General features: G+C 45.6%; 1 long non-coding RNA gene across 1 annotated transcript; it reads right to left on the bottom strand.

The window, feature by feature from the left end:
* Positions 1–29,516: 29,516 nt before the first annotated feature.
* Positions 29,517–44,783, bottom strand: LOC130291430 (uncharacterized). The gene is made up of 4 exons (XR_008847933.1): positions 44,655–44,783; positions 44,204–44,569; positions 29,801–29,931; positions 29,517–29,715 (listed from the first exon to the last, which is right to left on the bottom strand). It is a non-coding gene; the product is annotated as an uncharacterized LOC130291430 (long non-coding RNA).
* Positions 44,784–72,089: the final 27,306 nt, after the last annotated feature.

Here is a 72,089-nt window from a genome sequence, read left to right as displayed (position 1 = left end):
TGTTTTCCTATTGCTCTGGCTTCTAGCTTTTAAAAGGAAACTATTATCACTTTCATGCTGCTGGAGCCATGAGTGATTGGGATGGCCAAAGGTTGCCTCTGTCTGTCCCGCCAGCTTTGACTGATAGATCTCTTCCCATAGCCAAGCAGGGAGAAATCTATCAATCAAGGTTGGTATAGTGAGGAGAAGCGGCTGGGGACCATCCTGGTTACTTGTGGTAGCATGGAAGTGAAGACAGGTTCCCTCTAAAAATGGCTCTTCATGGAAATTCTAAATTAAAATCCAAAGAGGGTCCACCCAACATCCAATGAGTCTCCCCGTGATCTTAAAAAACTGCATCCCCAAGTCTTCCTCCTGAATGGATCAGTGGTCACATGTGTCCACTGCTGTTACATTCAATGTCTATGGTAATGCTGGAAACAGTGTTTAGCTATCTCTTGCAGTCCCATAGACAATGAATGGAATGGCAGTGTGCATGCATGGTCACTGTTACATTCAGACAAGAGACTGTGAATGAAGTATTCTGAATAATAAAAACCCCTTCAAAGTGATACATAATGTGCATAGTCCCTTAGGTTGTTCTTCTCAGACACTGTAGCTTGCTGTGTGATATCTGAGAGAAAGTGTAGTTGCAGGATAAATTACTACTGAAAAAATGTCTACAGAGCTTCTACTGAACCTGACTACAGAGGAGACTGTTTGTAGTCAAAACCCATCATTTTGCCATGTTCTGAAAGTACTGTGTGATAGCCTGGGGGATGTAGGGTATGGGGAGTGTAGCTGTGCAGTAATTAAAGGGTGCTTGTTAACCCTTGCTATTCGTGATGCCAGGGTGGGGGCTCCTCAATAATGCTTTTCCTACCGCCACCCTTCCCAAGAGTGATAGGGAGGTAGATGATAAGAATAGATTGTCCACAACCGGAGAGTTTCTGAAACAGTATTAACTTTTACTGAAGATTTTCTGCAAGCTTCAATAATACAACAGTCTCTAAGCATAACAACAGCTTTCCTTGGAGATTGACAAAGGTTGGGACTTTAGCATTTAGAGTCTTTTAGTACTATGCGCTGTTCCACTGGATTTAGGGGTTAGTTGCGGTCCAGTAGTCACGCTAGCATTAGCGGGGATTTAGATGTGAACTCATGGATTTGAGGCCTAGCGTGTCTTTGAAAGTTGCGTAGCACCGTCCTGTTTGTCCGGCATCCACGAGAGCAGCAACCCAAGAGAGTGATAATTGGAAGCAGCTCCCTTATATGGCAGGGGCTGGACTAATGCTAATTGGTCCATACTGATGTCAATCACCATTACAGAGATTTGTGGGTAACACGTGACCCAAGGACCTCCTAAGATCCTACAACATACCATAGAGGTTGAATTCGGGTAGAAAAACAGACATGGTGCACATCTACAATCTTGTATGATGATCTGATTGCTTCTCAGCATAATATCAAAAACTAACAGGTTGTTAGTATACATTTTTGATCAAAAAGTACAAGCCCACTCGCCACGTCAAGGCCACCTATCCAGAGTGGGTCCCTAACGTCCCTAGCATAAAATGGCGCAGCACCGGGCAGCGACCACCACCGCCGCGACGCCAATGCCCACAGGGGGGAACGACCCACTGGCAGAGCAGCCCCAATGCCACTCAAACCAGTCTATGGGCCGCACCCCCCCGCAGACACGGCGCCACGGCAGCAACGGACACCGCACAGCACCACAACAGTGTGAACAGAGATGTAATAGCTCACTTACCATACTCTCCCAGTCAGACTGGGAGGCAGCTAGGAAAGAAATGGCCCATGTGCAGCTAACTACTGCTTATATAGGGTTGGGCTGAGGGGGTGGGGAAGAGTGCAGCACATGTTAAAACAAAGAAAAAGGAGGGGATAGAAATCACAGTGTGAATTCGGGTAGAAAAACAGACATGGTGCACATCTACAATCTTGTATGATGATCTGATTGCTTCTCAGCATAATATCAAAAACTAACAGGTTGTTAGTATACATTTTTGATCAAAAAGTACAAGCCCACTCGCCACGTCAAGGCCACCTATCCAGAGTGGGTCCCTAACGTCACTAGCATAAAATGGCGCAGCACCGGGCAGCGACCACCACCGCCGCGACGCCAATGCCCACAGGGCATTGTAGATGTGCACCATGTCTGTTTTTCTACCCGAATTCACACTGTGATTTCTATCCCCCTCCTTTTTCTTTGTTTTAACATGTGCTGCACTCTTCCTCACCCCCTCAGCCCAACCCTATATAAGCAGTAGTTAGCTGCACATGGGCCATTTCTTTCCTAGCTGCCTCCCAGTCTGACTGGGAGAGTATGGTAAGTGAGCTATTACATCCCTGTTCACACTGGTGTGGTGCTGTGCGGTGTCCGTTGCTGCCGTGGCGCCGTCTCTGCGGGGGGGGGTGCGGCCCATAGACTGGTTTGAGTGGCATTGGGGCTGCTCTGCCAGTGGGTCGTTCCCCCCCTGTGGGCACTGGCGTCGCGGCGGTGGTGGTCGCCGCCCGGTGCTGCGCCATTTTATGCTAGGGACGTTAAGGACCCACTCTGGATAGGTGGCCTTGACGTGGCGAGTGGGCTTGTACTTTTTGATCAAAAATGTATACTAACAACCTGTTAGTTTTTGATATTGTGCTGAGAAGCAATCAGATCATTATACAAGATTGTAGATGTGCACCATGTCTGTTTTTCTACCCGAATTCACACTGTGATTTCTATCCCCCTCCTTTTTCTTTGTTTTAACATGTGCTGCACTCTTCCCCACCCCCTCAGCCCAACCCTATATAAGCAGTAGTTAGCTGCACATGGGCCATTTCTTTCCTAGCTGCCTCCCAGTCTGACTGGGAGAGTATGGTAAGTGAGCTATTACATCCCTGTTCACACTGGTGTGGTGCTGTGCGGTGTCCGTTGCTGCCGTGGCGCCGTGTCTGCGGGGGGGTGCGACCCATAGACTGGTTTGAGTGGCATTGGGGCTGCTCTGCCAGTGGGTCGTTCCCCCCTGTGGGCATTGGCGTCGCGGCGGTGGTGGTCGCCGCCCGGTGCTGCGCCATTTTATGCTAGGGACGTTAGGGACCCACTCTGGATAGGTGGCCTTGACGTGGCGAGTGGGCTTGTACTTTTTGATCAAAAATGTATACTAACAACCTGTTAGTTTTTGATATTATGCTGAGAAGCAATCAGATCATTATACAAGATTGTAGATGTGCACCATGTCTGTTTTTCTACCCGAATTCATACCATAGAGGTTATTAGCATGGTCACATGATCGAAGGTCCTGCGACGCTGAACAAGGTAAGTACTATACATTACTATAATATATCATTATTAAATATATACATTTATTATTATTACAGATAGACTTTAGGAGAGGCGACTAGGGGCTGTCCCACCTGAGGAACCCTACCTGAACGTAGTTACTCTGACTTTGAGGACCTCTACACTAGGTACAGTATGCAATATGGTACCGGGACACCACAACTGTAAGGAGTGCCCAGGAAGGAGTGCCCAAATATGCTATTTTAGTTGGTCACTGCGAGTAATGCATTGGCTTTTTATCACAATATTACTAAGAAAAGTTTATTGTCCTTTATGTTTTGTGTGGTTTGCCATGCACATGTATTATGGATGGAGCCTGGAGGGGCATGGGTAGAGGCATTGCAGTATGTCCTGCTGGACTACTAGAAAGTAGTCTGCTTTTTCAGGAGGTGCAATTGCAAAGAATGGCACGGACACCAAACCTGGTAGCAGAAAGATATCTTACTTCAGCAATACCACTGTTGCTGCTTTCTTTTAGTCCCCAGCCCAGACAACTGGCAAAATCATTTTGTCTTTTAAATTGTGGACACTTTGGCACCAGTGCCGAACTAGCAAAGGTCAGACAAGACAGACAGGCCACCACAGAATCAATCGGTGCTCCAGGCGCACTATTGTCACAGTTCTTCTTTCCCTTGATACAGCACCTTGCACTAAGATAGTGCAGGTCACCTGGTCACTAGTGTTGAGCGGCATAGGCCATATTCGAATTCGCGAATATTCGCGAATATATGGACGAATATTCGTCATATATTCGCGAATATTCGCATATTCGTAATATCCTCGTTTTATTTTCGCATATGCGAAGATTCATGTATGCGAAAATTAACATTTGCGAAAATTAACATACAAAATTAGTATGCGCGAACATTCGCATATGCGAACATTTGCATATGCTAATTTTCGCATATGCGAATTGTCGCATAACAATCTCACACAGTAGTATTAGAGCCTTTTTTACATCACACAAGCTGGAAGCAGAGAGGGATGATCACTGTGATGTGTACTGTGAAAAAAAAAAAAAAAAAAAAAAAAACGAATATTCGTAATTACGAATATATAGCGCTATATTCGCGAAATTCGCGAATTCGCGAATATGCGATATTCACGAATAATATTCGAATTGCGAATATTCGCGAGCAACACTACTGGTCACTGGGCTCACTCAACCTACCGTCAATTTTCCTACTTGTGGCTATCTCTCCACTCTGACACATGCAGCTAGTCATGTAGCTTGGCCTACAGCCTCTTGCACAGCTTTTTCTTCAGCACAGAGCATCACCTAGCTTGTTGCTGTTGGCTGTGAATAGCTAAAGTTAAGGGGTACCTTTGGAAATGTACATATCTGTAACATAGAGATCCTATGTTCTCTACTGTAGCCTCTTAAAATGTCTCTATCCTAAAAGTTTCTCTCCACTGAGGAGTTACATACTGGTTGGCTCCCAGCATTGTCCACTTATATCTGTACTCATGGGTTATGATATGGCGAAATGCTCATGATGATCTTAGGGTCCTGCTTAATGGTGACTTGGCAACCACAGAGACCTGGCCTGAAACCTTAACGGGTCCTAGTGTAGCAATGAAGCACTTGTTCACTGATACCTCAATGTCTATATTGCTCCTTATTCTTATCTCTCTATTTCTCCTACCTTCTTTCTCTGCCACCACACATTCACACTAGGATGTATACTTTTCTCTACAGAGGCTTGTATGCTCAAGCATTCCTGGGGTGTAGGCCTAATTCGCCTGAAGGAGAAGAGGCACTTCTATCACCTCTTTACTACCTAAACTAGATTACCTCTCTGGTGGAAGTGAGGCTGGGCCAGGCAGGCTCCTCTTTCCAGAACCTTCCCTATACAGTGACCCCCCCCCCGACATACGATGGCCCCAACATATGATCAAATCGACATACGATGGCCTCTCAGAGGCCATTGCATGTCGATGTCAGCATCGACATACGATGCTTTTTTATGTCGGGGCCATCGCATTAAGTGCTAACCGGCAGCGCAAAATGCTTAAGCTGCTGACGGATAGCAGCTTAATGTTCCCCGTGTGGTGTGGTGAGTATTACTTACCCCTCCACGATGCTCCGGGGTGCCCTTCGGGTCCAGCGCTGGTCCTCTGGTGTCTTCTCGGCCCTCTCCGGTGACATCAATATGCTGTTGCGCTCGTCATCCAATAGGAACGGCGTACGCAGCGGCGTAATGACGTCGCTACGCAGGCCCAGTAAGGCCTTGCGGAAGACAGCGGAGGACCGGAGAAGACCAGGAGAGCCCAGCAGAGGACCGGAGAAGACCAGGAGAGCCCAGCGGAGGCCCGGGATCACCATCGGGAGCGGCGGGGACACCATCGGGAGCTGCGGGGACAGGTGAGTACAGCTTCCTATACTTTACATTGCACGAATCCCTCAACATACGATGGATTCGACAAACAATGGTTAGTTTGGAACGAATTACCATCGTATGTGGAGGGACCACTGTATACTGTAAGTGTATTGGATAGTGTAGTGTGACTTACAGCCAGCATAGCATAACATCACTAGGCAGCAGAATACAACAAAGTGCATAGAAATAATAAACATTAAAACACAATACAATCATAAAATGATGCAATAAAGGCATAATACTTCACATCTTCCAGAATGCAGAGAGTCATGTCCTACAACCAAAACAATGTCCTAAATTGGTTGTCAGGTGAAATTATTCTTTTTTTCTTTCTTTTTTTTTTTTTTACGAATCTGCCTAGCCTACCTAATATTAAAACTGTTTTCAGAAGAAAGCAGCCATGTTTTTTTAATCTCCTAAACCCCTTTAATAATAAAAAAAAAAAAACATCCAGTAACAAAGTGGTTAAATAAATGGGCATGAATAAAATCAATTTTTCCAACATTTATTCCAGTACTGGTTTTAGCTTTATTTTGCCAACTGCACGCAATCTTACAACCAATATTCTTTTTTTGTTCATTCAAATGTTCCTGTCATATTGTTCCTTGTTAATTATTTCCCCTTGCCGCTGCCTGCACCGATTTCATTAACTTCCGACAACGGTGCTAATATCACCCGACCCGATATAGAATAAGGGCAAACAATAACCAGGGGGTAGAGACGCACGCCGGGTTACATGGGTCATCCTGGATGGCTGCATGATGGATTCTCAGGACAACGCTACCCACACAATGTATCAGCATGTCATCCGCACAGCCCATGCTTATTTTCCTTGCTGTCATAGATTTTCATTTTTTTTGGCAAAGCAAATTAATTAGAACTAATTATCTTAGATCCGTCGCTTTAGTAGTAATTTTACATGTGACCACCTCGCAGAATTGTTTAGTTCTCCTGATGACTAAGTATAAATCTGTACTTATCCAGGCCAGACGTGCTCCGCATTTAACACGTAATATATTTACACCTAAAGGTGTCACAAATAGATGTTAACACTGTGTGTACTTGTAAATGAAATTACAGCTCCTGTATTTATAGATCTATGCATGAGTGCTGTATTGTCAGCTCTGTCAAACACCTTTCTACACAGCCCAAATCCAAATAACGTAACAATCAGTAGAAAATGATTATATAGATTTAAGAGACTTGTGTTGTTGAGATGGAATCTGTATATACCTGAATATGTTTGTTACACCTGTCATGTTATTTTACAGGACGTAATTGACAATCATCTGGTCCTAGTCTTAAAATTAGATTGGTATATGGGGAATCTGCAGAAAACAGATTTTACTTTGTCTTTATTTATGCAGTAAAAAAGAAATCAGAAAGCTGAAGCCATATGTCTACAAAACATGATTCATGGACAACAACCTAGCAGGAAGCTCCTAAAGGTAATGTTTAGCAAGGTAATGGTATGTTTATATTAGGAAATGGCTGTAGATGAGCAATATACATTGGTTTACTAGCAGAAAAATACTGTGGTGTACTCATTGCAGATCCATTGACTTAAAATGGAACCTGTCAGCTTTATATCATGCTCTGAACTGAAAATATGGACAGATATCTAATGAAAGATGAAGCAAACAATACTTGTCTCTTAGCTGATGGCTGTTTGCAAAGTTGCAAAATGTTTGTCTTCCAAGCTCAAGTGCCATAAAAGCAGTACTGTGCTGCAGCATGCGTGCCTCCTCCCTCCACCATCCCTAAGTCCCGTTACATCAATCATGTAGGGCAAGGAGGTGGGTGAGGGAGGAGCTGTGTGTGCTGCAACTCATCCTGGCCTCAATGGCACTTAGGATTAGAAGGACAACATTATTTTATAAACTTGCAAACAGCCATCAATTAAGAGACATGTATTATTTGTTGTATCTCCCACCCATGTCTGCAGCTCTGACCATGATATAGAGCTGACAGATTTCCTTGGAAGACCATATATAGTTCACTAATGACTATTTTGAAATTGTTTCAGATGTAATAGACGCCAACATGATTGGCAGCATGCAACTTTGTTTCTATGGTGTTCTATGGTATTGTATGCATTCCCACTCACATAACATTTACAAAGCCGAGCACAAGAGAATCCTTGTATTAAATACAGTGCTTGTGCAATTACAGTGCAGTAGCTGCCAGGTCACTGGGAGGAAAGAAGAACCAGTCCAGTGAGTAATAAAGTTCAACAGGTAATTTTACAGTGACGGATCACCCAGAATCACAGTTCTTAAACCGTTTCCAGTTCCAACAAAAAAAGCTACAGCAATGGATGATGTACATGGTTGAGATTTAACCTGTGAAAGTCTGTAGATGTTCTGAGTTAGTCCCTTAGTCTGTAGATGTTCTGAGTTAGAAATGTTTATAGTAAGGATGAGATTCCACTGGCTGACTCCCATAGCTGTAGAAATGTTGTAACCCCATTGGAGTGCCACAAAGTTTTCAGAAGTTAAGATGTATTGGACTAATTGTTACCCTCTCAGGCTTGTAGAAGAAATGACACTGGACTTCTCGAAAGACACAAAAGGTTCACAAGGCTGGTTTATACAAGAATTGAATGTACTGTCTGGGACACCAAATTTAAACACTCTTTGGGTTCTATTGGGCAGGATTATTTGCTGCCAGAATTATTTGAGTACTCTGTGGTGGTATTAAGTTGTAAGGCAAGTCTTCATCTCTGCATAGCAGTTATATTTATTAACTCTGTGGCATTATTACATTCTGTGTGCTGGTTATATTCAGACATGTATAGTGATATTAGGTGGGAAGTAAATGACAGTATAATTTGGATTCCTTATGGTGGCATTTATTATGTACTGTATGAAAAACAGTGTCACAAACTGTAGTGTAATTGTTGGATAAATCATCACCTGGACTGTACATAGGAGAACAGGAAATAAACAGTAGCAATAAGAATAAAATGTGTGGCTTATTAAACCACGGATGAAGCATGCAGTTCTCTTATCGGATATACACAGCAGGCTGTTCCAGTGAAATAGACTGCCATAGAAAGCTTAGAAAAACTGCTGGGTTCCACTGGGGGGGGGGGGGGGGGGGGGTGTCAGAGAAAAGCATCCCTGTCCCTAAAGAGGACCTGTGACCAACCTAGAAAAAATTAGCTTTTACTGGGAAATCAAATTTATCAAACCATGGGGGTCTGGATATGGAGTCACACTCAAAATCAAAGCCACACTACAGGCTGATCCAACTTTGCTGTAATGTCCTTAAAACAAGTTAAAATGAGGCTCAGTAGTGTGTGTGGCCTCCACATGCCCGTATGACCTCCCTACAATGCCTGGGCATGCTCCTGATGAGGTGGCGGTCTCCTGAGGGATGTCCTCCCAGACCTGGACTAAAGCATCCGCCAACTCCTGGACAGTCTGTGGTGTAACTTGGCGTTGGTGGATGGAGTGAGACATGATGTCCCAGATGTGCTCAATCGGCTTCAGGTCTGGGGAACGGGCGGGCCAGTCCATAGCATCAATGCCTTCCTCTTGCAGAAACTGTTGACATACTCCAGCCACATGAGGTCTAGCATTGTTTTGCATTAGGAGGAACCCAGGGCCAACCACACCAGCATATGGTCTCACAAGGGGTCTGTGTGGATCTCATCTCTGTACCTAATGGCAGTCAGGATACCTCTGGCAAGCACGTGGAGGGCGGTGCGGTCCCCCAAAGAAATGCCACCCCCCACCATTACAGACCAACCGCCAAACTGGTCATGCTGGAGGATGTTGCAGGTAGCAGAACATTCTCCACGGCGTCTCCAGACTCTGTTACCTCTGTCACATATGCTCAGTGTAAACCTGCTTTCATCTGTGAAGAGCACAGGGCACCAGTGGCGAATTTGCCAATCTTGGTGTTCTCTGGCAAATGCCAAACATCCTGCACAGCGTTGGGCTGTGGACGGTGGGCCCTCATACCACCCTCAATGAGTCTGTTTCTGACCATTTGAGTGGATACATGCACATTTGTGGCCTGCTGGAGGTAATTTTGCACAAAGGCGGAGGTAACGGTCCTGCTGCTGTACTGGCCTGTCTCCTGGTAGCGCCTTCATGCTCTGGACACTACGCTGACAGACACAGCAAACCTTCTTGCCACAGCTCGCATTGATGTACCATCCTGGATGAGCTGCACTACCTGAGCCACTTGTGTGGGTTGTAGACTCCGTCTCATGCTACCACTAGAGTGAAAGCACCGCCAGCATTCAAAAGTGACCAAAACATCAGCCAGGAAGCATAGGAACTGAGAAGTGGTCTGTGGTCACCACCTGCAGAATCACTCCTTTATGGGGGTGTCTTGCTAATGGTCTATAATTTCCACCTGTTGTCTGTTCCATTTGCACAACAGCATGTGAAATTGATTGTCAATCAGTGTTGCTTCCTGAGTGGACAGTGTGATTTCACAGAAGTGTGACTGACTTGGAGTTACATTGTGTTGCTTAAGTGTTCCCTTAATTTTTTTGAGCAGTATAGTTCCGTTAGACATAAAACTGGAGACCAAGTGATTTCTCCTCCGACCCTGCATAACTGTGCAGAAAGCAGAGACTGTCACCAAGTTCCCTCAGTACAGAGTGTTACTCTCATTTTAGAGACTGAGCCTTCATACTGACTCTTTCAATGCTGTTGCTGCAAGTTGCATTTCTTACCATTTGTGAGATATATTTGCTGTCATTAATTGGGTACTAGAAGACTGCACTGGGATTGAGATCTTAAGAAACTTGCGGGCGGTATTAGGTATGTTGCATGCGGGCAAACATTATACCTGTGGAACCTGTGGGCAAATTGTGCATCGCAGGGCAGACCTCTCTGCTCTTTAGATGTCCCTGCAAAACTGGGACAGTTGCAGACAGGGGCCAGATAAGTCTAAAGACACTTTCCCTATAATTCTGAACAACAACTTTTAGGGGTACCCCCCTAAAAGGGGTTAACCCTAAACTAGAACCCCCCCCCCCCACCTTTTAAAAACTTTTATGCTTTATTTTGTTATTTTAAAATTTATCTTGAGACCAAAAAAGTCTCATTAAAAACACAGCCTGAGCTCAGTTAACTTGCTTGGTGAGTCCAAGAAAATGTTAGTGAACTCTATGGTTATCAGGAATTTGCTACAGACTGTTCACTTATTATTTACACTGGCATTTACGGCTGCTGATTAAAATCTAGTGCTAGCCATATTCCCCCCGATGTTTCGTCAGACCACGCTGACTTTATCAAGGGAGTCGGACTGGATGAGATCTCCAGGGAGAGGGCAGGAGTAAAACACAAACTGTAACGCCGAGCGCTCCGGGTCCCTGCTCCTCCCTGGAGCGCTCGCGGTATTCCTCTCTCTGCAGCGCCCCGGTCAGACCCGCTGACCGGGGGCGCTGCACTGACATTGCCGGCGGGGATGCGATTCGCATAGCGGGACGCGCCCGCTCGCGAATCGCATCCCAAGTCACTTACCTGTCCCGGCCTCCGGCTGTCATGTCCTGGCGCGCGCGGCTCCGCTCCTTAGGGCGCGCGCAGCGCGCCAGCTCTCTAGGATTTAAAGGGCCAGTGCACCAATGATTGGTGCCTGGCCCAATTAGCCTAATTAGCTTCCACCTGCTCCCTGGCTATAATACCTCACTTCCCCTGCACTCCCTTGCCGGATCTTGTTGCCTTTTGCCAGTGAAAGCGTTTAGTGTTGTCCAAAGCCTGTGTTTCCAGATCTTCTGCTTTCCACATTGACTACGAACCTTGCCGCCTGCCCCGACCTTCTGCTACGTCTGACCTTGCCTCTGCCTAGTCCTTCTGTCCCACGCCTTCTCAGCAGTCAGCGAGGTTGAGCCGTTGCCGGTGGATACGACCTGGTTGCTACCACCGCAGCAAGACCATCCCGCTTTGCGGCGGGCTCTGGTGAATACCAGTAGCATTTTAGAACCGGTCCACCGACACGGTCCACACCAATCCCTCGCTAACACAGAGGATCCACATCCAGCTAGCCGAATCGTGACAGTAGATCCGGCCATGGATCCCGCTGAGGTGCCGCTGCCAAGTCTCGCTGACCTATCCACGGTGGTCGCTCAGCAATCGCAGCAAATCGCCCAACAAGGACAGCAGCTGTCGCAGTTGACCGCCACGTTACAGCAACTTCTGCCACTGCTACAGCAGCAACCATCTCCTCCGCCAGCTCCTGCACCTCCTCCGCAGCGAGTGGCCGCTCCCAGCCTCCGCTTGTCCCTGCCGGACAAATTTGATGGGGACTCTAGACTCTGCCGTGGCTTTCTGTCGCAATGTTCCCTACATATGGAGATGTTGTCTGACCAATTTCCTACATAACGGTCTAAGGTGGCGTTCGTAGTGAGTCTTCTATCTGGAAAGGCTTTGTCTTGGGCCACATCGCTCTGGGACCGCAATGATCCTGCCACAGCTACAGTTCAGTCCTTCTTTGCTGAAGTCCGTAGTGTCTTCGAGGAACCAGCCCGAGCTTCTTCTGCCAAGACTGCCCTGCTGAACCTGGTCCAGTGTAATTCTTCAGTAGGCGAGTGCGCCATCCAATTTTGTACTCTCGCTTCCGAATTATCTTGGAATAACGAGGCTCTCTGCGCGACCTTTAAAAAAGGCCTATCCAGTAACATCAAGGATGTGCTGGCCGCACGAGAGATTCCTGCCAACCTGCAAGAACTTATCCATTTGGCCACCCGCATTGACATGCGTTTTTCTGAGAGACATCAGGAGCTCCGCCAGGAAAAAGACCTTGATCTCTGGGCACCTCTCCCACAGTATCCTTTGCAATCTACGCCTGTGCCTCCAGCCGAGGAGGCTATGCAAGTGGATCGGTCTCGCCTGACCCATGAAGAGAGGACTCGCCGTAGGGAAAAAAATCTATGTCTGTACTGCGCTAGTACTGAACATTTCTTGGTGGATTGCCCTATTTGTCCTCCACGTCTAGGAAACGCACGCACCCAGCTCACGTGGGTGTGGCGTCCCTTGGTACGAAGTCTGCTTCTCCACGTCTCACTGTGCCCGTGCGGATTTCTCTTTCTGCCAACTCCTCCCTCTCAGCCGTGGCCTGCTTGGACTCTGGTGCTTCTGGAAATTTTATTCTGGACTCTTTGGTGAATAAGTTCTGCATCCCGGTGACCCGTCTCGCCAAGCCGCTCTACATTTCTTCGGTCAACGGAGTGAAGTTGGACTGTACTGTGCGTTACCGCACAGAACCCCTCTCAATGTGCATTGGACCCCATCACGAAAAGATCGAATTGTTCGTCCTTCCCAACTGTACCTCTGAAGTCCTCCTCGGTCTGCCATGGCTCCAGCATCATTCTCCCACCCTTGACTGGACCACCGGGGAGATCAAGAATTGGGGTTCTGCTTGCCGCAAGAAATGCCTCACGTCTGCTCCCAGCCCCGTCTGTCGAGCCTCAGTGTCTCCTCCTGTGCCTGGTCTCCCCAAGGCCTATCGGGACTGTGCCGTGCCTCCTCATAGCCCCCGTCCTGGTGACACCCTGCCCCGTGCCAAGCTTCACCCTCTGCCCTCCCTCCCCATTCCCACTCCTGCTGTACTGCCTGCCTTAGTGGAAACCCTACAATCGCTCCCAGTGTCCTCGTCCCATGTGAAGCAATTGCCGGACAAAAAAAGGGGGAGACCTAAGGGGGGGTACTGTTACGCCGAGCGCTCCGGGTCCGTGCTCCTCCCCGGAGCGCTCGCGGCGTTCCTCTCTCTGCAGCGCCCCGGTCAGACCGCTTCTGCTATTCACATTGACTACGAACCTTGCCGCCTGCCCCGACCTTCTGCTATGTCTGACCTTGCCTCTGCCTAGTCCTTCTGTCCCACGCCTTCTCAGCAGTCAGCGAGGTTGAGCCGTTGCCGGTGGATACGACCTGGTTGCTACCGCCGCAGCAAGACCATCCCGCTTTGCGGCGGGCTCTGGGGAATACCAGTAGCATCTTAGAACCGGTCCACCGACACGGTCCACACCAATCCCTCACTGACACAGAGGATCCACATCCAGCTAGCCGAATCGTGACACAAACTGTGGGAACGGGCAGTAATGGTCAGAAATTCATTGTAGGCCGGATTAACTAGGGTCATAGGGTGAAAAAACTATACAGATCTAATAACAGCCAAGACTGTAGGTTTTCTACAATTATATTAAAGTGGACTCGTCAGCAGGTTTTAGGGTATAGAGTAAGGGCATGGCTGTGTAGGGCTTTGACCATAAATTTGTACATGCCTCATTAGGTAATTGAACCCTTCAGTGCTTTAAAATGTATGCAAATTAGGGTTTGGAGCCTACTGGGCATTCCCATGGGTGCTAGAGCTCAGCACAGTTTGGCCTTTCACCAGTTAGTCACTCCCCTCAGGCGGGGGGGGGGGGTAGAGGAGAGGACCAATGCACAGGGGGCAAGTCTAACTGATGAAATGGCTGAACTGTGCTTGGCTACAAAGCCTAATTTGCATATCTTTTTAAATATTGGCACTGGATGGGTCAATTATATAATAGGAGGTATGTACAGATCTAGTTGTCAAAAAGCCCTATACAACCATGCCCTTACTTTATACCCTAAAAACTTGCTGAAGTCTAAGCAATACTCTTTAAACTAAATACATCAGCAGAACTTACATTCATTTCAAGGGCAAGAGACTGTGCACGTGCCACCAGTTGTCCCACTGCAAACCTAAAACAGTCACTGAAGTTAAAGTAACAAATTCAGCCCTGCAACATATGCATACCCTTGACTTTCCTCCAATTGGCTGACTTCTTCCCTGAACACTTCTTACAAAAATCATAACTTAACATCTATATATATAAAACTCAATAGCCCTGATTTACTAATGTCAATCCGACTCTTTTTGTCGGGTTGTGCGACCAAATTTGGTCGCACAACCCGACAAAAGATATCATCACGCCGAGTGTTTTTTAAACCGGTCAAAATGGGTGTGGTTATCCCAAAAAGGGGCATGTTCCCAACAAAAAAGAAAAAACACTCGGAGTATGATGAAAAACTTCACCAAAACCCGACAGCTCTGAGAGATCACTGAAATTACTGTCGGGAAATACTGAAAACCGAGTGAATCCTACCCCCATCATGGAACAGGGTCTGTTCCATGTTGGGGGTAGTAGTACAGGGGCTGAGGGATTGATCGCATTGGGTCTCACTTCTGAGACCCGATCTGATCAAAAGTTATTTAGCAGGGGAGCGGGCGGCATGCTCAGCTCCGTAACGATGTATGATGTGTTTTACTTTCATTTTCAAATTACCCGCCAGGATCCCTGAATGGCTGGTACTGAAGAGCCAATCAGGGATCCCGGCAGGGTTCTCAAATAGATGAGCTGTTGTGGGAAAAGATATATAGAATCGATGGGGTTTTTGTATATGTCTGGCTCCCCACAGCTTCTATATATCTTGCCCCCTGCTGTGCTCTATGTCTTGTCCCCCGCCGCGCTATCATATACCAGCGCAGCGCATATATATATATATATATATATATATATACATATATATATGCCCCCTGCACAGCGCAATCATAAGCTCCTGGCAGCCCATGTAGATATATATTTGGTGTCCCGGTACCGTATCCTATCCGCTACCTGCATGTGTGGGTCCCCTTAGCCAGAGTCCCTAGGAAGTCGGGGTCCCCATTGTCTAGTTCACCCCTATTCACCTCTCATCCAGATAGTTATTGCTCCAATAGCTTACTTGGGAAGCATGTAAATATTATATAAATGCCCTATAAATAGTTAATTACCTGTCTATAGCGTAGCAGGACCTGCGGGTCATGTGGTTAAGTGAACTCTATGGTATTTCTGCTTGAGGACCTTTGGAGGTCCTTGTGATGTAGTCAATCCCCTCACTCATTGTAACAGTGAGTGACAGATGTTCGGACCAATCAGATTAGCCCCACCCCCTGCCCATATAAGGGAGCGGCGGCCATGTTCTCTCTCTTGTTCCTGTGCAAGCAAGCAAGAAGCATCTGCGCTGCTGAGATCTGTGAGTCTAGGCCTGAACCTTGCGGCAACGGCCGATAACTTCTAAATTCTGAGTGTATCAATCCCCACGCACTCTGCAAGATCACCGGACCTTATCTATCCCCTAAATACGGACGGATCTGCAATAATTGCCCTAAATCCAGAGACATTAATTTATTTCAAGGTCCGCAACAATTGTCAGTCATTGAGCTATATAAAGACTGTATTCCTGAGACTGTCATTGTTTATTGGATGTACCGCAAGCACTTAAGTAAAGTTACCCAAGTTCAAGTTCAAGTACATTGTGGACCTTCAGTCATTTCCTTACATGCACCTGTCGTTTCTGGGAAGGGCGGCGATAGGCCGGAGGATTACCTCAGCATACTAGCCCTCAGCCTGGCGTCACGAACTATAGGGTTAACATTAACCCCTCATCTATCGAAACAATACCCCCACTACCAACACCCCCCAAGGGCTACCACATATATATTTATGCCCCCTGCACAGCGCAATCATAAGCTCCCGGCAGCGCATGTAGATATATATATTTAAGCCCCCCTCACAGCGCAATCATAAGCTCCCGGTAGAGCTATCATTAACAAGCATTCTATTAGCAGAGCATCTGGCCAGGAAGCCAGCTACCCGATGCTCTGATAATGCTCTGCTTATCAATGATAGGGCTTCAGAGGCATATGTGTATAGATGCGCGGCGGGGACCAGATAACGCTATGTGTCTGGTCCCCACTTCGCTTCTATACACATATGCCTCAAGCGCTATCAATGACAAGTATTCTTTTAGCAGAGCATCGGGTAGCCGGCTTCCTGGCCAGATGCTCTGCTAATGCTCTGCTTGTCAATGATAGCGCTTCATAGGCATATGTATATAGATGCGCTGTGGTGACCAGACATATAGCGTTATCTGGTCCCCACAGCGCATCTATACACATTTGCCTCTGAAGCGCTATCATTGACAAGCAGAGCATTATCAGAGTATCGGGTAGACGGCTTCCCGGCCAGATGCTCTGCTAATAGAATGCTTGTCAATGATAGCGCTATCGGGAGCTTATGATTGCGCTGTGCGGGGGGCATATATATATACATGCACTGCGGGGGGCATATGACTGCGCTGTGCGGGGGGCATATTTATATACATGCGCTGCTGGGAGCATATGATTGCGCTGTGCGGGGGGGCATATATATATATACATGCGCTGCGGGGGGGGGGGCATATACATGCGCTGCCGGGAGCTTATGATTGCGCTGTGTGGGGGCATATATATATATACATGCGCTGCAGGGGGCATATGATTGCGCTGTGTGGGGGGCATATATATATGCATGCGCTGCAGTGGGTATATGATAGTGGGGGAATAAATATATATACATGCGCTGCGGTGGGTATATGAGACATATATGAGACATATAGCGCAGCAGGGGGCAAGATATATAAAAGCTGTGGGGAGCCAGACATATACAAAACCCCCAGATTCTATATATCTTTCCCCACCGCACCTCTTCTATTTGAAAACAAATAAAAGTAAAAGTACACTGTATATGGCTGGGGAGGAGCATGCCGCCCGCTCCCCTGCTTAATAACTCTGTGATAAGGGCAACAGATAACTTCCCTGTGACAGAAAAAAAACAATAGAGACAGGCGACAGATTAGAAAATCAGGGAGAAAAATACTCGGAGTAAACCTGAAATCACTCTGAGATAAACACTCCATTCTTAGTAAATCGGGGCTAATGTGTGTATCAACATTAAGGGTGCGTTCACACTCTCTTGGTTTTTGCGGGTTTTCCGCTGCGTATTTGAAAGGGGCAGGTTCTTCTCGGCTGTCCATAGCAGATTTTCCGCTGCGGAATTTACGCTGCGGAAAATCCGCCGCAGTCCCTACTGACTTCAATAGGGCTTGGGGCGGATTTTCTGTAGCGTAAATTCCTCCGTGGAAAATCTGCTGCGGATAGCCGAGAAGAGCCCGCCCCTTTCAAATACGCAGCGGAAAACCCGCAAAAACAAAGAGCGTGTGAACGCATCCAAAAGGTCCAGTTTGCAGCTATAAACTATTTCTTATCTGGAAAATTTTCAAAACAGCAATTGATCAAAAGATTTTTCAAAGGAGTCAATAACCTACACCCTAAGGTTAATAGGCCTATTCTATCATGGGATTGTGGTGTCCTGGTACCGTATTGCATACCGTACCTTGTGGTGGGGGTCCCCAAAGTCAGAGTTCCTAGTTACCAATGGGGTCTGCCTGCTGAGTAAGTTCCCAGTCGCCTCTTTATCTTCAAGTTTGATGTGTTAAATGTATATAATATATATATATAAATGTTATTTACCTGTATAGCGTCGCAGGACCTTCAGTCATGTGACTAGTGTAAATTCCTCAAGGGTATGCAAAAGGACCTTTGGAGGACTCGGGTATGGTCATGTGTCAGACCATAATCCTTTGTGAAGAAGATTGACACATGGTAAGGACCAATGAGCTTAAAGCCAGCCCCTGCCCATATAAGGGAGCTGTTAGCCAATGATCGCTCTCTTGGGTTGCTGCTCTCGTGGGTTCCGGACTAGAAGAAGGGATCCCTGCATCTTTCAAAGACAACCCTAGTCCAGAAGCCTGCCGGCCTCAGCCTGAACTAAACCGTGAGTTCAAATCTTAACCTTTTAAGCTCAATAGACTCACGAGGTCCCAACCACTTTTCAAGCTCTAAAGAGACTGTTTTATATGGACTGTTCCTGTTTAATATTGCATAAAAGCTTCAGTAAAAGTTCCGACAAGTTTCTGCAAAATCTCCGGTTGTGGACAATCAATTATTTACTACCTCCCTATTGCTCTTGGGACGGGTGGCAGTAGGACAAGCGTACAGAGAAAAGCCCTCACCCTGGCATCACAAGTAGAAAGGGTAAAACAGACCCCATTAAAGGACCGCACAGCTACACCCCATATACCCTACACCCCCAAGCTACCACATAGCTTTTTAGCGTCTTACGAACAGGATACGGGTGTGTGCCTCCAGCTGTTGCCACCAGTTAAAGTGTACTCCCCCTATGTAAAGGACTTTATTAATGTGCTGCAAACCACCATATAAGTGTACGGAACTGTGTGTATGGTGTTGCCTGCAAGGTGGGCATGCGAAAAGTAAGGGGGGAGGCGAAAATGTATTGACTGCGGAAATGTGTAAAGTGAGAAGTGAATACATGCTACGCTCCTCTGGTCCGGTCAGCGCTGCAAGAGTTAACCTGTTGCTTGAAAAGCGCATGAAAAAAGCCCGTGCTGCGCAGCGACCCGCCCCCTGGCGTGGCTATCAAGTACATGTATCGCAGCCGAAGGGGAACTTAAAGTCACCGATGTTGTTTCCGGGGGGACCGGAAGTCGGGGCTGCACCGATGACATCCTTCCGGTCGGCGGCCATTTTGGAGGGGCCCATTATAAAAGTGTGGCAAGCCTGTGGGGGTGTAGGGCAGTTGGTTGTAGCTGTGTGGTATATCAAGAGTGTAGTTAACTCTTATCAGTCGTGATGCCAGGGTGAGGGCTAGTACTGCAATGCTTGGCCTATCACCACCCGTCCCAAGAGTGATAAGGAGATCAGGAATAATTGAATGTCCACAACCAGAAAATTTGCTGAAAACTGTCGGAATCTTTACTGAGGATTTTATGCAAGATGGATAACAGGAACAGTCCATATAACAGAGTCTATGCAAAGTCTAGGCGGAGATTGACATGTGGTTGGGACCCATGTAAGTTTTTTTTAGTTTAGGAGATTTTTAAGCGCTGATCCGCTGGATTTAGGGGTTTGTTTAGGTCCAGGGGTCTCTCTAGCTTTAGCGGGGAAGTTGTAAGAACTCACAATTTATTTTCAGGCCGAGGCCAGCAGTTGGTCCTGTAGACCTGCTTTGGTCCTGTAGTTGCCATTGAAATTTGCGCAGCGCAGAGAGGTGTGCTGCTTGCTTTGCAGCTCAGGAGCAAGAGCAAAAGAGTGATTATTGGCTGCAGCTCCTTTATATGGGCAGGGGCTGAGCATTTTAGAATTGGTCCACACCATCTGTCAATCCGCCTTACAAAGAGTTATGGGTAACCATATGACACAAGAACCTTAAAAAGTCCTTCAACATACCATAGAGAACTAAACTTTAGTCACATGACCTAAGGTCCTGCGATGTTATGCATGTAAGAATATGTTATATACAGTATTTACAAATAATACAGTGGAATATTAGTTAACTGAGGGGTGACTAGGGGATAACTAAAGAAGCGGACCCCCAACGTTCCTAGGAACTCTGACTTTGGGGACCCCCAACACAAGGTACGGTATGCAATACAGTACCGGGATACCACAAAAGGAGCCCTGCACAGCGACCTCTTCAGTCTGCACAAGGAAGAGATGGAGAGTACAGACATGGCGGAGAGCAGCGTTCCACGTGGCGTGAGCACCAAGATGGCACCGGAGCAGCGGAAAGTTGTGGCAAGTTGTGCAATCTTCCCCCATTGCCCGATGATGACAATGACTGTCCGGACACCCCTCCAGGGGAGATCGTTGGGACACCTGGAGCATTTTCACTGGTGAGATTGTCCCCTCACCACCTGACATGGGGTTCATGGGCTGAGATCCCAACGGAGGAGTCTTCTGTAAGTACCCCCACCAAATGCTGCATTTTCTTCCTCCACCAGCCCTGAGCCAGAAGTACCCCTGTCTGAATTGCCGAGTGCACAACCGCGCTCGCCAAGATTGCCTAAATGAACATTTGGGGATGAACCAGAGATGATTCATTACAGGCATAATGTTCTCCAACCCCTGCCTGGGAATCCACCCCCACTGGTTCCCGCAGCTCAGAGGGATAGGGCCCGTCGAGAAGCCAAAATGGTCGACTTGATGGAGAAATTAAAGGCCCGACACCAAGAACTTTATGCCCCCAAGCATGTTCATCTGCCTTACGAAGAGAGGATCCGCTACCAAGAAAATACTAAAGAATTGGAATCACTCTACATCCGCATGTGGGACTATCCCCGAGAGGGGGAGAAGCCCTTGGAACATCTGAGAGCAACCGTGGCCAAGTTCAGTAAGGTCAGAGGTTATGGTACCCTCATTGATTGCCCTCATTGATTGCCTAAAAGTGAAAGTAAAAATGCCCGGCTAGCTCAGGGAGCTGTTCGGATCGCCGCAGAATAATCGCGGCATCCCGAACAGCTGTACTACAGGAGGAAGGTCTCTTACCTTCCTTCCTGCAGTCCGATAGCCGATTGAATGCTTCAAGCCTGAGATCCAGGCTTGAGCAATCAATCGCCGAAAACATTGATAATTGCATCTCTATGGAGATGCATTGAACAGTGTTAAAGATCAGTAAATGCAATGTTATAGCCCCCTATGGGGGCTATAATATTGCAAAAGAAAAGTGTAAAAAAATCATTAACCCTTTGAATTATCCCTTCCCCTAATAAAAGTTTGAATCACCCGGCATTTCCAATAATAAAAAAAACAGTGTAAATAAAAACAAAAATAAACATATGTGGTATCACCGCGTGCGGAAATGTCTGAATTAAAAAAATATACCACTAATTAAACCACACGGTCAATAGCGTACGCGCAAAAAAATTCCAAAGCCCAAAATAGCATATTTTTGGTCACTTTTGATATCATGAAAAGATGAATAAAAGGCGATCAAAAAGTGAGAATAATGCAAAAATGGTACCGACAAAAACTTCAGATCGCGGCGCAAAAAATTAACCCTCATAGCGCCCTGAACACGGAAAAATAAAAAAGTTATAGGGGTCTGAAGATGACAATTTTAAACGTATAAATTTTCCTGCATGTACCGTATTTATCGGCGTATAACACGCACTTTTTAGGCTAAAATTTTTAGCCTAAAGTCTACCTGCGTGTTATACGCTGATAAGCCTCTGCAGTTCAATGATTTAAAGTGGGCGCTTTAAATCAATGAACTGCAGCGGCTTTGCAGGTGCAGAGACCGCCAGCGCTGCCGGCTTCTCTGCCCCTGCCTGTCCTGGGGTCTAGAGCCCTGCTGCTGGCCCTTCTCTCCCCCTGGCTATCAGCGCCGCTGCCCGTTCTCTCCCCCTGACTATCGGTGCCGGCGCCCCATTGCCGGTGCCGATAGCCAGGGGGAGAGAAGCGGCGCCGGCAATGGGGCAGCGGTGCCAACAGACAGGGGGAGAGAAGGGGCAGCGGCACCCATTGCTGGCGCCGCTGCCCCGTTGCCTCCCCCATCCCCGGTTGCATAATTATCTGTTGCCGGGGTCGGGTTCTCGCTGCTTCAGGCCTCCGGTGTGCGTCCCCTGCGTCGTTGCTATGCACTGCACGGCGCGTTGCAATGACGTCACTCGTCATTGCACCACGCCGTGCAGTGCATAGGAACGAAGCATGGGACGCACACCGGAGGCCTGAAGCAGCGCGGACTCGACCCAGGCAACAGGTAATTATCCAACCGGGGATGGGGGAGGCAACGGGGCAGCTGTGCCGGAAATGGGTGCCACTGCCCCTTCTCTCCCCCTGGCTATCGGCGCCGCTGCCCCATTGCCGGCGCCGCTTCTCTCCTCCTGGCTATCGGCGCCGGCAATGGGGCGCCGGCACCGATAGTCAGGGGGAGAGAGCAGGCAGCGGCGCCGATAGCCAGCGGGTGAGAAGTGGCAGCAGCAGGGCTCTAGACCTCAGGAAAGGCAGGGGGAGAGAAGCGGGCAGCGAAGGCCTCTCTCCCCCTGCCTTTACTGGGGGTGTATCGGGGTATACGCATGCACACACATGCACCCTCATTTTACCAAAACCTTTTTTTACCCAAATATCCTTGGTAAAATGAGGGTGCGTGTTATAGGCCAGTGCGTGGTATACCCCGATAAATACGGTAGTTATGATTTTTTTCTTAAGTAATACAAAATCAAACCTATACAAACCTATTTTAACCGTATGGACCTAGAGAATAAAGATAAGGTGTCATTTTTACCGAAAAATTTACTACGTAGAAACGGAAGCCCCCAAAAGTTCCAAAATGGCTGTATTTTTCAATTTTGTCGCACAATGATTTTTTTCCACGTTTCACCGTAGATTTTTGGGTAAAATGACTGAAATCATTACAAATTAGAATTGGTGGCGCAAAAAAAATAAGCCATTAAACCGATTTTTAGGTGCAAAATTTAAAGAGTTATGATTTTTTAAAGGTAAGGAGGAAAAAACGAAAGATTAAAAACGGAAAAACGCCTGGTCCTTAAGGGATTAAGGTACCAAGACTGACCTTCCCAGTAGCTCATGTACACATAGTACATCAAACAAATCACTCAAGTGTACTTACCTCACTCTAATTTAGTACACACAACAAAAATATCTCACATTCTAACTAAAAATTCTTTAGGAATTGTAGCCTATGTCATTATCCAATATCTGCCACTGTTATGTACACTAATTCTCTTCTTCTCTTTGCGTGCTCAGGATGCTCTTCCTGGCTAGAAGGCGCTCTTGAAAGCTAAAAAATATGCACGTAATAAAAAAAAGGTAACCTAGGTAAGGTTTATCTGTTGTGTTCTAGGGATAAGAGCAAGTAGCCAATGGGCCCTAGTAGCTAGTTTATTGGTAGAAAGCCCCATGCAAGCCATTAAAACCCTCAGTGTACTAAACAGGTAACTAAAGTGGCAAAAATGTCATGTGAGATGTAAAATGTTTTGTAAATAGTTCCAGACAGAGAAAAGAAACCAAAGAAAAGAAAAATAAAGTGAGTAAAAGTGTTAGGATGTATTCCATGTATACTAATGTCATCCTGTTACTAAATTCATGAACAAACCAATCCTGTTCGTGAGTTTACCCGTACTTATGTTTGTACCTTAAAAAGTTAACTAACCTTGTAGTGTTCATACAGCCTGACTAATGGACATTTAAAAAAAATTATGCCCAGGACTGTTATAAAGCAACTGTTGAACTTCGTCCCTCTGCCTTAGGGGACAGACGTCGGGGCTGACTTATCTTAAGTAAGGGGGTTTGTGGTGTCAAGGTGCCGTATTGCATACCGTACCTTGTGGTGGGGGTCCCCAAAGTCATAGTTCCTAGGAACCAATGGGGTCCGCCTGCTGAGTAAGTCCCCAGTCGCCTCTTTATCTTTAAGTTTGATGTGTTAAATGTATATAATATATATATATAAATGTTATTTACCTGTATAGCATCGCAGGACCTTCGGTCATGTGACTAGTGTAAATTCCTCAAGGGTATGCAAAAGGACCTTTGGAGGACTCGGGTATGGTCACGTGTCAGACCATAATCCTTTGTGAAGAAGATTGACACATGGTAAGGACCAATGAGCTTAAAGCCAGCCCCTGCCCATATAAGGGTGCTGTTAGCCAATGATCGCTATCTTGGGTTTCTGCTCTTGTGGGTTCCGGACTAGCAGAAGGGATCCCTGCAACTTTCAATGAAAACCCTAGGCCAGAAGCCTGCTGGCCTCAGCCTGAACTAAACTGTGAGTTCAAATCTCAATCCCCGCTAAAGCTAGCGTGACTACTTGACCAAATACTAAACCCCTAAATCCAGTGGAACAGCGAAAAATGTATCTTTTAAGATCAATAGACTCATGAAGTCCCAACCATTTGTCAAGCTCTAAAGAGACTGTGTTATATGGACTGCTCCTGTTCAATATTGCATAAAAGCTTCAGTAAAAGTTCCGACAAGTTTCTGCAAAATCTCTGGTTGTGGACAATCAATTATTTACTACCTCCCTATTGCTCTTGGGACAGGTGGCGACAGGACAAGTGTACAGAGAAAAGCCCTCACCCTGGCGTCTCGAGTAGAAAGGGGTAAACAGACCCCATTAAAGTACCACACAGCTACACCCCATATACCCTACACCCCCAATCTACCACAGGATCTATCCAAGCTACTTAGGTGCCTAGCCACTGAACCCTTCAAACACATAGAGTCTATTGACTTGAAATTTCTAACATGGAAGAGATGTTTTTTGGTCGCCATTGTGTCAGCACGACGAGTAAGTGAGATACAGTCTCTGTCATGCCAAGAGCCTTATCTTTGTGACTTAGGGTATGCTCTAGTCCTCGGTACATGGATTTATTCCCAAGATTCATTCCGTCAGCAATTTACATCAAGAGATTATACTGCTGGCTGTCTCAGAAAATGAGGAAGTGTTCAAGGTGGATGTAAGGAGAGCAGCCCTACAATATATCTCTAGGACAGAACCGTTTAGATGCTCAGAGCAGAAGTAGGAATTAGATGCTCCAAAGGATCTGAAGGCAAGAGCGGCTTCAACATCGTGGGTGGAAGTATCCTATGTATCATTACAGGAAATATGCAGAGCAGCTACATGGGCAACTCCAACTACATTTATTCAACACTATTGTCTAGACCTTTCCAGTAGTCCAGCCTTAGGCAAAACAGTGTTGGAAGAAGCGTTTAAGAAATAATGCCCTCTCTTTGTTTTTTTCTGTTACTTAAGTCCCATACTGTTCTGCCGTAGGACGTCCAGGAATGTGTTAAATTTTTCTTACCTGAAAATTTCAATTCCTGGAGTCCGTAGGCCGCACAAAGTTCCCACCCAATTAAATCTTGCTATAAAATGACTCTGTTTGTGTTATATGGCCAGGGATATTTATGTGATGTAGGGGCTCATTAATTATGTTAATCTTAATTATTTTGATTATCTCTTCTGACAAGTTCAGGAAAACGAAGTTAACCCATACTGTAATGCCTACGGACTCCAGGAATTGAAATTTTCAGGTAAGCAAAATTTAAGAAATTTTTTACACTCGCATGTTCTTGTAGACCCAGTTTTAAATTTTTTACAACAGGTCATAGGAGAAAAAGCCCCCCAAAATTTGTAACCCAATTTCTCTCGAGTAAGGAAATACCTCATATGTGTATGTCAAGTTTTCGCCAGGGTCAGAATAAGGCTCAGAAGGGAAGGGGCGATAATGGGATTTTAGAGAGTGAATTTTGCTGAAATGGTTTGTGGGGGGGGGCATTTCACATTTAGGAAGATCCTATTGTGCCAGAACATCAAAACACCCCCCACATGGCATACTATTTTGGAAACTACACCCCTCAAGAAACGTAAAAAGGGGTAGAGTGAGCCTTAACACCCCACAGGTGTTTGACGACTTTTTGTTAAAGTCAGATGAGCAAATTAAATTTTTTTTTTCACTAAACTGCCGGTTTTTCCCCAAACTTAAATTTTTTACAAGGGGTAATAGGAGAAAATGCCCCTGAAATTTGTATGGAAATACCCCATGTGTGGACGTCAAGTGCTCTGCTGGTGCACTACAATGCTCAGAAGAGGAGGAGTGCCATTGAGCTTTTGGAGAGAGAATTTGTTTGGAACGGAAGTCGGGGGCAATGTGCGTTTACAAAGCCCCCCGTGGTGCCAGAACAGTGGACTCCCCACATGGGACCCCATTTTGGAAACTACACCCCTCACAGAATTTAATAAGGGGTGCAGTGAGCATTTACAGCCCACTGGCGTTTGACAGATCTCTGGAACAGTGGGCTGTGCAAATGAAAAATAGCATTTTTCATTTTCACTGACCACTGTTCCAAAAATCTCAGACACATGTGGGGCGTAAATGCTCACTGCACCCCTTATTAAATTCTGTGAGGGGTGTAGTTTCCAAAATGGGGTCACATGTGGGGGGGTCCATTGTTCTGGCACTATAAACTTTGTAAACACACGTGGCCTTCAATTCCGGACAAATTTTCTATCCAAAAGCCCACTGGCGCTCCTTCTCTTCTGAGCATTGTAGTTCACCCGCAGAGCACTTTACATCCACATATGGGTTATGTTCTTACTTAGAAGAAATGGGGTTACAAATTTGGGGGGGCTTTTTTCCTATTTTCCCTTGTGAAAATGAAAAATTTAGGGTAAAACCTGCATTTTAGTGAAACATTTTTTTGTTTGTTTCATTTTCTCATCAAACTTTAATGAAAATTCGTCAAAACACCTGTGGGGTGTTAAGGCTCACTATACCCCTTGTTACATTCCGTGAGGGGTTTAGTTTCCAAAATGGGGTCACACGTGGGTATTTATTTTTTTGCGTTTATGTCAGAACCGCAGTAAAATCAGCCACCCTTGAGCAGATCACCAATTTAGGCCTCAAATGTACATGGCGCTCTCTCACTCCTGATCCTTGTTGTGCGTCCGCAGAGCATTTTACGCCCACATATGGGGTATTTCCGTACTCAGGAGAAATTATGTTACAGATTTTGGTGGTCTTTTTTTTTTCCTTTTACCGCTTGTAAAAATAAAAAGTATGAGGCAACACCAGCATGTTAGTGTAACATTTTTTATTTTTTTACACTGACAGGCTGGTGTAGACCTCAACTTTTCTTTTTCATAAGGGGTAAAAGGAGAAAAAGCTATTTCTCCCAAGTAGGGAAATACCCCATAGTTGGCCCTAAACTGTTTCCTTGAAATATGACAGGGCTCCAAAGTGAGAGAGCGCCATGAGCATTTGAGGACTAAATTAGGGATTGCATAGGGGTGGAAATAGGGGTATTCTACGCCAGTGATTCCCAAACAGGGTGCCTCCAGCTGTTGCTAAACTCCTAGCATGCCTGCACAGTCAGTCTGGAAATGCTGGGAGTTGTTGTTTTGCAACAGCTGGAGGCTCCATTTTAGAAACACTGCCTTACGATACGTTTTTCATTTTTATTGGTGGGGACAGTGTAAGGGGTGTATATGTAGTTTTTTATCCTTTAATATGTGTTAGTGTAGTGTAGTGCAGTGTTTTTAGGGTACATTCGCACTGGCTAGGTTTATAGTGAGTTTCCAGCTAGCAGTTTGCGCGGCGGAGGAAAATTTGCCGCAGATCAAACTTGAAGCAGGAAACTCACTGTAAACCCGCCCATGTGAATTCATAGGGGGGGGAGGCAAACTTCTAGCTGTTGCAAAACTACAACTTCCAGCATGCACTGACAGACTGTGCATGCTGGGAGTTGTACTTTTGCAACAGCTGGAGGCACAATGGTTGGAAATCCTTCAGTTAGGTTCTGTTACCTAACTCAGTATATTCCAACCAGTGGGCTTCCAGCTGTTGCAAAACTACAACTCCCAGCATGTACTGATCGCCGAAGGGCATGCTGGGAGATTTAGTTATGCAACAGCTGGAGGTATGCAACTACAACTCCCAGAATGCCGAGACAGCTGTTTGCTGTTTGGGCATGCTGGGATTTGCAGTTTTGCAAGATCTGGAGGGCTACACTTTAGAGACCACTGCACAGTAATCTCCAAACTGTGGCCCTCCAGATATTGCAAAACTACAAATCCCAGCATGCCCAGACAGCTAACTGCTGTGTGGGCATGCTGGGAGTTGTAGTTTTGCAAGATCTGGAGGGCCAAAGTTTAGAGACCACTGCACAGTGATCTCCAAACTGTAGCCCTCCAGCTGTTGCAAAACTACAAATCCCAGCATGCCCAAACAGCAAACAGCTGTTCGGCATGCTGGGAGTTGTAGTTTTGCAACATCTGGAGGGCTACAGTTTAGAGACTACTGTATAGTGGTCTCAAACTGTAGCCCTCCAGATGTTGCTAGGCAAATACTCACCGGCTTCCGTGGCATCCATGGAGCCTGCCGCATGTCATCGTCGCCGCCGAGGATTGATGCAGGGCATTGCCGCTGAGGGTAAGTGACCTCCGGCGCCGGTCACCAATGGTTCCCCTGCTATGCCCGGACAACAGGGGGTGGACAGAGCGGGGGGGGGGGGGAGTTGGGGGGGGTTGACCGAATGTTAACCCCCCGGCCCCCCGATCTGCTATTGGTCGATCGCTTCTGATCGACCAATAGCAGGGATATGAGGGATGGCATCGGGTCACCGGGTCAGCGGAGACCCATATGACCCGGAAATGCCGCAAATCGCTGGTGTGAATTCACCGGCGATTTGCGGCGATCGCCAACATGGGGGGGTCTCAAGACCCCCGTGGGCATTGGCACGGGATGCCTGCAGATAAATATCAGCAGTCATCCCGGTCCAGTCCCTGCCCGGCGCGCGGGGGTGATGGAAATTCCCACGGGCGTACAGGTACGCCCTTGGTCCTTAAGTAGCAGGGAGCATGGGCGTACAAATACGGCCATTGGTCTTTAAGGGGTTAATGTTCTCCCTTTGTGCGGAGTGTGCTGAGCTCCTGTGTGTGAGGGAGAAGTCTCCACCAATCAGAGCTCAGCTGGCAGAGGGAAGGGGCGGGGTTAGCTCTCTCCTCTCCATCTCTACATATCACAGCCCAGGGGGCTTAGATAAATACCAGACATTGAATTGCTGGTAGTTTTATATTACAAATACTGGCAGGGTGTCTAAAATACCAGCTGTGCTGGGAAAATACCAGCCAGGTGGTAACCCTAAGTGTGTGACATGGTTGTAATAATTATTGGGGAGATTTATCAAAACCCGTGCAGGGGAAAAGTTGATCAGTTGCCCATAGCAACCAATCAGATCGCTTCTTTCATTCTTAACAAGACCTCTGAAAAATAGAAGAAGTGATCTGATTGGTTGCTATGGACAACTGGTCACCTTTTCCTCTCCACAGGTTTTGATCCCTGATTGTCTTCATATCTAGGATGAGAATCTTCTGACACAGTGAGTAGCCGACCATTTCTGGGCATAAGACATCAGAACTTGCTGGGTGCCCTACGGTTGCCTGGACAACTGTACCCCCAGCATCAGCCGCCTCTCACCTCATCACATGGGGCAGATCGGGCAGCAGTTTTGGACACTTCTGTCATCCACATTTTGATAACACTATTTTTCACACACACAAATAAAATAAATGAGTCAAACAAGTCAAAGAACAGTTTAAACAAAAGGGAACTTTATTTATTATTTACAAAAATGTTTGTGTAGGGATTTTATGTAACCTCCATCACTCACAAAGAGCGGACAGTAACTAACTCAGGACAGGAAAAACCTCCAGAGGGGAGGAAACCTGTAGGGAATCCATGGCTACTGTACTGCCCTTCCTCTGGGCATACTAAAGGAGGTTACCTCTAGAATTTGGGCAAAGTGTCAGTGTATGTGCTGCCCCACAGCCTGGAAGGTGTGCATCTAAGATAGGAAAAGAAAAGAGAGATTAGTTACATGTTTATTATAGAAATGCACATGGAACTGGACAAAAAGATGTGATACTTACCAGTCACAGGCGGGTATGAATGTGTATTCCTAGGTTCCTACAGTTTAGGCCCCTCACCAATGACAATGGTGATGACATCACATGTGTGACCTCACGGGAGTTCTATTTGAGTCGTGCTGCTTTCTGATTGGCTGAAAATAAAAAAAACTAGTAGTGCTGCTTTCTGATTGGCTGAAAATCAAAAAACCTTTTTAACATATTCTGCATGACTTATCTCAGGGATTTTTGGCAATTTTTATTAAAATGGCGCTACTCCCTGTGGGTACATTATATTTATTTCTCCTAACCAGACACTCAGTATTTGTAATATCATTTGGTGGCCCTAACAGCCTGAGCCCATAGGTTTCTTACACAGATCACTGCGGCTCTGGCAGGCTCAATGGGGGAGATTCATCACCTGTCCAGAGAAAAAGTTGCCGAGTTGCCCACAGCAACTGTGGAGCTGGAGAGGGTGCAGAGACACGCGACTAAACTAATATGGGTCATGGAAAATCTTAGCTATGAGGAGCGATTAAAGGAGTTACAATTGTTTAGTCTTGAGAAGAGACCTTTAAGGGGGGGATATGATAAACGTGTATAAGTATATTAATGGCCCATACAAAAAATATGGAGAAAAACTGTTCCAGGTTAAACCCCCCCCAAAGGACGAGGGGGCACTCCCTCCATCTGGAGAAGAAAAAGTTTAGTCTCAAGGGGCGACACGCCTTCTTTACCATGAGAACTGTGAACTTATGGAACAGTCTACCTCAGGAACTGGTCACAGCAGGAAAAATTAACAGCTTTAAAACAGGATTAGATACATTCCTGGAACAAAATAACATTAATGCTTATGAAGAAATATAAAATCCCATCCCTTCCCCAATATCGTGCCACACCCCTACCCTTAATTCCCTGGTTGAACTTGATGGACATATGTCTTTTTTCGACCGTACTAACTATGTAACTATGTAACCAATCAGATCACTTCTTTCATTTTTGAAAGGGCCTCTAAAAAATTTAAGAAGCGATCTGATTGGTTGTTATGGACAACACAGCAACTTCTCCTCTGGACAGGTTTTGATAAATCTCTCCCAATGGGCAGTGCTGGCTGCTGGGACGTCTTACGAGTGATGCCCCTGACGTTGCAGTGTGGAGCGGAAGGATATTATTCATCAGACGTCCCGGCAGCCAGCGCTGCTTATTGATTTAAAGTGGTTGTGGCTCCTGCTGCCAGTTCAAGATCAGGCAGCATAGGCCGAGATTGACATACTGCATCAGTGATCCCCTGTGGCTGTCCAGCATTTGCAAAACTACAACTCCCAGCATGCCCTGACAGCCTTCGGCCTTCATCTGTCAGGGTATAATGGGAGTTGTAGTTTTGCAACAGCTGGACAGACATCTGTCGGAAGGGGGGGGATAAAATAAAAAATAAAAAAAGCAATGTGGGCTTTGAAAAAGGCTACCCATAAGTTGTGTTTGAAGGAAAACGGTCACCCATTCACCACACTAAACCTGATACACCCGGTTATAGTGTGGGTGCTGGTCTCGTGAGCACTTGTGCCTTCTGAACGCTCATGTGGCCGGCGCCCATGAATATTCAAGTCCAGCCGGCGGGCCGCCTCCAGAGTGCAATTCAGCGCAAGAAGAAGCGGACCTTCAGAGGGACGCCACGCCGGACTACAGGTACGCATATCGGTCAAAGAAAAAATGTGGTGTCTCGGTACAGTATTGCATACCGTACCTTTGTTAGGGGTCCCCAAAGTCAGAGTTCCTAGTAACTGTGGGATTCCGCTTCTTTAGTCCTCCCCTAGTCACCCCTCATATAGTTAATATATTGCTAAAATAAATGTAAATACTGTATGGAAAGTGTATACTTACCTTGCATAGCGTCGCAGGGCCTGCGGGTCATGTGACTGTAGTTTAGTCTCTATGGTAGGTAAGAGGACCTTTGGAGGTTCTGGGTCACGTGATACCCACAATACCTTATAAAGCTGATTGACAGATGGTGGCGACCAATCCTAAAACGGCCAGCCCCTGCCCATATAAGGGAGCTGTGGCCATTAATCGCTCTCTTTCCTCGTGGGCTGCTGATGAGTAAAGATCTGTGCAGCTGTCATCGGCAACCACTGGGCCAAAGACTGCCGGCCTCGGCTCCAATCAAACAGTGAGTTCTTACAAACTTCCCCGCTACTTCTAGCAAGGACCCTGAACCTACACATAACCCTAAATCCAGCGGCTCTACGCATAATAAATCCTACTAAGCTAAAGAATTTACAAAAGTCCCAACCATACGTCAAACTCAGCTAAGCTGTACAAAGACTTTGTTATAAAGACTGTTACTGTTATCCCATGTTACAGAAAATCTTCAGTAAAGTTTCTGAAAGTTTTCAGCGAAGCTCTGGTTGTGGACATTGCATTTATTCTACATCTCCCTATCGCTTTTGGGAAGGGGGGCGATAGGCCAAGCATCACAGTATTAACCCCCACCCTGGCGTCACGACTGACAAGAGTTAATTATAACCGTGATATACCTCACAGCAACACCCCAACTGCCATACACCCCCCCCCCCCCCTCAAGGAACCACAAAGCAAAAACATGACAAAAAACTGCCCACTTATTTCTTTTCTCACAAGATGCCATTGGGGTGTGCCACAGGGTGTGAAGGTGTGAGGTGTATGTTATAGCCCAGGGGCAGATGTTATTAACCCCTAAATGTTCGTGATTCCAGGGCGTGGCTTTCCCGGTAACCACCCTAACAGTAGCACCGCTATTCCTAGGTTAGGCAGTGTAATAATAGTCCAAGACCAGGTTAGGGTTAACGGTAGCTTTACTGAGGTTGACAGATAGTAACAGTCTTTACAGCTAGGCCAGGATCCCAGAGAGGTGACCAGTAACACAGATGGGACCTTGCAGCTTGCTGGGACTTGCAGTGTTTGGACAGACTTTATCTCAGCCCCACTGACTATAATAGACTTGACTATAGACTTGACTGTAGGTAGTGACAGCAGACATAGACGACTTGACTTACTGACATGTGACTGCTGGTTAGGCTTGAGGCCTCCAGATGTCCTGGACACTGGCTCTGAGACATCTGGATTGAACTTGACCTTAGCAGAGAATGTGGTGGAAGAGAGAGATTATAATGGCTCCCCCTCATTATAAAGGGGGGCTGAGCAAGGAGCCATAGGTCAAGCTGCAGGTCACCTGGTTAGCTGGTGCTCTCTGGGTAACAAAACATGTGACAAGTTTACGGAAAAGTAAAAAAGAAAAATTTTGGTCACTTCATAAACCAGAAAAAACAAAAGTGATCAAAAAATTTCATCAAAACGAAAAGGGTACTGATAAAAACTACAGATCATGGCGCAAAAAAATAGCACAGAATCAAAATAGTACTAAGTACAGTTGGCGGCTCACAAAACAAGTCTTAAATGGGTCTGCAAGTGGAAAAATTGTAAAAATGTATTGTATTTATCGACCGGGAAAAACAAAACTTCCTTCCCGGTCGATAAAGGGGTACCCCACCCCTAAACTTCTTATCCCCTATCCAAAGGATAGGGGATAAGATGTCTGATCATGGGGGGTCCGACCACTGGTGATCCCTGCGATCTCAAGGCCGGCACAGCGGCTTTCAGGAACACGATGATGCGTAAGAGGAAAAAAGTGACCTCACATTTACATACAAGGAATCCTGGGACTTGTCATTGGAGAGAAGGAACTCAAACAGGAAATATAAACAGTTCACAAAAAATCAGCATCGTTCTTGTGTACTTAAAACACAGTCATTTAGCCCCAAGACAAGCACAGATCCTTCCTAAGCATGTCCATTACTGTCTGGCTGGTAAGTACTAGTATCACCCTATGGTGGATAACCCTTATAACTCTTTGAGCCACAGCCCATTTCAACGATCCTTGTTTTTTTTGTGCAAACAATTGTACTTTGTAATGACACATTTTATTTTGTATGTAGAGCAAAACAAAATTCCACATTATATTGTTTTTTTTTGGGGGGGGGGGATTGAAAAAAAAAATGTTGCTAATTTTGGGGTTTTCATTTTTACGTAGTGCATTTTACGGTAAAAACTGACATGTTCTCTTTATTTCGTGGGTCAGTGACTTAAACAATACCCATGTTTACATTTTCTATTATTGTACTATTTTTAACCCCTTCCCGCCCCAGGACGTATGTATATGTCCAAGTTGCTAACTTGTTAGTGCAACTGTAAGTATGCATACGTCCTATCGATCTCCTGCTCTGCGCGATGCGCTGCAGGAGTTTGACGGCAGGACCCAGCTGTCAATCACAGCCAAGGTCCCGCCGCAGCTGCCGAGACCGTGATCGCGCTGGTCTCGGCAGCATTAATCCCATAGATGCCGTGATCAGTCCTGATCACGGAATCTATGGGTTTGACAGGATATATATATATATATATATATATATATATATGACCATATATTGTCACCCAAAAAAAATAAAAAATAAACAAACAAACAAACCTATACATAATAGGTATTGCCACATCTGTAATGATTTGTACAATAAATTGTTAATTGTATTTATCCCGCACGGTGATCACCGTAAAAAAAAGAGTAAAAAAAAAAACACAAAAAGGTCAAAAGGCAGCATGGATCACAAAAAAATGGTACCAATAAAAAGTACAGCTTGTCTTGCAAGAAATAAGCTCCCACACAATGGCCTTGGCCGAAAAAATTAAAAAAAGTTATGGTTGTCAGAACATGACTACTCAAAAAAGGGAAAAAAAAAGGATTTTGTTGAGAAAAGAAAAAAATAACATAAAAAAAGCTATATAAATTTGGTATTGCTATAATCGTACCGATCCAAAGAATTAAAATAACGTTATTTTTACCATACAGGGAATTCCATTAAAAAAAAAGAAAAAAAAAGGAAAGAAACGGCAGAACTTTTTCAAATTTTTCACAATATTTTGGAGTTTTTCCACAAAAAATGCTACATAAATCAACAAAGATTTACCACTAATATAAAGTACAATATATCACGAAAACAACTATCTCAGAATCACGTTGCTAAGTAAATGCATGTCAGAGGTATTACCACTTAAAGAGACACAGGACAGATTTGAAAAATTGGGCTTGGTCATTAAAGGGGTACTCCGCCCCTAGACATCTTATCCCCTATCCAAAGGATAGGGGATAAGATGTCAGATCGCCACGGTCCCGCTGCTGGGGACCCCAGGGATCTACCATGCGGCACCCACCTTTAGCGGCTTCCGGAACCGCTGGAGGTCCTCAGGCTGAGTCCATCTCGACCACGGGGACGGAAGATCGTGACATCACACTCCGCCCACGTGTGACATCACACTCCGCCCCTCAATGCAAATCTATGGGAGGGGCGTGACAAAGGGTGGAGTGTCACGTCCCACGGGGCGGAATCGTGACGTCACGATCTTCCGTCCCAGTGGTCGAGATGGACTCAGCCTGAGGACCTCCAGCGGTTCCGGAAGCCGCTAAAGGTGGGTGCCGCATAGTAGATCCTTTGGAAAGGGGATAAGATGTCTAGGGGCGGAGAACCCCTTTAAGGTAAAAACAGGTGGCGTCCTTAACACCTTAAGGACGCAGCCGTTTTTGCAATTCTGACCACCGTCACTTTAAGCATTAATAACTCTAAGATGCTTTTACCGATTATTCTGATTCTGAGATTGTTTTTTTGTGACATATTTTACTTTATTTTGGTGGTAAATTTTCGACATTACTTGCATCCTTTCTTGGTGAAAAATACCAAAATTTCATGAAAATTTAGCATTTTTCTAACTTTGAAGCTCTCTAATTGTAAGGAAAATGGATATTCAAAATAAATTTTATATTGATTAACAAATATGTCTACTTTATGTTGGCATCATAAAATCTACATATTTTTACTTTTTGAAAAAATTTGAGGGCTTCAAAGTATAGCAGCAATTTTCAAAATTTTCAAAAGATCTGAAGGGACAAATGTTACAGAACTACAACTCCCAGCATGCCTGGGCAGTCAAGGCATGCTGAGAGTTGTAGTTTGGCAACATCTGGAGGGCTACCAAACTGTGAACCTCCAGATGTTGTAAAACTACAACTCTCAGCATGCCCAGACAGCCTTTGGCTGTCTGGGCATGCTGGGAGTTGCAGTTTGGCACCCACTAGAAGGGCAGCAGTAAATATCGCTTACTGCCACCTTTCTTTCCCCCCACCGTCGTCTCCCTACCTGCGCCGCTGATCTCCGCTGTCTCCATCGATTATCACCGATCCCCATCGCATCTTCTTTGCAGGTACCGGCCGCCATCTTCTCCCCCCGTTCTGCCCGAAATCCAGGGTTGGGCAGAACGAGGGGTTTCCATGGCAACCCCCTGTCGTGCGCTGCCATTGGTCAGAATTCATTTCTGACTAATGGCAGGGGATAGGAGGAGATCGCAATATCGCTCCTATCCCTCAGGATGATTGTGGCTGTCACAGACAGCTCCGCTCATCACTATTTTCCTGGCGATCGGGTCACCAGAGACCCGATCAGCCCGAAATAGCAGAAAATCGCATGTCTGAATCGGCATGCGATTTTCTGCGATCGCTGACATGGGGGGGGGGGGGGGGGGGGTCTCAGGACCTCCCTCGGCGATGTGCCGGGATGCCTGCTGAATGATTTCTGCAGGCATCCTGGTCCGGTCCCCAACCGGCTAGCGGCGGGGACCGGAATTCCCACGGGCGTATCCATACGCCCTACGTCCATAAGGACTCGGGATGCAGGGCGTATGCATACGCCCTGCATCCTGAATAGTGTTGAGCAGCATAGGCCATATTCGAATTCGTCATATTTTGCGAATATATGGACCAATATTCGTCATATATTCGCTAAATTCGCATATTCGTAATATTCGCATAATCGCGAAAATTTGCATGTGCTAAAATTAGCATAAACGAACATTCGTACGCCAGTCTCACACAGTAGTAATAGAGCCTTCTTTACACCACACAAGCTGGAAGCAGAGAGGGATCACTGTGATGTGTACTGTGGAAAAAAAAGATTAATTACGAATATTTAGTGCTATATTCGTGAATATTCGCGAATTCGCGAATATGCGATATTCGCGTATAAAATTTGCATTGCGAATATTCGCCAGCAACACTAATCCTGAACAGGTTTAGGGGTTAAAAGATGTCACTTTTTTTTTTACAAAATGAGTATGCACCATTCATCGTATGGGATCATAGACATAGGGGGAGATTTATCAAAACCTGTCCAAAGGGAAATTCGATCTGATTGGTGGCCCATAGCTACCAATCAGATCGCTTATTTCATTTTTGCAGAAGAGATCTCATTGGTTGCTATGGGCAACTCAGCAACTTTTCCTCTGGACAGGTTTTGATAAATCTCCCCCATTATGTTTAAATAGTATGGACATTTCTGTACAGGACAATATTAAATATTATTTTGTTGACACTTTTTTAAGTCTCCAAAGCGGACTTTTATATGCAATCATTAGACTGCTAACACTAAACAATGCTATACTATTTCATAGCATTACTTAGTGTCATTGTTGAACTACTAATAGATAGGGTTGACACCTTTCTTGCAAAAAAAATTAAAAAGAAAGTGTTCCCCCCACATTAGGTTCAGCAGTGTTCCCCCCACTATAGGTGCAGCAGTGTTCCCCCACATTAGGCAGGCAGTGTTCCCCCACATTAGGCAGGCATTTTTCCCCCACATTATGTAGGCAGTGTTCCCCACAGACATACTATAGCCTCCAGCGATATACAGTGTATGGCTGGACGCTGTATACCTGTGTGCTGCCCCAATTCAGTGTTCCGTCCAGCGCTCCTCCTGTCCGGCCATAGCATTAGTTCCCAGGACCGGAGAAGCGGTGGTCGGAGAACCGAAGATGACATCCCGCTGGTCACTTACCAAGCTGGCCAGCGCGCGTCTTCCTCCTCCTTGATGCTCCGGCCTTCTCCCGGCGGCCTCTGCGTTTTTAAACTTAACGCGGGGCCGCAGAGAGTTAACGGGGGCATCCCTGTGACCCGAAAACATCTTTTGGGACACAGGGATGTTCTTAAAAGTGATGGGGGGGAATTGCCCCGTTGCTACAGGACGGGCAAGCACAGGCTCTTCTTAGGGCCCCAAGCAATTGATTGGTTTGCCTGTCCTGTAGCGATGGGCCTGAGTGGATCATGGGGGGCCTGATGAGCCGCTCACCCATGTGTGAGCCACACCTATATAGATGGGCTGCCCACATATATTAAAATGTATTTCTCCTTTTTTAATTTTTTTTAATAAATCTTTTAATACCTCCACATATGAATTTTTACTACCTTCTAGTTCCACATATATATATATATATATATATATATATATATATATATAGATAGCCATATATATATATATATATATATATATATATATATATATATATATATACATATATATATAGAAACGTAGCTCACTTTGGAGTAAATAAAGACATCACTTTATTTCACCAGCTTGGAGTGCCACTGCTTCTACTTGACTACTTCACTTTGGATCTCTGACCCAGATCAACAGCAGTCAGGCACCCGTTCACTTTTATCGCAGGAGTGCTGCTTCCCTCCTCTACTATATATATAGATAGATAGATAGATATATACTGGTCCATACAAATGAATTTATACTGTATACTGACCCCCATATATGAATTTATACTTTATACTGACGCCATAGATGAATCTATATTATATACTGACCCCATATATGAAGGTTTATTATATACTGACCCCTTCATTTTGCAACAGCTGTATGCACCCTGATTAGAATACAATGATATGTGATGTCCCAGTATGGGATATGGTCCTACAGTCCCGTCAGGTTGAGTCCCTATATGTCCCCTGTAATTATGTCTGTCTGCAGCAAATAAACAGCAGTCAACAGGGTCTGTGGCGGATTTTCCACAGTGGAAATTCTGCTGCCAAAAATCTACTGTGGACAGGCCGCAGAGAGCCCGCCCCCATTCAAACTCACTGCGAGAAACATGGTACGAGTTTGAAAAAAATCTGCTCATACGAAGGCACCCTAAGGGAGAGTTCACACTGTAATTTCTGCTGCAGATTTCCTGTAGCAGATTTAGTTACCCATTGAAGTCAATAGACAGCAAAATCTGCAGCATAAATAAGGATGTGTGAAGTGACCCTGAGGCTGAGCCTTTTACTTCTACAGAAACTGCAGAGTTATAGGGGAACTGTATTTCACAAAGTAAAAGTTAAAGTACTACAACTCCCAGTGTGATCCATCTGTGCCCCCATAAGGCTCAAAGTTGGAAGAGGCACAGGCCGAACAGACACATTACAATGGGAGTTGTAGTACTGTAGTTGTAGATCCTGAAAAAAAATAAAAATGAAAAAAAAAACTCCTCCTTAAAGGGGTACTCCGGTGAAAGCCTTTTTTCTTTTAAATAAACTGGTGGCAGAAAGTTAAACATATTTGTAAATTACTTCTATTTAAAAATAGTAATCCTTCCAGTACTTATTAGCTGCTGAATGCTACAGAGGAAATTCCTTTCTTTTTGGAACACTGATGACATCACGAGCACAGTGCTCTCTGCTGACATCTCTGTCCATTTTAGCAACCATGCATAGCAGATGCATAGCAGATGCATAGCAGATGTATAGCAGATGTATAGCAGATGTATGCTGAAGGCAGCATGGTGGCTCAGTGGTTAGCACTGCTGCCTTGCAGTGTGGGGGACTGGGGTTCAAATCCCTCAAAGGACAACAGTAAATAAAGCGTTATTATTATTATAATAACATCAGCAGTTGAGAACTGTGCTCGTGATGTCATCAGAGAGCATTCCAAAAAGAAAATAATTTCCTCTGTAGTATTCAGCAGCTAATAAGTACAGGAAGGATTAAGATTTTTTAATAGAAGTAATTTACAAATTTGTTTAACTTTCTGCCACCAGTTGATTTAAAAGAAAAAAAGGTTTTCACCGGAGTACCCCTTTAATGTTCTTATCAGTCTGCTGCTGTGCCATCTCCCCTCCCTCCCCCTCCTTATCAGTCACAGTGTGACAGTGTGTGCTTACAGGGGCTGCAGTCACTTAGTGTAGGATCAGGGCAGCCAGGAGGTGGTTAACCCCTTAAGGACCAAGCCCATTTCCACCTTAAGGACCAGAGCGTTTTTTGCACATCTGACCACTGTCACTTTAAACATTAATAACTCTGGGATGCTTTTACTTTTCATTCTGATACCGAGATTGTTTGTTTTTTTTGTGACATATTCTACTTTATGTTAGTGGTAAATTTTCGTCAATATTTGCATAATTTCTTGGTGAAAAATTCCAACATTTGATGAAAAAATTGAAAATTTAGCATTTTTCTAACTTTTAAGCTCTCTGCTTGTAAGGAAAATGGACATCCCAAATAAATTATATATTGATTCACATATACAATATGTCTACTTTATATTTGCATCATAAAGTTGACATGTTTTTTTTCTTTAAGAAGACATCAGAGGGCTTCAAAGTTCGGCAGCAATTTTCCAATTTTTCACAAAATTTTCTAAATCTGAATTTTTCAGGGACCAGTTTAGGATTGAAGTGGATTTGAAAGGCCTTCATATTAGAAATACCCCACAAATGACCCCATTATAAAAACTGCACCCATGAAAGTATTTAAAATGACATTCAGTAAGTGTGTTAACCCTTTAGGTCTTTCACAGGAATAGCAGCAAAGTGAAGGAGAAAATTCAAAATCTTCATTTTTTACACTTGCATTTTCTTGTAGACCCAGTTTTAGATTTTTTACAATGGGTCATAGGAGAAAAAACCCACCAAAATGTTTAACCCAATTTCTCTTGAGTAAGGAAATACCTCATATGTGTATGTTAAGTTTTCGGCGGGCGCAGTAGAGGGCTCAGAAGGGAAGGAGCTGTAATGAGATTTTGGAGAGTATATTTTGCTGAAATGGTTTTGGGGGTTTTGGCATGTGACATTTAGGAAGATCCTATTATGCCAGAACAGCAAAAAAAAAATGGCATATTATTTTGGAAACTACATCCCTCAAAGCACGTAGCAAGGGGTCCAGTGAGCTTTAACAGCCCACAGGTGTTTGACGACTTTTCATTAAAGTGAGATGTGTAAATGAAAAAATTTTTTGTGAAATGGTTTATGGGGGGCATGTCGCATTTAGGAAGCCCCTATGGTGCCAGAACAGCAAAGAAAAACCCCACATGGCATTGACGACTTTTTGTTAAAGTCGGAAGTGTAAATGAAAAAAAAAATGTCTTCACTAAAATTCAGGTTTTTCTCCAAATTTTACATTTTTACAAGGGGTAATAGGAGAAAATGCCCCCCAAAATTTGTAATCCCATTTCTTCTGAATATGGAAATACCCCACGTGTGGACATCAAGTGCTCTGCTGGCGAACTACAATGCTCAGAAGAGCAGGAGTGCCATTGAGCTTTTGGAGAGAGAATTTGTTTGGAATGGAAGTCGGAGGGAATGTGCGTTTACAAATCCCCCCATGGTGCCAGAACAGTGGATGCCCCCCAGATGTGACCCCATTTTGGAAACTACACCCCTCATAGAATTTAATAAGGGGTGCACTGAGCATTTACACCCCACTGACATTTGACAGATCTTTGGAACAGTGGGCTGTGCAAATGAAAATAAAAATTTTTCATTTGCAAATGAAAATTTTAATTTTTCATTTTCACGGACCACTGTTCCAAAAATCTGTCAGACACCTGTGGGGTGTAAATGCTCACTGCACCCCTTATTAAATTCTGTGAGGGGTATGCTCCTTCTCTTCTGAGCATTGTAGTTTGCCCGCAGAGCACTTTACATCCACATATAGGTTATGTTCTTACTCAGAAGAAATGGGGTTACACATTTGGGGGGGCTTTTTTCCTATTTTCCATTGTGAAAATGAAAAATTTAGGGTAACACCAGCATTTTAGTGGAAAAAATATTTTTTGGTTATCTTCCCATCCAACTTTAACAAAATTCGTCAAACACCTGTGGGATGTTAAGGCTCACTATACCCCTTGTTACATACTCCTTGTTACATTGTGATTATGTCAGAACTGCTGTAAAATCAGCCACCCCTGTGCATATAACCAATTTAGGCCTCAAATGTGCATGGCGCTCTCTCACTCCTGAGCCTTGTTGGGCGTCCGCAGAGCATTTTACGCCCACATATGGGGTATTTGCATACTCAGGAGAAATTGCGTTACCAATTTTTGGGGTCTTTTTTTCCTTTTACTGCTTGTGAAAATAAAAAGTATGAGGCAAAACCAGCATGTTAGTGCAACATTTTTTTACACTAACAGGCTGGTATAGACCTTAACTTTTCCTTTTCATAAGGGGTAAAAGAAAAAAAAGCCCCCCAAAATTTGTAACGCAATTTCTCCCGAGTACAGAAATACCCCATATGTGGCCCTAAACTGTTTCCTTGAAATACGACAGGGCTTCAAAGTGAGAGAGCGTCATGAGCATTTGAGGACTAAATTAGGGATTGCATAGGGGTGGACATTGGGGTATTCTATGCCAGTGATTCCCAAACAGGGTGCCTCCAGCTGTTGCTTAACTCCCAGAATGCCTGGACAGTCAGTGGCTGTCCGGAAATGCTGGGAGTTGTTGTTGTGCAACAGCTGGAGGCTCCATTTTGGAAACACTGCCGTACGATACGTTTTTCATTTGTATTGGTGGGGACAGTGTAAAGGGGTGTATATGTAGTGTTTTACCCTTTATTATGTGTTAGTGTAGTGTAGTGCAGTGTTTTTAGGGTACATTCGCACTGGCGGGGTTTACAGTGAGTTTCCCGCTAGGAGTTTGTGCTGTGGCGGAAAATTTGCCACAGCTCAAACTTGAAGCAGGAAACTCACTGTAAACCCGCCCGTGTGAATGGACCCTGTACATTCATTTGGGGGGGGGAGGCAAACCTCTAGCTGTTGCAAAACTACAACTTCCAGCATGCACTGGCAGACTTTGAATGCTGGGAGTTGTACTTTTGCAACAGCTGGAGGCACAATGGTTGAAAAACCTTCAGTTAGGTTCTGTTACCTAACTCAGCATTTTCCAACCAGTGTACCTCCAGCTGTTGCAAAACTGCAACTATCAGCATGTATTGATCGCTGAAGGGAATGCTGGGAGATGTAGCTATGCAACAGCTGGAGGTACGCAACTACAACTCTCAGCATGTCGAGACAGCGGTTTGCTGTTTGGGCATGCTGAGATTTGCAGTTTTCCAACATCTGGAGGGCTACAGTTTAGAGACCACTGCACAGTAATCTCCAAACTGTGGCCCCCCCAGATGTTTCAAAACTACAAATCACACCATGCCCAGACAGCTAACTGCTGTGTGGGCATGCTGGGAGTTGTAGTTTTGCAAGATCTAGAGGGCCACATTTTAGAGACCATTGCACAGGGATCTCCAAACTGTAGCCCTCCAGATGTTGCTAGGAAACTATTTGCCGGCTTCCGTAGGATCCATGGAGCCTGCCGCACATCATTGCCGCCGCCGAGGATCGCCGCCAAGGGTAAGTAACCTCCGGCGCCGTTCACCGACGGTTCCCCTGCTCTGCCTGGACAACAGTTGGTGGGCAGAGTGGGGGGGGGAACCGAACGTTAATCCCCCGCCCCCAATCTGCTATTGGTCGATCGCTTCTGATTAACCAATAGCAGGGATAGGAGGAGTAGCACCCCTGCCACCTATCTCCTATCCCTTATTTTTCGGGTCACCGGGTCAGCAGAGACCCGTGTGACACGGAATCGTCGCAAATGGCCGGTGTGAATTCACCGGCGATTTGTGGCGATCGCTGACCTGGGCATTGGCACGGGATGCCTGCAGATAAATATCAGCAGTCATCCCGGTCCGGTCCCCGCCCGGCACACGGGGGGGTGACGGAAATTCCCATGGGCGTACAGGACACCCTTGGTCCTTAAGTACCAGGGAGCAAGGTCGTACCCATAAGCCCGTGGTCCTTAAGGGGTGAATCTTCTCCCTTTGTGCTGAGTGTGCTGTGCTCCTGTGTGTGAGGGAGAAATCTTCACCAATCAGAGCTATTTTTATATTACAAATACTGGCAGGGTGTCTAAAATACCAGCCAGGTGGTAACCCTAAGTGTGTGACATGGTTGTAATAATTATTGGGGAGATTTATCAAAACCCGTGCAGGGGAAAAGTTGATCAGTTGCCCATAGCAACCAATCAGATCGCTTCCTTCATTCTTAACAAGACCTCTGAAAAATAGAAGAAGTGATCTGATTGGTTGCTATGGGCAACTGGTCACCTTTTCCTCTCCACAGGTTTTGATCCCTGATTGTCTTCATATCTAGGATGAGAATCTTCTGACACAGTGAGTAGCCGACCATTTCTGGGCATAAAACATCAGAACTTGCTGGGTGCCCTACGGTTGCCTTGACAACTGTCCCCCCAGCATCAGCCGCCTCTCACCTCATCACATGGGGCAGATCGGGCAGCAGTTTTGGACACTTCTGTCATCCACATTTTGATAACACTATTTTTCACACACACAAATAAAATAAATGAGTCAAACAAGTCAAAGAACAGTTTAAACAAAGGGAACTTTATTTATTATTTACAAAAATGTTTGTGTAGGGATTTTATGTAACCTCCATCACTCACAAAGAGCGGACAGTAACTAACTCAGGACAGGAAAAACCTCCAGAGGGGAGGAAACCTGTAGGGAATCCATGGCTACTGTACTGCCCTTCCTCTGGGCATACTAAAGGAGGTTACCTCTAGAATTTGGGCAAAGTGTCAGTGTATGTGCTGCCCCACAGCCTGGAAGGTGTGCATCTAAGATAGGAAAAGAAAAGAGAGATTAGTTACATGTTTATTATAGAAATGCACATGGAACTGGACAAAAAGATGTGATACTTACCAGTCACAGGCGGGTATGAATGTGTATTCCTAGGTTCCTACAGTTTAGGCCCCTCACCAATGACAATGGTGATGACATCACATGTGTGACCTCACGGGAGTTCTATTTGAGTCGTGCTGCTTTCTGATTGGCTGAAAATCCAAAAACCTTTTTACATATTCTGGATGACTTATCTCAGGGATTGTTGGCAATTTTTATTAAAATGGCGCTACTCCCTGTGGGTGCATTATATTTATTTCTCCTAACCAGACACTCAGTATGTGTAATATCATTTGGTGGCCCTAACAGCCTGGGCCCATAGGTTTCTTACACAGATCACTGCGGCTCTGGCAGGCTCAATGGGGGAGATTCATCAAGACCTGTCCAGAGAAAAAGTTGCCGAGTTGCCCGCAGCAACCAATAAGAAACAGGGTGCCTCCAGCTGTTGCAAAACTCCCAGCATGCCTGGACAGTCAGTGGCTATCTGGCAATACTGGGAGTAGTTGTTTTGCAACAGCTGGAGGCTCCGTTTTGGAAACCGTGGCGTACCAGACGTTTTTCATTTTTATTGCGGAGGGGAGGGGGGCTGTGTAGGGGTATGTGTATATGTAGTGTTTTTTACTTTTTATTTTATTTTTTGTGTTAGTGTAGTGTAGTGTTTTTAGGGTACAGTCGCACGGGCGGGGGTTCACAGTAGTTTCTCGCTGGCAATTTGAGCTGCAGCAGAAAGTTTGCGGCAGCTCAAATTTGCAGCCAGATACTTACTGTAATCCTCCGCCCATGTGAGTGTACCCTGTACGTTCACATTGGGGGGGACATCCAGCTGTTGCATAACTACAACTCCCAGCATGCCCGTTGGCTGTCGGTGACTGCTGAGAGTTGCAGTTTTGCAACAACTGTAGGCACACTGGTTATGTATCACTGAGTTTGTGACCTAACTCAGTGTTTCACAACCAGTGTGCCTCCAGCTGTTGCAAAACTACAACTCCCAGCATGTACGGTGCATGGTGTACGGTGACTGCTGAGAGTTGTAGTTTGCAACAGCTGGAGGCACACCGGTCGTGAAACACTGAGTTAGGTAAAAAAAAACTCTGAGTTTCACAACCATTGTGCCTTCAGCTGTTGCAAAACTACAACTCTCAGCAGTCACCGACAGCCAACGGGCATGCTGGGAGTTGTAGTTATGCAACCAGCAGATGCACCACTACAACTCCCAGCATGCACTTTAGCTGTTTGTGCAAGCTGGGAGTTGTAGTTATACAACAGCTGAAGGTACACTTTTCCATAGAAAGAATGTGCCTCCAGCTGTTGCAAAACCATAAGTCCCAGCATACCCATAAGGGAATGCTGGGAGTTGTGGTGGTCTGCCTCCTGCTGTTGCATAACTACAGCTCCCAGCATGCCATTTTTGCATGCTGGGAGCTGTTGCTAAGCAACAGCAGGAGGCTGTCACTCACCTCCAACGATCCAGACGCTGCAGGTCAGTCCCTCGTCGTCTCCGCCGCCGCAGCTGCTCCTGGGGCCCCGATCCCAACAGGGTCCCCAGCACCCGGGGTGCACGTCCCGCACCCACTCACGTCCTCCAGAAGAGGGGCGGAGCGGGTGCGGGAGTGACACCCGCAGCAGGCGCCCTGATTGGTCGGCCGGTAATCCGGCCGACGAATCAGGGCGATCGTGAGGTGGCACCAGTGCCACCTCACCCCTGCAGGCTCTGGCTGTTCGGGGCCGTCAGAGACGGGCCCGAACAGCCAGTAATTCCGGGTCATCGGGTCACTGGAGACCCGATTGACCCGGAATCGCCACAGATCGCTGGACTGAATTGTCCAGCAATCTGCGGTGATCGCTGACATGGGGGGGCATAATGACCCCCTGGGCGATATGTAGGGTTGCCACCTTTCCCTCAGAAAAATACCGGTCATGGGTGTGGCTATGTGGGGGTGGAGCTACAAAAGGGGAGGGGCCAGATTGCACAGGGGCTGAGGGATCAGGGGTTTAAGAAATGGCATGGGGGATGGGAGGGGGGTTTAAGAAATGGCATGGGGGATGGGAGGGGGGTTTAAGAAATGGCATAGGGGATTGGAGGGATACAATATACATGCGGGGGGAGTTTTCCTATATCGCACAAAAAAATTTACATTTAGAGAATACCTACCAAAACCCTATTTATGCCAGCGGCGGCGGTAGTGGTGGAGCGCGACAGCAACGCTGGCTCTCTCTGATGACGAGTGACGTCCCCCTGCGCAACGTCAGATAAACAGGCTAATCAGACAGTATCACACATGACAGATTTAGATGCACAGGCTCAGCAGATAGTATCACACATAACAGGATTAGATACACAGGCTCAGCAGACAGTATCACACATAACAGGATTAGATACACAGGCTCAGCAGACAGTATCACACATGACAGATTTAGATGCACAGGCTCAGCAGACAGTATCGCACATGACAGATTTGGATATACAGGCTCAGCTCACAGTATCACACATGACAGGATTAGATACACAGGCTCAGCAGACAGTATCACACATGACAGGATTAGATACAGAGCGCAGCAGATAGTTTCACACATTAAATCAGTGTTTCCCAACCAGGGTGCCTCCAGCTATTGCAAAACTACAACTCCCAGCATGCCCGGACAGCCAAAGGCTGTCTGGGCATGCTGGGAGTAATAGTTTTGCAACAGCTGGAGGCACCCTGGTTGGGAAACACTGCATTAAATACACAATTTTGCAGAGAGGTCTCACCAGTCTCTTGTCTTCACTTTCTCCTTTCCCCGGGCGGCTCCAGGTTAAGGAATGTCCAGGGGTTGAGGAGGAATGGGGTGGGCAATTATTTATCCCATGGGGCCACATGAGAAACTAAAAATATTGTGGAGGGCCGGGTAGTTGTCCCCCAGATTAGGAGCATAGTTGTCCCCCAGATTAGGAGCATAGTTGTACCCCAGTTGTCCTCCAGATTAGGAGCATAGTTGTACCCCAGTTGTCCCCCAGATTAGGAGCATAGTTGTACCCCAGTTGTCCCCCAGATTAGGAGCATAGTTGTACCCCAGTTGTCCCCCAGATTAGGAGCATAGTTGTACCCCAGTTGTCCCCCAGATTAGGAGCATAGTTGTACCCCAGTTGTCCCCCAGATTAGGAGCATAGTTGTCCCCCAGATTAGGAGCATAGTTGTACCCCAGTTGTCCCCCAGATTAGGAGCATAGTTGTACCCCAGTTGTCCAACAGATTAGGAGCATAGTTGTACCCCAGTTGTCCCCCAGATTAGGAGCATAGTTGTACCCCAGTTGTCCCCCAGATAAGGCAGCATAGTTGTACCCCAGTTGTCCCCCAGATTAGGCAGCATAGTTGTACCCCAGATTAGGCAGCATAGTTGTCCCCCAGATTAGGCAGCATAGTTGTCCCCCAGATTAGGCAGCATAGTTGTCCCCCAGATTAGGAGCATAGTTGTCCCCCAGATTAGGCAGCATAGTTGTCCCCCAGATTAGGCAGCATAGTTGTCCCCCAGATTAGGCAGCATAGTTGTCCCCCAGATTAGGCAGCATAGTTGTCCCCCAGATTAGGCGCATAGTTGTCCCCCAGATTAGGAGCATCGTTGTCCCCCAGATTAGGCAGCATAGTTGTCCCCCAGATTAGGCAGCATAGTTGTCCCCCAGATTAGGCAGCATAGTTGTCCCCCAGATTAGGCAGCATAGTTGTCCCCCAGATTAGGCAGCATAGTTGTCCCCCAGATTAGGCAGCATAGTTGTCCCCCAGATTAGGCAGCATAGTTGTCCCCCAGATTAGGCAGCATAGTTGTCCCCCAGATTAGGCAGCATAGTTGTCCCCCAGATTAGGCAGCATAGTTGTCCCCCAGATTAGGCAGTTTACCCCCCCTACACACACACACACACACACACATATATACACAGACACATATATACACACAGACACATATATACACAGACAGACACATATATACAGACACATTTATACACACACACATATAAACACAGACACATATATACACAGACAACACACAGACACATATATACACAGACACATATATACACAGACACATATATATATACACACACACACATATATACACAGACACTCACCCGCCCTGTGCAGCAGAGGGAGACAGGATACACGGCCTCTCCCCTCCCTGCTCTGCCTATGGAGGGTTGTAAGACTGCACGGGGCAGAGAGAAGGCGGGGGAGGGGGAGAGAGGAGACAGGAGGTCACGCCCCCTCCCCAGCACTGTACAATCTCTTCCTGTCATGGCACGGAGCTCTCCCTGTCACAGGCTGGTGTCAGACCTGGGCATTGTACGGCCGGACATGAAAGCAGTGCTCTTCTGGGGATGCTGCTCCGTCCGCCCCTGTCAGTGAATGAAAAATACCGGCCATTGCATGGTCGGTAGTTTTCATCCAAACTTACCGGCACAGCCCGGAATGCAGATGAAAATACCGGCTGTGCCGGTAAAATACCGGCAGGGTGGCAACCCTAGCGATATGCCGGGATGCCTGCTGAACGATTTCAGCAGGCATCCGGCTCCGGTCCCCAACCGGCTAGCGGTGGGGGCCGGATTTCCCACGGGCGTATGGATACGCCCGCGGTCCTTAAGGACTCGGGATGCAGGGCGTATCCATACGCCCTATGTCCTGAAGAGGTTAACTCAGCCACGCTGACTATAAAAGACTTGACTATAGACTTGACTTCAGAGTAGGTAGTGATAGCAGACATAGATGACATGACTTACTGCTGGTTAGGCTTGAGGCCTCCTGATGTGCTGGACACTGGCTCTGAGACATCTGGACTGAACTTGACCTTAGCAGAGAATGTGGTGGAAGAGAGAGATTATAAAGGGGGGCTGAGCAAGGAGCCCATATGTCAAGCTGCAGGTCACCTGGTTAGCTGGTGCTCTCTGGGTAACAAAACATGTGACAACATTATCATGTGACTAACTCAAAGGTCCCTAACCCCTTAAGGACCCATGACATACCGGTATGTCATGAGTCCACTCCCGATCTGTAACGCAGGGCCATGGTTTGGCCCCGCGTCATAGCGGGTCAGGCCCGGCCTCTAACAACGGCCGGGAGCCGTGCGGCACACTATTAACGCAGTGCGGCGCACTATTAACCCTTTATATGCGGCATTCAAAGTTGAACGCCGCTTCTAAAGTGAAATTAAATCACTGCCGGTTAGTTCAGGGAGCTGTTCGGGATCGCCGCCGCATCCCGAACAGCTTACAAGACAGCCGGAGGATCCCTACCTGCCTCCATGCTGTCCGATCGCCGAATAACTGCTCAGTGCCTGAGATCCAGGCATGAGCAGTCAAGCGGCAGAATCATTGATCACTGGTTTCCAATGAGAAACCAGTGATCAATGTAAAAGATCAGTGTATGCAGTGTTATAGCCCCCTATAGGTGTCTGTTTAACCCTTTCTACTCGTGACTCCAGGGTGAGGGCTCCTCTGTAATGCTTGTCCTACCGCCACCTGTCCCAAGAGCGATAGGGAGGTATGAAATATGTGAATGTCCACAATGGGAGAGTTTGCTGAAAACTGTCGGAACTTTTACTGAAGATTTTATGCAGGCTTAATAACAGAAACAGTCTCTTTACAAGCAAAGCCTCTTAGATATTGACAGTGGTTGGGACCTTAAGCTGTTTAGAGTCTGGAGACTGATATGCGCTGTTCCGCTTGATTTAGGGGCTGTAGCTGAGGTCCAGCAGTCACGCTAGCTTTAGCGAGGATTTAGTTTAGGACTCACGGTTTGATTCAGGCTGAGGCCGGCAGGCTTCAGGCCTAGGGTTGTCTTTGCAAGTTACGCAGATCTCGCCTCTCCGATGATCCGGAACCCAAGAGAGTGATCATTGGCTGCAGCTCCCTTATATGGGCAGGGGCTGGCGTTAAGCTGATTGGTCCAAAACTTCTGTCAATTATCTGTACAAAGGATCATGGTCTGACATGTGACCACACCAGGTGACCTCTGAAAGGTCCTGAAGCATAACCCAAAGGAATTAACAGTCACATAACCGAAGGCCCTGTGACGCTACCAAGGTAATGATATTAATATGCATTATATTAAATATATACATTTAAACATTACAAAATTAGAGAAGGAGGAGGCGACTAGGGGCTGTCCCACCTGGAGGACCCTACCTGAACGTAGTAACTCTGACTTTGGGGACCACCACACAAGGTACGGTATGCAATACAGTACCGGGACACCACAAACCCCCTTACATAAGATAAGTCGGCCTCGACGCCTGTCCCCTAAGGCAGAGGGACGAAGTGCAACAGTTGCTTTATAACAGTCCTGGGAATAGTTTTTCAAATGTCCATTAGTCAGGCTGTATGAACACTACAAGATTTATTAACTTTTTAAGGTATAAACATAAGTACGGGTAAACTCACGAACAGGATTACTTGGTTCATGAATTTACTGACAGGATGACATTATTATACATGAAATACGTCCTAACACGTTTACTCACTTTATTTTCCTTTTCTTTAGTTTCTTTTCTCTGACTGAAATTATTTGTGAAGCATTTTACATCTCACTTGACATTTTTGCCACACTAGTTACCTGTTTAGTACACTGAGGGTTTTACTGGCTTGCCTGAGGCTGTCTACCAATAAACTAGCTACTAGGGCCCATTGGCTACACGCTCTTATCCCTAGAGCACAACAGATAAACCTTACCTAGGTTACCTTTTCGAATATGTGCATATTTTAGCTTTCAGGAGCGCCTTCTGGCCAGGAAGAGCATCCTGAGCATGCATAGAGAAAAAGAGAATTAGTGTACATAACAGTGGCAGGAATTGGAAAATTACATAGGCTACAATTCTTCCTAAAGTATTTTTAGCTAGAGTGTGAGATATTTTTATTGTGTGTACTAAGTTAGAGTGAGGTAAGTACACTTGAGTGATTTGTTTGAGGTACTATATGTACATGAGCTACTTGTACTGAGATCAGATTACAAGTAGCTCTACTTATTCCCATGCAAATAAAAGGGAAATGTATGTTTCCACATAACTTCCGTACGGCTGGAGATATTTCAATACCTGGTACACATATTACGGGTTGGGATAGGAGGACGGGATAGGAGGACGATATAGGAGGTCGGGATAGGAGGTCGAGATAGGAGTTCGAGATAGGAAGAGACAGGAGGTCGGGATAGGAGGTCAGGATAGGAGGACGGGATAGGAGGTCGGGATAGAAGGTCGAGATAGGAGGTCGAAATAGGACGGGATAAGTGGTCGAGATAGGAGGTCGAGATATGAGGACGGGATAGGAGGACGTGATAGGAGGTCGGGATAGGAGGTCGGGATAGGAGGTCGGGATAGGAGGACGGGATAGGAGGACGGGATAGGAGGACGGGATAGGAGGACCTGAGAGCAGGACGGGAGAGGGGGATGGGAGAGGAGGTCAGGATATGAGGTCAGGATATGAGGACAGGATATGAGGACGGGGTATGGGGTTGGGATATGACAACAATATATGAGGATGGATATGAAGTCAAAAGCTTCCTCCTTTGTTTATTTTCCTCCCCAACAAGGCAATGCCGGGTACTCAGCTAGTTTAATATAAAAAACTAACCTGATATGAGTAAAGGGCATCCTATCACTGGCAGAGGCGGGACATCGCTGCGACCAGCGAAACGCTGACGGCAGTGTGACGATCCGTACAAATGGAGCAGGAAGATCGGGAGCGGAGGACCAAAGACTGATAGCGGCACAAAAGGGGAATGGAGATAGATGAGTTAAGGGTTTTAGTTTTTTTTGCAGCCCGGGCACAATAGGATAAAGAAAAGCAGTGCTGGAGTACTCCTTTAATATAGACAGAAAAAATGAAACGTCCAAAAAAAAAAAGTTTTGGGCATAGCAAAAAAGCTAAAAGAGGTCAAACATTAGAGCGACTTTTATGTCTGAACCTTGTTTTTACATCAATTATATTTCATCTTCAAATGGATCTCATCAATGAAGAATTTAGGTGGCACTGCACATCTTAGGTGTAAGATGGCATGAGGTAATGGGTAGAAAGTGCTTTCACCTATTACAGGATGGGAGAAAACAAGAATAATTCCAGATGACAGGCTTCTTGGTGTGAGCACACATATTTGTTGCCTGAATTATATGACACTTTGCCTTCTCTTGGTACATTACAAACACCTCTTGCCCTGCAATCTTTTTCCATTGCGTTGATGCATCTTACATTTTGTGTTCTATATATTAGAAGCAGACATTCACATGCAATTCCTTACCGAGACCAATACATTCAAAAACTTTTGTCTTAGTTACATCTCTTAAACTTTGGACCAATGACCACAATAATATACATTTTCATATATTACCGTATTTTTCGCCGTATAAGACGCACTTTTTCTTCCCCAAATATGGGGGGAAAAGTCGTGCGTCTTATATGGCGAATACACCCCTATCGCGGCGGTCCCTGCGGCCATCAACGGCCGGGACCCGCGGCTAATACAGGACATCACTGATCACGGTGATGCCCTGAATTAACCCTTCAGACGCGGCGATCAAAGCTGACCGCCGCGTCTGAAAGGAAAGTGACACTAACCCGGCTGTTCAGTCGTGCTGTTCGGGACCTCCGCGACTTCACTGCGGCGGTCCCGAACAGCCCGACTGAATAGCCGGGTTAGTGCTTACAGGACACCGGGAGGGACCTTACCTGCTTCCTCGGTGTCTTCTCCGTTCAGGGATCCCCTGTATGGCCGGCGCTCTCCTTCCTCATCATCACGTCGTCGCTTACGTGCGTCGGCGTGCGTAACGACGTGATGGCGGCGACGGAGAGCGAGGATACCCGGCCGGCAGCAGAGACGTTCCGGAGCGACGGGGACACGGTGACAGCGATGGAGCGACAACCAGGGCAGCGGTGACGGGTCCGGAGCGGCGGGGACACATGAGTATTACCTCCTATGCAGTGGTCTTCAATCTGCAGACCTCCAGATGTTGCCAACGGCTGTCCGGGCATGCTGGGAGTTGTAGTTTTGCAACATCTGAAGGTCCGCAGGTTGAAGATCACTGTTGGGTTCAAAATCTTTATTTTTTTAGATTTTGCACCAATACATTGGGTGCGTCTTATACGCCGATGCGTCCTATAGGGCGAAAAATACGGTATATCAGGAGAAAAAAGATAAAATAAAACTGGAGTGCAGCTTCGTACAGCAGCCGCAGTTTGACACATCAGTTGGTGGCAGTCATGACACTTGCATGCATGGGCGTCCGCAGAAATTTTTCCAGGGAGGGGCATCATTTTAATGTAATCCCCACTTCATGACATGAAGGGGAGGGGTACAGTCAATATCTAATTTTTTTTTTTTTTTTTTTTAACACCCAGTGCCAAGCTTTCTCAGCACCTGTGCTGCTCTGGGCTACTGTGAAAACCTGGACTGGCCCTGGAAGCAGAATGAAAGGCCCAACTGCCAATCCTGACATTCATTCCATAAAAATCCAGGCCCAAAAATCAGACTTATCAAAAGTCTCTATCAAGCTAAATCTTGGCAGAAAATTAACAGTCTCTTGGATTTCCCATACCTCGCCCAGCTTGCCTGAATGGAATATGCAGCCCCTGAAATCTAGTGTTTAAAGGGGTATTCCAGAATTTTTATTTTTATTTTACTATGCTACAGTGGCTGTAAAGTTAGTACATTTAGTGCAGTTCATAATATAGTGTCTGTACCTCACAATTCTTATGTGATTTTCGCCCCAATATTTAATTTTAACAGCATACAAAATTATTCAGGTCTCGGGATTTTCCAGGTTGCAGTGCGTCGAGACGTGACATCACTAGTCAAGTGATCAGAGGGAGCCTGTGTGCTTCAATGGGTGGAGCGACCGCTGGGTGAGAGAGAGATCATTTTTCAACAGCTGTAGGCATCCTGGTAGGAAAACACACTGGTCTTTTGAATGGATTCAGCTGATTTGTGCTGCAATGGGTGGAGTGGCTGATGTGTGGGAGGGAGGAATGCAGCTTCACACTTACAAACATGGAACTATGGGATGTGTAGTTTAAGAGACCGAACTCCAACAGGAAATACCCAGTTTACAAAAAGATAGTCTGGCAGGTATGTACTAAAATCACCTTATGGTGGGGAACACATTTAACCCCTTCCTGCTATTGGACGTATGCATACATCCAGGCGAATTACACGTTCGCGCAAATGGACGTATGCATACGTCCAAGCGATCTCCTGCTCTGCCACGGGCAGCACAGGAGATCGCGGGTGGGACTCAGCTGTCAATCACAGCCGGAGTCCCACCGCAGCTGACGGGGCCGCGATCGCGCCGGACCCGGCAGCATTAACCCCATAGATGCCGTGATCAGTTCTGATCACGGCATCTATGGTGTTTGCAGGGGGAGCGCTCTCCCCCTGCCCATAAACGACGGCGCCGCGATAAAATAAGGGGGATCGGGGGTGTCCAAGACACCCTCGATCCCCCTTGAAGAGATAGGAGTGAGGTGGCAGGGTTGCCACCCCTCCTATCCCTGCTATTGATCGGCGGAGCGGCCGACCAATAGCAGACCCATCGGTGTCCGGGCACAGCGGGGGGAACCGTGTAGTAGCGGCTGTGATCACGGCGGCGGTGGAGGTGAGTATGACGCCGCGTGTCCGGAGTCTGTTGCCTAGCAACATCTGCAGGGCGACAGTTTAGAGAGTGGTCTCTAAACTGTCGCCCTCCAGATGTTGCAAAAATACAACTCCCACCATGCCTTGACAGCTGTTTGCTGTGTTGGCATGCTGGGAGTTGTAGTTTTGCAAGATTTAGAGGGGTTCAGGCTAGAGATGACTGACAGTGGTCTCTAAACTGTGGCCCTCCAGATGTTACAAAACTACAACTCCCAGCATGCCCAGACAGCAGTTTGCTGTCTTAGCATGCTGAGATTTGTAGTTTTGCAACATCTGGAGGGCCACAGTTTAGAGACCACTGTCAGTGATCTCTAGCCTGAACCCCTCTAAATCTTGCAAAACTACAACTCCTAGCATTCAGGAACAGCAAATGGCTGTCTCGGCATGCTGGGAGTTGTACTTGCGTGCCTCCAGCTGTTGCATAACTACATCTCCCAGCATTCCCTTTGGCAATCAGTACATGCTGAGAGTTGTAGTTCTGCAACAGCTGAAGGCACACTGGTTGGGAAATACCGAGTTAGGTAATAGGTTCTATTACCTAACTCAGTATTTTTCAACCAGTGTGCCTCCACGTTCTGTCAGTGCATGCTGTGAGTTGTAGTTTTGCCCCCCCCCCCCCCCCCTCCCATGTGAATGTACAGGTTACATTCACACTGGCGGCGGATTACAGTGAGTTCCCTGCTTCAAGTTTGAGCTGCAGCAGCCGCAGCTCAAACTCCTAGCGGGAGACTCAGTGTAATCCGCCGTCAGTGTGAATGTAACCTAAAAACACTACACTACACTAACATAAAATAAAGAGTAAAACACTACATATACACACGTACACTGCCCCCCCCACCACCCCTTCCCCCCCAATAAAAATGAAAAACGTATCCTACAGCAGTGTTTCCAAAACGGAGCCTCCAGCTGTTGCAAAACAAAAACTCCCAGCATTTCCGGACAGCCATTGACTGTCCAAGCATGCTGGGAGTTTAGCAACAGCTGGAGGCACCCTGTTTGAGAATCACTGGTGTAGAATACCCCTATGTCCACCCCTATGCAAATCCCTAATTTAGGCCTCAAATGCACATGGCGCTGTCACTTTGGAGCCCTGTCGTATTTCAAGACAACAGTTTAGGGCCACATATGGGGTATCGCCGTACTCGGGAGAAATTGCCTAACAAATTTTGGGGGGCTTTTTCTCCTTTTACCCCTTATGAAAAGGTAAAGTTGGGGTCTACACCAGCATGTTAGTGTAAAAAAAAAAACATTTTTGTACACTAACATACTGGTGTTGCCCCATACTTTAAAATTTCACAAGCGGTAAAAGAAAAAAAGCCTCCAAAATTTGTAACGCAATTTCTCCTGAGTACGGAGATACCCCAAATGTGGGCACAAAGTGTTCTGGGGACGCACAACAAGGCTCAGAAGGGAGAGTGCACCATGTAAATTTGAGGTCTAAATTGGTGATTTGCACAGGGGTGGCTGATTTTACAGCGGTTCTGACATAAGTGCAAAACAATAAATACCCACATGTGACCCCATTTTGGAAACTACACCCCTCACGGAATGTAACAAGGGGTACAGTGAGCATTTACACCCCACAGGTGTCTGACAGATCTTTGAAACAGGGGTCTGTGAAAATGAAAAATAAAATTTTTAATTTGCACAGCCCACTGTTCCAAAGATCCGTCAAATGCCAGTGGGGTGTAAATTCTCCCTGCACATCTTATTACCTTCCATGAGGGGTGTAGTTTTAAAAATGGGGTCACATGTGGGGGGGTCCACTGTTCTGGCACCACGGGGGGCTTTGGAAATGCACATGGCCAAATTCTCTCTCCAAAAGCTCAATGATGCTCCTTCTCTTCTGAGCATTGTAGTTCGCCCCCAGTGCACTTCACGTCCACTTATTGGGTATTTCCATACTCAGAAGAGATGGGGTTACAAATTTTGGGGGGTATTTTCTGCTATTATCCCTTGTAAAAATGTAAAATTTGGGGGAAAACAAGCATTTTAGTGTAAAAAAAAAAATTTTTTTTTTTACATATGCAAAAGTCGTGAAACACCTGTGGGGTATTAAGGTTCACTTTACCCCTTGTTACGTTCCCCAAGGGGTCTAGTTTCCAAAATGGTATGCCATGTGTTTTTTTTTTCTGTCCTGGCACCATAGGGGCTTCCTAAATGCGGCATGCCCCCAGAGCAAAATTTGCTTCCAAAAAGCCAAATGTGACTCCTTCTCTTCTGAGACCTGTAGTGTGCCAGCAGAGCACTTTTCATCCCCATATTGGGTGTTTTCTGAATCGGGAGAAATTGGGCTTCAAATTTTGGGGGGTATTTTCTGCTATTACCTTTTTTAAAAATGTAAAATTTTTGCTAAACCAAGCATTTTTGGTAAAAAAAAAAAATTTTTTTTTACATATGCAAAAGTCATGAAACACCTGTGGGGTATTAAGATTCACTTAACCCCTTTTTACGTTCCCCGAGGGGTATAGTTTCCAAAATGGTATGCTATGTCGTTTTTTTTTTTTGCTGTCCTGGCACCATAGAGGCTTCCTAAATGCGACATGCCCCCCGAGCAAAATTTGCTCTCAAAAAGCCAAATATGACTCCTTCTCTTCTGAGCATTGTAGTTCACCCGTAATGCACTTCAGGTCAACTTATGGGGTACCTCCATACTCAGAAGAGATGGGGTTACAAATTTTGGGGGGTATTTTCCGCTATTAACCCTTGCAAAAATGTGAAATTTGGGGGAAACACACATTTTAGTGAAATTTTTTTTTTTTTTTTTACATATGCAAAAGTCATGAAACACCTGTGGGGTATTAAGGCTCACTTAATTCCTTGTTACGTTCCTCAAGGGGTCTAGTTTCCAAAATGGTATGCCATGTTTTTTTTTTTTTTGCTGTTTTGGCACCATAGGGGCTTCCTAAATGCAACATGCCCCCAAAAAACCATTTCAGAAAAACGTACTCTTCAAAATCCCCTTGTCGCTCCTTCGCTTCTGAGCCCTCTACTGCGCCCGCCGAACAATTTACATAGACATATGAGGTATGTGCTTACTCGAGAGAAATTGGGCTACAAATTCAAGTATAAATTTTATCCTTTTACCCCTTGTAAAAATTCAAAAATTGGGTCTACAAGAACATGCAAGTGTAAAAAATGAAGATTTTGAATTTTCTCCTTCACTTTGCTGCTTTTCCTGTGAAACACCTAAAGGGTTAAAACACTTACTGAATGTCATTTTGAATACTTTGGGGGGGTGCAGTTTTTGTAATGGGGTCATTTATGGGGTATTTCTAATATTAAGACCCTTCAAATCCACTTCAAACCTGAACTGGTCCATGAAAAATAGCGAGTTTGAAAATTTTGTGAAAAATTGTAAAATTGCTGCTGAACTTTGAAGCCCTCTGGTGTCTTCCAAAAGTAAACACTTGTCAATTTTATGATGAAAATATAAAGTAGACATATTGTATATGTGAATCCCCAAAAAAAATATTTGGAATATCCATTTTCCTTACAAGCAGAGAGCTTCAAAGTTAGAAAAATGCAAAATTTTCAATTTTTTTCATCAAATTTTGGGATTTTTCACCAAGAAAGGATGCAAGTTACCACAAAAATTTACCACTATGTTAAAGTAGAATATGTCACGAAAAAACTATCTCGGAATCAGATTGATAAGTAAAAGCATCCCAGAGTTATTAATGTTTAAAGTGACAGTGGTCAGATGTGCAAAAAAGGGCTGCGTCCTAGAGGTGAAAATGGGCTGTGTCCTTAAGGGGTTAAATATGACAGGTACCTTTGTGAAAATTGCAATCTCCTACCACCTATCTTGTCACTGTCTCACTATATTTCCCATATACAGTATGGCCGTAAATGGCCATATATGGACAGTATATACAGTCATGGCCGTAAATGTTGGCACTTTTTCAAGAAAATGAAGTATTTCTCACAGAAAAGGATTGCAGTAACACATGTTTTGCTATACACGTTTATTCCCTTTGTGTGTATTGGAACTGTGGTGTCCCGGTACCGTATCCTATACGTTACCTGTATAGAGGTCCCCATAGCCAGAGTCCCTAGGACGTCGGGGTCCCTCTTGTCAGCAGTAACCTAAGCCTTGCGGCAACGGCCATCTCTAAAAACTGTGAGTTACTTCAATCCCTATTACCTCAGCAAGATCACCGGACCTAAATATTACCCTAAATCCGGACGGATCTCTGCAAAAATCCTAAATCCAATAACTCTTGGGATAAGTCAATGGTCCTTAGCATCTGCCAATCACTGCCGTGCTATGTAGAGACTGTATTACTAAAACTGTTGCAGTTAATTGGATATACCGCAAGTACTTCAGTAAATTTTATGCAAGTTCAAGTTCATCTCCATTGTGGACCTTCATTCATTTAAGCACGCTCCAATCGTTCCTGGGAAGGGTGGCGATAGGCCGAAGATTTACCTCAGCGTATTAACCCTCACCCTGGCGTCACGAGTGACAGGGGTTAAATTAACCCCTTATATTTTGAAGCAACACCCCAACTACACTATACCCCACAAGGGCTACCACAGAACTAAACCAAAAAAATCTCGGACGCAAACCCAGCTTTCTGACACTGGGCTGTACAGTGCAACCCAAAATCCATTAGTAATCCTCAGATTTCATGATGCCTTGTACACATTCAAGGCACCCAGTGCCAGAGGCAGCAAAGCATACCCCAAAACATCATTGAACCTTCCCCATATTTCACTGTAGGTACAGTAGAATGATGTGCTTTACCAAAAGCTCTATCTTGGTCTCATCTGTCTATAAGACGTTTTCCCAGAAGGATTTTGGCTTACTCAAGTTCATTTTGGCAAAATGTAGTCTTGCTCTTTTATGTCTCTGTGTCAGCAATGGGGTCCTCCTGGGTCTCCTGCCACAGCATTTCATTTAATTTAAATGTCAACAGATAGTTCGCAATGACACTGATGCTCCCTGAGCCTGCAAGATAAGCTTGTTGGAACTTGTTTGGGGCTGCTTATCCACCATCCAGACTATCCTGCGTTGACACCTTTTATAATTTTTTCTCTTCCATCCATGCCCAGGGATTAGCTACAGTGCCATGGGTTGTAAACTACTTGATAATGATGGGCACTGTGGACAAAGGCAAATCTAGATCTCTGGAGATTGTTGATATTTTTCCACAATTCTGGTTCTCAAGTCCTCAGACAGTTCTCTTCTCCTTTTTCTGTTGTCCATGCTTACACAGACAAACAATGCAAAGATTAAGTGAACTTCTCTCCTTTTTATCTGCTTTCAGGTGTGATTTTTATATTGCCCGCACCTGTTACTTGCCCCAGGTAGTTTAAAGGAGCATCACATGCTTGAAACCATCTTATTTTTCCACAATTTTGAAAGGGTGCCAATAATTTTGTCCAGACCATTTTTGGAGTTTGGTTTGACATTATGTATTATTATTAATACCAATAGTTAATTATTATTAGTTCCAATACACACAAAGGGAATAAACATGTGTATAGCAAAACATGTGTTACTGCAATCCTTTTCTGTGATAAATATTTCATTTCCTTGAAAAATTTCAGGGGTGCAAACATTTACGGCCATGACTGTATATATATATATATATATATATATAGATATATATATATATATATACATATATATATATATATATATATATATATGTATATATAGTAGTTATAGTATATTATATATAATGTTATAGCAATAACAATGGCTCTCCTACAAAACAAGAAATGTCAATATTTTTGTGAGTCAATAAGTTTAATTATTAAATAGATTTATAATATTTAGAAGAAAATTCTCCGTAAAATACAGTACATGAAGTTCTTCTTTCTCGTGGTAATACATATACTGTGGAAAACATAATTCCAGACAATGACAGAGAACTTCTTTATACAATGTTAATCTCAAACACCCAAAGATGATAAACAGCACAATTTAGGCCTTTTAATTGTTCTGTATTGTACATCTGACAGATGTTTGCCATGTTTCCAGGCAGCTGCTGCTTATAACGTCTCCGTACAGCTGGATCTACACTGATGAGGGGCTTCTTGAGGCCCATCCAAGAACAATTGGTCTTTGGCGACATAATTATTGGTTGTAAAATGCTATTATCTTGGACAAGGGGATGCTGGACAAGATGGTACACATAACATGCAGGAACGCATCCAAAATGTTGTGAATTGTTTTAAATGATGCTGAGGGACAGGAATTGGCAGATTCCAGGTGGCTTTGGAAAGAGGGGTTTTCAGATGTCCACCATCTATATCCTGCCCCGTGCTTCGACCAATGTGCTCTATAAATGACCTTAAAAAGAAGAGGCTAGAATATGTGGATTCATTCTTGTTTTTTCTATTTATTCACATTTTCTACATACACAACTATTTCTCATTTATTTAATGTTCACATAAAAAGCAATCTGTCACTTGTTTTCAGTGCATTATATGGAAGATAAATTATGCTGAGTTTTTTTTCTCCTTTAAACAATTTCTTTGTGTTTTATTGAATATACATGCTCATGATTGTTCATGAACTGGCAGATTAAGTTAAAATTCCATGCTTTATTGATTATTTAGATAAGAAACATTGCAGAGAAAATCCAGCGCGTTTCAGGCATAGGCATGCCCTTATAGGGGTACTCTGCTCCTAAACATCTTATCCCCTATCTAAAGGATAATACATAGCCATCACGCCTCATGCCATAGACATGAGTGTGACGCCTGTGGTCGCCCATCATCCGAAACAGACTGAAGCTTGCTCCATGCAACGGATCTCTGGGATGCTGCGCCAGAGATCGCAGGGGGTTCCAGTGGCCGGACTTCCGCGATCAGACATCTTATCCAAAGGATAGGGGATAAGATGTTTAGGGGCAGAGTACCCCTTTAATCATGGCTAAAACACAAGACAGACATAGAAAAACTACCTGTGACAGAAACCACACCAACATATGTTTATATTTCCATAGCTGAGTAATGTTATCATGAGTAAATGGATGATATGAAAGGGACTCAATAGATATGAGCACACTGGTGCTTACAAGAATTTAAAGGGTACTCCACTTGAAAAAAAAAAATATTAATCAACTGGTGCCAGAAAGTTAAACAGATTTATAAATTACGTCTATTAAAAAATCTTAATAATTCCAGTACTTATCAGCAGCTGTATGATCCGCAGGAAGTTCTTTCATTTTTTAACCTCTTAAGGATGCAGGGCGTACCTGTACGCTCTGCACCCGGTCCCGATGTTTAAAACGGGGTCACGCCAGGAGATCTCCTCCTTTCCTCAGTAGCTGAAGATGTAATGGACATAACATCCTTGTATACTGTGGTCTGATCATTCAGAGTGAGTGGAAAGTGGGGTCAGATAATCAGGGTAGGAAAGGCCATTCAGAATAAATGGAAAAAGGAATTAGAGGATCAGGACAGGTCAGAAAAGAATGGAAAACAAGGTTGGGAATGTAGGACTGGGATAGTGAATTAATTGTCACACATGAAAACAATGTAGCAAAATTATGAGAACTCAAAATCATGTAATAAAATTGGGGGAACTCTTTGATGTAGCTCTCCTTAAAGTGCATATTCGTGTCAAATGATGTATGGTGGCGGGGGGGTGGGGTATTGATGTGCAGAAATATGTATCAGTCACTCAAGTGCAATAAAACAATGTTTGGTAAAAGTGAATAAGAACTAAGATGCATAAAAGTGAAAATAAAAAAGAGGATATATCTTATAAAAAAAAAAGGATGTAGCTCAATAATGAAGATAAAAACAGATGAATAATATGAATAAAAAATAGTGATCATGAAAATAATGACCATAGAGATATAGAAAATGAAATAAAAGGGTAAAATTATAAATAAAAACATGAGGCCGATGCATAGTAAAACAGTGATAGTCAGTGGGTCCATGAAGAGGTAAATCCAAGCTGGGTGAGAAACAAAAAAAACAAAAAACAAAAACCTATGAAATAAAATAAAACATTTATTTTTTATTAAAATAAAAAAATATATATATGAAAAATACAAGTAGAATTCATGATAAATAAGTTGTCTTGTGGGGCTACCAGGTCTGGACAGCACCCGTACGTGTCCAGACCTGGTAGCCCCACCAGACAACTTATTTATCATCAATTCTACTTGTATTTTTCATATATTTTTTTAATAATTTTTTTTTGTTTATTTTATTTTAGAGTGCTTTTTTTTTCTTTTTGTCTGTTTCTCACCCAGCTTGGATTTACCTCTTCACAGACCCACTGACTCCCACTTTTTTTTTTACTATGCATTATTTTATTTATAATTTTACCATTTCATTGCATATATCTTTATAGTCATTATTTTTATGATCACTACTTTTAATTCATTATTGAGCTTCATCCTATTTTATAAGATACTAGCTGAGTACCTGGCGTTGCCCGGTTTTTCCTTCCTAATCCTTGTTGGGGAGGAAAATAAACAAAGGAGGAACCTTTTGACTTCATATCCCGTCCTCATATATTGTTGTCATATCCCGACCTCTTATCCCGTCATCATATCCCGACCTCCTATCCTGTCCTCCTATCTCGTCCTCCTATCCCGACCTCCTATCCCGTCATCATATCCCGACCTCCTATCCTGTCCTCCTATCTCGTCCTCCTATCTCAACGTCCTTTCCCGTCCTCATATCTCGACGTCCTTTCCCGTCCTCCTATCCCGTCCTCCTATCCCGTCCATCTATCCCGTCCTCCTATCCCGTCCTCCTATCCCGTCCTCCTTTCCCGTCCTCCTTTCCCGTCCTCCTTTCCCATCCTCCTTTCCCGTCCTCCTTTTCCGTCCTCCTATCACGACCTCCTATCACGACCTCCTATCACGACCTCCTATCACGACCTCCTATCTCGACCTCCTATCCCGTCCTCATATCTCGACCTCCTATCCCGTCCTCCTATCCCGACCTCCTATCCCGACCCCCTATCCCGTCCTCCTATTCCGTCCTCCTATCCCGACCTCCTATCCCGTCCTATCCCGTCCCCTTTCCCGTCCTCCTTTCCCGTCCTCCTATCTCGACCTCCTTTACCGTCCTCCTATCTCAACCTCCTTTCCCATCCTCCTTTCCCGTACTCCTTTCCCGTCCTCCTATCCCATCCATCTATCCCGTCCTCCTATCCAGTCCTCCTATCCTGTCCTCCTATCCCGCCCTCCTATCCCATCCTCCTATCCCGTCCTCCTTTCCCGTCCTCCTATCCCGTCCTCCTATCACGACCTCCTATCACGACCTCTTATCCCATCCTCCTATCATGACCTCCGGTCCCGTCCTCATATCTCGACCTCCTATACCGTCCTCCTATCCCGACCTCCTATCCCGACCCCCTATCCCGTCCTCCTATCCTGTCCTCCTATCCCGACCTCCTATCCCATCCTATCCTGTCCTCCTATCCCGTCCTCCTATCCCGACCTCCTATCTCGACCTCCTATCCCGACCTCCCATTCCGTACTCCTATCCCGTACTCCTATCCCGACCTCCTATCTCGTCCTCCAATCCCGTCCTCCTATCCCGTCCTCCTATCCCAACCCGTAATATGTGTACCAGGTAGTGAAATATCTCCAGCCGTACGGAAGTTATGTGGGAACATACATTTCCCATTGATTTGCATGGGACTTTAAACAAAGACCCCGACCCTCACAAATGGGGGTAGTTAAGGGTTGAATTAACTATCCTATATTTTAAGTGGACATATAAGTAACATGTGACCAAGTATTATCGAAATATCTCCAGCCATTTGGAAGTTATGCAGTAACACATATTTCCCATTGACTTGTATGGGACTTTAAACATAAACCCCGCCCCTGGCAAATGGGGGTGAGTAAGGGTTAAATCACCGATCCTATGTTTGTTGTTGACATATAAGTAACATGTGTGCCAAGTTTCATGTTAATATCTTTAGCTGTTTGGACATGATGCTGGAACATACACACATACATACACACACACACACACACACACACACATATATATATATACACACACACACACATACATACATACATATATATACATACATATATATATATACACACACACACACATACATATATACACACACACATTGAGTTTTATATATATAGATATCCTCTTTTTTATATTCATTTTTATACATCTTAGTTCTTCACTTTTACCAAACACTGTTTTATTGCACTTGAGGGACTGATACATATTTCTGCACATCAATATCCCCCCCCCCCACCCCATACATCGTTTGACAGGAATATGCACTTTAAGCAGAACTACATCAAAGAGTTCCCCCAATTTTATTACATGATTTTGAGTTCCCATAATTTTGCTACATTGTTTTCATGTGTCACAATTAATTCATTATCCCAGTCCTACATTCCCAACCTTGTTTTCCAATCTTTTCTGTCCTGTCCTGATCCTTGCAGATCTCACAGAAGACCAACAGACGGGTGAGCGGGATTGTCCCCCAGTGTATATTACACCATTGATGCTATAAATTACATAAAACTTTTACTTTGCATCCTTTATCCTGCCGCAAAGCAGGAATCAGACTTTATTCCATGTTTGCAGGGAGCGCTGAGGAGGATTTACCCTGTGTATATCGGATATTGAATACCAAGGAGCATCTAACACTCAGGAGAAGGTATCATCTGCATAGCAGGAACTGCATTTTATTTACAAGGAGCGCTGAGGAGGACTTACCTCTACACAGGAGTGATATTGCCTTCTTGTTTGCAGGGAGCACACAGCGCTCAGGAGGACTTACCTCTACACAGGAGTCATAGGCGTGCGCAGCCTATTGCATTAGGGTGTGCACCCTAAAGCACAAACTCACGCCGCAAGCGTATATGTCCGCCATTACCGGCGGGTCCCTGGCTGCGATCAACAGCTGGGACCTGCTGAACATGATCCGGGCATCGCTCCGATGCCCGTGGTTATGCTTAGGACGTAAATGTACGTCCTGGTGCGTCAAGTACCACGTCATCAGGACGTACATTTACGTCCTTCATCGTTAAGTGGTTAAATGGAACTTAATAAAAGGTATATTTTATCATATGGAAGGTCCCTATTCAAATCAGTGCCTATAAGGTATGTAGGTTGGTTTTTAGCTAGGTAGGTCAGTTGGTAGCTAGGTGGATTGGTAGTTGATAGCTAGGTAGATAGCATGTAGGCAAAGTCAGATCACAATACACAGTGTAACTTCACACTTTGTATGTTTAGTTCACAAATAGAGCAACTGATGGAGTGCACTTCATACAATCATAGATGCAGAGCCTCTAGTGTTATTCAAAGTGCATATATAATTAGGTGTTACTGTTTCACATTTTGTGTAAACTGCGCATTCATAAACATAAGGTGCATAACTTTGCCTTGATGTCAGGACCCTTGTATAGTTGCACAAAGTCCTGTGTATTACATCGGGTCCCTATATTAGCACCAGGTAATGTATTCACTGTTCACGTCCCAATACTGCGCTATTGCATTAGTGCCCGTCACTGGTGGCCCGGGAAGCGATATTAGAAGAATACACGCTACAACGTGATCCCTGATTAATTAAAGCGGATGAAGCACGTAGGATCGCCTATGGCAATGTGAACGGAGCCCAAATACTTGAAACCAGCTACCACTACCTAGGAAACAGCGAAGTGCAATGGCATAGTGTTATACAATCTGCAGCCAATGCATAACAAAGGAAGCTGTGTACACGTGTGGATTAGGAAATGGAGTGACGGGCACTAGTGCAATAGCGCAGTGTTGGGACATCTGCAATAAAGTGAACAGTGAATATATAACCTGGTGCTAATATAGGGACCCCATGTAATACACAGGACTTTGTGAAATTATACAAGAAGGGTCCTGACATCAAGGCAAAGTTATGCATCTTATGTTTATGAATGCGCAGTTTACACAAAAAAAAACAGTAACACCTAATTATATATGCACTTTGAATAACACTAGAGCAGTGGTCTTCAACCTACGGACCTCCAGATGTTGCAAAACTACAACTCCCAGCGTGCCCTGACAGCCGTTGGCTGTCCGGGCATGCTAGGAGTTGTAGTTTTGCAACATCTGGAGGTCCGCAGGTTGGAGACCACTGCTCTAGAGGCTCTGCATCTATGATTGTATGAAATGACTCTATCAGTTGCTCTATTTGTGAACTAAACACACAAAGGACATTAACTCACATATAATTGGACTGCAAAATAAAGAGCAGTAATAAAAATTCATAGAAGTAACTGCATAATAGCGTGTCTATGTGAAAAGGGTCCAGTAGAGCAGTGTTTCCCAACCAGGGTGCCTCCAGGTGTTGCAAAACTACAACTCCCAGCATGCCCGGACAGCCAAAGGGAGTTGTAGTTTTGCAACATCTGGAGGCACCCTTGTTGGGAAAAACTGCAGTAGAGAAAGTGTATTGTGACTAAAAGCCCCCACCCCACCGGGTCACCACCCCACACGATTCCCCATCCCAAAGTACCAAAGAAAATAACAAAAAAAAACTCACCTAGTCCCGCGCAGCGATCTCCAGAAGAGCCGTGCCGCGTTCTCTCTTCTCCACAGTGCAGGCGCTGATGATTGACGTCATCGGCGCCTGCATCTGGGAAGGGGTCACGGCCTTCTCTTACCTGTGTGCGCACACAGTCCAGAAGCTCCGGCTGTGAGTGACCGGCTATAAATGCCTCCCTGGGTTAAATAGACCCAGGGAGCATATAATACAGCAAAGTCTGCGGGCAGAACTGGGGAGGATTACCCCATGATCTGTCCCCCTGCATGAATTTCTGGGGGGATGTGTCCCCCCGATTCCTACGCTCCCTGGATATCCCGAATTTGACGGGAGCCTGGGCTTGATTAGGGTGTGCCCAGGCACACCCGGCACACCCCGTGCGCACGCCTATGACAGGAGTGATATTGCCTTCTTGTTTGCAGGGAGCGCACAGCACTCAGGAGGACTTACCTCTACACAGAAGTGATATTGCCTCCTTGTTTGCAGGGAGCGCACAGTGCTCAGGAGGACTTACCTCTACACAGGAGTGATATTGCCTTCTTGTTTGCAGGGAGCGCACAGTGCTCAGGAGGACTTACCTCTACACAGGAGTGATATTGCCTTCTTGTTTGCAGGGAGCGCACAGTGCTCAGGAGGACTTACCTCTACACAGGAGTGATATTGCCTTCTTGTTTGCAGGGAGGACACAGCGCTCAGGAGGACTTACCTCTACACAGAAGTGATATTGCCTCCTTGTTTGCAGGGAGCGCACAGTGCTCAGGAGGACTTACCTCTACACAGGAGTGATATTACCTTCTTGTTTGCAGGGAGCGCACAGCACTCAGGAGGACTTACCTCTACACAGGAGTGATATTGCCTTCTTGTTTGCAGGGAGCGCACAGTGCTCAGGAGGACTTACCTCTACACAGGAGTGATATTGCCTTCTTGTTTGCAGGGAGCGCACAGTGCTCAGGAGGACTTACCTCTACACAGGAGTGATATTGCCTTCTTGTTTGCAGGGAGCGCACAGCGCTCAGGAGGACTTACCTCTACACAGGAGTGATATTGCCTTCTTGTTTGCAGGGAGCGCACAGTGCTCAGGAGGACTTACCTCTACACAGGAGTGATATTGCCTTCTTGTTTGCAGGGAGCGCACAGTGCTCAGGAGGACTTACCTCTACACAGGAGTGATATTGCCTTCTTGTTTGCAGGGAGGACACAGCGCTCAGGAGGACTTACCTCTACACAGAAGTGATATTGCCTCCTTGTTTGCAGGGAGCGCACAGTGCTCAGGAGGACTTATCTATACACAGGAGTGATATTGCCTTCTTGTTTGCAGGGAGCGCACATCGCTCAGGAGGACTTACCTCTACACAGGAGTGATATTGCCTTCTTGTTTGCAGGGAGCGCACAGCGCTCAGGAGATATTTTATGCCTGCCTAACATTGATTGTAACGTTTATTGGTGACAACCATACTTTTGGCAGCATAGGGGGAGATTTTTGCATGTTGTTTACTTCTGTTGTTTTTATTTGTAACAGGTGACGAGGTGGGTGATCACTAGGGCCCAGCGAACCTCCCCACATTATTTCAGCACAAACATTCATTTAAATAAATTATTTAGTTTTCACTTTACTGGAGTCTGATCGATTTTCTCATTCCCCACACACTATCCCCTTCTCCTCCGCCCTTTTTCTATCCCCCTTCTTTTTTTCCTTCTTCTCCCCCCCCCCCCACTCTTTTCCTATCCATCCCCCTTCCCCCTCCTATTTATGCCCACACCTCCCCCTCATCACACAAAGATATCCCCAGGTGAACACCTGAGGACTGCACTTTTTCTTCCATTTTTGATTCTATTCATCTTGCATTTACAGGTTATAAATTACATGACAGCAAACAGATACTATGTAACAATGTAAAAGATGGAACCATGCCATTAAATGCCCGAATATAGCAACCCAAGATCTTTAGTCACTCATGGGCACAGCTATATACTTTTCCACCCCTCCTTTGGATTGTATTCTAGAGAAGTAAGAGTCAAAAGGTACCTGTGCCCATGGGTGCATAGAGATCGTTTGGATGACACCGGGCCGTGTTAGGACCAGGTGGCACGTACTGTGAGAAGGGGTTGTTATGGCAGCCCTCAGTAAAGTTAGCCCCCCCCCCCTCATTCTCTTTGATAGAGGTAGGGCTTTTTGACCATCAGGGGTTAATAAAGGGAGTGAGTCTCAGGCAGGAAGGGATTAGGTTATGTGTGTATATAACGTGGTGTCGTTCCCCTCCCAGTGGCGTTGCGACCCGGGTGCGGGGGGTGCGGCCCCCACCGGGTGACACCAACCTAATGGGGTGACACCAAGATGCTCCGCAGCACCCCCCCCCCCCCCCCCGCTACACAGACACCCACCATCTGTGCCTGACCGGCCACCCATCCGTCAGCACAACCCCCCCCCCCCCCGCGCGCTGTGTGTGCGGTGCGCCCTTCCGTCCGTCAGCAACCCCCCCTCTTTCACCTGCACTGTGCGCCCGTCCGTCATCACATCCCCTCGCCGTTACAAGCACTCAACCCGGCCTCCGCTCCCACGTCTGCGCCGGCCTGACGTCACACTGCATGGCCGCGCAGGAGGACGTCAGTGACGTCACTCGCAGGGCGCCAGGTGAGAAGGAGCGCTGCTGGATGGGTGAGTGTGTGTGTCTGTCTCTCTGTGTGTGTATGTGACTCTGTGTGTGTGTGTGTGTGTGTGTGTGTGTGACTGTGTGTGTATGTATGTGACTCTGTGTGTGTGTGACTCTGTGTGTGTGTGATTGTATGTTATGTGACTCTGTGTGTGTGTGTGTGTGTGTGACTGTGTGTGTATGTATGTGACTCTGTGTGTGTGTGACTGTGTGTGTATGTATGTGACTCTGTGTGTGTGTGTGTGACTGTGTGTGTATGTATGTGACTCTGTGTGTGTGTGACTGTGTGTGTATGTGACTCTGTGTGTGTGTGTATGTGACTCTGTGTGTGTGTGCGCGACTCTGTGTGTGTGTGACTGTGTGTGTATGTGACTGTGTGTGTGTGTGTGTGTGACTGTGTGTGTGTGATTGTGTGTTATGTGACTCTGTGTGTGTGTGTGTGTGTGTGTGACTGTGTGTGTATGTATGTGACTCTGTGTGTGTGTGTGTGACTGTGTGTGTATGTATGTGACTCTGTGTGTGTGTGACTGTGTGTGTATGTATGTGACTCTGTGTGTGTGTGACTCTGTGTGTATGTGACTCTGTGTGTGTGTGTGTGTATGTGACTCTGTGTGTGTGTGTGTGTGTGTGTGTGTGACTCTGTGTGTGTGTGACTGTGTGTGTATGTGACTCTGTGTGTGTGTGACTGTGTGTGTATGTGACTCTGTGTGTGTGTGTGTGACTGTGTGTGTATGTGACTCTGTGTGTGTGTGTGTGTGTGTGTGACTCTGTGTGTGTGTGACTGTGTGTGTATGTGACTCTGTGTGTGTGTGTGTGACTGTGTGTGTATGTGACTCTGTGTGTGTGTGTGACTGTGTGTGTATGTGACTCTGTGTGTGTGTGTGTGACTGTGTGTGTATGTGACTCTGTGTGTGTGTGTGTGACTGTGTGTGTATGTGACTCTGTGTGTGTGTGTGTGACTGTGTGTGTGTGACTGTGTGTATATGTGACTCTGTGTGTGTGTGACTGTGTGTGTATGTGACTCTGTGTGTGTGACTCTCTGTCTGTCTGTGAGTGTGTGTCTATCTGACTGTGTGTGTGTTTGTGTGTGTGTGTCTCTGTGTTGTATGTGGTTTTTTGTGTGTGTGGGGGTGGGGGGGGGGGGGGGGTTGAACCAGCGATCTAATGTGGGGAGACTTTGACCCATTGTGGGGAACCTGCGGCCTAATGTGGGGAAACTACTACCAAGTGTGCGGAGTCTATGCTACCTAATGTGGGGAGTCTATGCTACCTAATGTGGGAAATCTGTGCTACCTTATGTGGGGAGTCTATGCTACCTTATGTGGGTAATCTGTGCTACCTTATGTGGGTAATCTGTGCTACCAAATGTGGGGAATGTATGCTACCTAATGTGGGGAAACTGCTACATAATGTGGGGAATCTGTGCTACCTAATGTGGGGAAATTGCTACCTAATGTGGGGTAACTGGTACCTACCTAATGTGGGGGAACTGGTACCACATGTGGGGAATCTATGCTGCCTAATGTGGGGAAAAGATGCTACCTAATGTGGGGAAACTGCTACCTACCTAATGTGGGGGAACTGCTGCCTACCTAATGCTCCCCCCTGGCAGTAGCACCCTCATCATCCACCAGCAACACCCACCCCCCAGCAGCAGCACCTCCATCAGCAGATCCTGG

Source organism: Hyla sarda, chromosome 9, assembly GCF_029499605.1.
Source record: "Hyla sarda isolate aHylSar1 chromosome 9, aHylSar1.hap1, whole genome shotgun sequence".
Taxonomy (NCBI): domain Eukaryota; kingdom Metazoa; phylum Chordata; class Amphibia; order Anura; family Hylidae; genus Hyla; species Hyla sarda.
The sequence above is the reverse complement of the archived record's forward strand: the minus strand, read 5'-3'. Positions and strand labels throughout refer to the sequence as shown.